Source organism: Phaseolus vulgaris, chromosome 3, assembly GCF_051622355.1.
Source record: "Phaseolus vulgaris cultivar YP4 chromosome 3, ASM5162235v1, whole genome shotgun sequence".
Taxonomy (NCBI): Eukaryota; Viridiplantae; Streptophyta; class Magnoliopsida; order Fabales; family Fabaceae; genus Phaseolus; species Phaseolus vulgaris.
In genome coordinates, this window is record NC_143500.1 from 9,891,497 (window position 1) to 9,962,931 (window position 71,435).

General features: G+C 32.1%; 5 protein-coding genes and 1 non-coding gene across 15 annotated transcripts; 4 read left to right on the forward strand and 2 right to left on the reverse strand.

The window, feature by feature from the left end:
- Positions 1-2,502: 2,502 nt before the first annotated feature.
- TRNAI-UAU (transfer RNA isoleucine (anticodon UAU)) lies at positions 2,503-2,576 on the forward strand. The gene has a single exon. It is a non-coding gene; the product is annotated as a tRNA-Ile (tRNA).
- On the forward strand, positions 2,570-9,452 carry LOC137806519 (protein IQ-DOMAIN 9). Of its 9 annotated transcripts, none has more exons than XM_068606704.2 (8): positions 2,570-2,813; positions 2,949-2,995; positions 3,137-3,220; positions 4,199-4,311; positions 5,024-5,155; positions 5,346-5,573; positions 8,558-8,671; positions 8,763-9,452. In XM_068606704.2, the coding sequence occupies exons 4-8, from the start codon at positions 4,237-4,239 to the stop codon at positions 9,069-9,071; spliced, it is 858 nt and encodes a 285-aa protein (XP_068462805.1). In that variant the 5' UTR covers positions 2,570-2,813; positions 2,949-2,995; positions 3,137-3,220; positions 4,199-4,236; the 3' UTR covers positions 9,072-9,452. The 9 variants fall into 9 exon arrangements, 7 of the variants coding, with proteins under 7 accessions (XP_068462805.1, XP_068462801.1, XP_068462803.1 ...); XM_068606700.2 differs by having other exon boundaries at positions 2,653-2,813; positions 3,137-3,201; XM_068606702.2 differs by lacking the exon at positions 2,570-2,813 and having other exon boundaries at positions 2,855-2,995; positions 3,137-3,201.
- Positions 9,453-9,507: 55 nt separating this feature from the next.
- On the forward strand, positions 9,508-12,292 carry LOC137806518 (nudix hydrolase 15, mitochondrial). The gene is made up of 4 exons (XM_068606698.2): positions 9,508-10,542; positions 10,667-10,809; positions 11,761-11,880; positions 11,961-12,292. The coding sequence occupies exons 1-4, from the start codon at positions 10,167-10,169 to the stop codon at positions 12,183-12,185; spliced, it is 864 nt and encodes a 287-aa protein (XP_068462799.1). The 5' UTR covers positions 9,508-10,166; the 3' UTR covers positions 12,186-12,292.
- A 1,006-nt stretch (positions 12,293-13,298) lies between these two features.
- LOC137806520 (magnesium-chelatase subunit ChlI, chloroplastic) lies at positions 13,299-15,840 on the reverse strand. The gene is made up of 3 exons (XM_068606705.2): positions 15,606-15,840; positions 15,412-15,515; positions 13,299-14,676 (listed from the first exon to the last, which is right to left on the reverse strand). The coding sequence occupies exons 1-3, from the start codon at positions 15,700-15,702 to the stop codon at positions 13,621-13,623; spliced, it is 1,257 nt and encodes a 418-aa protein (XP_068462806.1). The 5' UTR covers positions 15,703-15,840; the 3' UTR covers positions 13,299-13,620.
- A 3,246-nt stretch (positions 15,841-19,086) lies between these two features.
- Positions 19,087-23,782, reverse strand: DPMS1 (Nucleotide-diphospho-sugar transferases superfamily protein). The gene is made up of 9 exons (XM_068606706.2): positions 23,657-23,782; positions 23,000-23,158; positions 22,588-22,687; positions 22,439-22,472; positions 22,296-22,372; positions 21,892-21,917; positions 21,649-21,813; positions 21,439-21,553; positions 19,087-19,400 (listed from the first exon to the last, which is right to left on the reverse strand). Exons 2-9 carry the CDS (start codon positions 23,107-23,109, stop codon positions 19,296-19,298), a joined length of 732 nt encoding a protein of 243 aa, XP_068462807.1. The 5' UTR covers positions 23,110-23,158; positions 23,657-23,782; the 3' UTR covers positions 19,087-19,295.
- A 12,570-nt stretch (positions 23,783-36,352) lies between these two features.
- Positions 36,353-46,633, forward strand: LOC137806522 (uncharacterized protein At4g18490). Of its 2 annotated transcripts, XM_068606707.1 has the most exons (15): positions 36,353-36,648; positions 37,227-37,313; positions 37,778-37,904; positions 38,246-38,428; positions 38,563-39,393; positions 39,560-39,745; positions 39,820-39,957; positions 40,110-40,247; positions 43,673-43,867; positions 43,969-44,131; positions 44,456-44,523; positions 44,619-44,655; positions 45,055-45,219; positions 46,168-46,278; positions 46,368-46,633. In XM_068606707.1, exons 2-15 carry the CDS (start codon positions 37,253-37,255, stop codon positions 46,422-46,424), a joined length of 2,460 nt encoding a protein of 819 aa, XP_068462808.1. In that variant the 5' UTR covers positions 36,353-36,648; positions 37,227-37,252; the 3' UTR covers positions 46,425-46,633. The 2 variants fall into 2 exon arrangements, 1 of the variants encoding a protein (XP_068462808.1); XR_016519404.1 differs by lacking the exon at positions 43,969-44,131 and having other exon boundaries at positions 36,388-36,648.
- The last annotated feature ends 24,802 nt before the right edge of the window (positions 46,634-71,435 follow it).

Here is a 71,435-nt window from a genome sequence, read left to right on the forward strand (position 1 = left end):
TTGAATAAGCCATTAAATATCCAGTTATTTGATCAACTAACTTAATAAACAAAAAAGAATTATGGGTTTGGTGCTGCTGTCCTTAGGTTACTAATTAAGAAATAAATAAATAAATAAAAAATAGTTGAAAAGCTATATTACACTGCCGTGAAAAGTATAGGAAAGTACATTTTAATAAAAAAATCCTACGGTTAATTTCGTAACTATAATATCCGAGTATTTGCTTAAATTTATATTAAAATGGATGTGTGTGATGTATTTGTTTTTTAGTTTACAAAATTATTACTTAATATATCTTGAACTTTAAAGGATACCTTCATTATTTTAATATTTGTTTGACATAATTTAAACTGTCTAAGGTAATATTTTCTTTGCAAAGCGTTTACGGTAATGCATGCACAACAAAAATGTCATCTAGCATTATTTTATTGTCTTGCTTTCTCCGATTGATCTTACAAAATTTTGGTTTCATATGGAACATTACTTCTAAATGAAAATTTGTTGAAAGTTATTTATTTTTAATTTTTATAAAATAAATGAAAACATTATAATAAAAATTTAAGTATAGTAAGTTGTACCTCGTTAACGGATGCATATACCAAGTCATTGTTTGTGGTGTCGGCCCATTTACATATGAACAATGTAACTTTAAGATGATTATAGTAATTATATCTTTTAATTTTTCTTAATATACCGAATTTGCTTCTCTAATGTTTTGATCTTCTCTACTTGCAACACATGATATTGGTGAAGTTAAGAAAACTCCATTGTTTGGGTTTTTAACTCATGTTGTCAACATTCAATCCAAAATTTGAATCCATTTACATTGAAGGCGGAAAATTGTCTAGCATGTGGTGTCAGACCGTGAGCTAGATACTTAAGATCACTTGACACTATACTCGAAATGTCAAGATTATTAATCTACAAAAATAAGGATTGAATGCGTCTACACATCTTCTAAACTTTAATTTCACATTTCTAAAAACATATTCTATCTAATTTATGAAATCCTTATTAACAATCATTTTTATCTCTGTATTTGAAATTCTTCTCCCTCTAGACCTCATTTGCAAATGATCTTTAAATTTCCTAAAAAAATAATCAAAATCAACATATTACTAATAATTTCATTAAAGACACGTTTTTAATATAATTACATTTATAGTTTGTGTTAATACTCACTTAATGTAATGGGTAACTTGAGGACAATTAAATAACACATATCAATGTGTTTGAGTTCTCTTCATGGTTGTCATCTCAAAAGTTGAAAAGTCACTTAATACTCTACCAATTGGTGGAAAAGGGTACTCAATTGTGAAATATTTGTATTAGAAGAATCATTCACAAGTGAAGGTTTATTACTTATTGTCTTCATCTCTTCCATATATTGAGAGCTAAAGGTGAGAACCTCTTCAGCTAGGTATCCCTCAGCAGTAGAACCTCTAGCTTGTGCTTTGTTTCAAACATATGATTTTAAGTGTCTCGATATCTATAAAATGTTTTTGCAATTAGGATAATCAAAATTTACACTTAAAAAAACAAAGGTGGGCCAGAAACATTTACCTTTCTATGAGATACATCCAACAATAATATATTGGACTTCCAAGTTTTGCCCCACCAACTACATGACAAGTTAAGTGAACCATGATTGTAAAAACAAAAATAGGAGAGAATAACATTTCCAAGTGGAAAAGAATTTAAATGATGCGGGATTGAAGTTTATCAATATTGATTTGACTTAAACTTTTGTCACATAATTGTAAAAAAAAATGAATATAGTTCTACTACCCCTTTGCAATTACATTGTTTGGTAAAACATTATGTATGACAATAGATAATAAATATTCCATAAAAATATGACAATCATGAGATCAAAACTCTTTCAAACTTCCAAATCCATACACCTTGAAATATTACTTAAGTATCAATATAACATTTCGATATCAATATGACATTTCGATATTTTTCAGTGTTTATACGAACTTTATTTTTGTTTTTGACAATAAAAACAAATTTGGCAAAAATCTTTATCTATCACCTTGCCAGAAAAAATCTTAGAATCACATTTCTAAATGTCATATTTAAAAAAAATATGATATTTTTTTGACATGTATTATATATACGAATAATTATGATAATTTTTAATAATTATCATATTAAAATTGCTTATACGATTTTTTTTCAGCGATTGAATAAAAAAATAAATAAATTAAAACATATAAGGTTAGATTATTATCACATGAATGCGACGAGTAGGGATCGTACTTATAGCTAAACTTGAATGCCACGAGTAGGGATCATACTTATAGCTAAACCTCAAAGTCTACAAAATGGATTTTCATGAGTCATTTCAAAGTACAGCTGTCCTATAGAAACTTTTTTTATACCTAGATTTGACATTTCGAATACCCAAAATTAATAATTGAATCCTTCAATGGCATATTAGAATTATGTGAGTCTCATGTTGTGACAGAAAAAACCTAAAATTGTAATAATCAATGTGGTCCCGTAGCTCAGTTGGTTAGAGCGTTGGTCTTATGAGCCGAAGGTCGCGAGTTCGAGCCTCGCTGGGACCAAACCAAGTCAGTTTTTAGTGTCTTAATCTTCTAAATTTTATGGAACTGCAAATTGAGGAGATAAAATTTCCATATTATAACAATTCTTTTTGTTGATACGAAGTCAAAGGTCAGCATCAATGTGTTCGTCTTCATCCCAAAAGATGAAAAAAATTACTTTTGCAAATTCATGTTCATCAATAGAAAACAATGCCAAAAAAGCACCACCACAGTCAACGTCAAGATCCTGTTTACACGGTTTGTTCTGCTGTCGTTATAACTGTAGCTGTAGCCTCCGTTGTTGAATTTCTCCAAAATGCTACCGTGTCATGTAATACTCTATCTGTCAGACTAAACTGCACGCCAATGTTCATTTTTTCATTTCTTTTTCAGATGTGGGCCTTGTGGCGTTTATATGCGTTTGTTGAGCCTTTGATTGAGTAAGACAGAGAAAAGAGAGATTTTTTTTTCTCTTGTGGCATTCCATTATCCATATTCAACACCTACTTTTTGTTCCCTTTTATATTTCCTTCATCTTTACATCTATGCTGATATTAGTGTTCCCCACTTCTTTTTTCCAGCCAGAAATCTTGTTGCCCAAGTGAGGAAAAGGGGTTGCCTTGGACACCACTCCCCTTGTTCTCTGGTATGCCATCCACCCTCAGGTGCTTTTTGTTTGTTCTTACACTGTTTGGTCCATTTTCTGGATTCATAAACGTGATTCTGGGTGTCGTGTTGGGTGTGTTGCTAGACCCAGATGGATTTTGACATTTTTTGGTGTTTTGGTTTGCTTGCTAGGCAACCAAGCATATACTCTCCTTTTTTCATTCATTCATTCATTTTTTAAGTATTTTAGTGCTTTAGTTGATGATCCTTTTTTTCTGCTGCTTGTGAGTCTGATGTGGAAGGAAAATCATTTGGTTGTTTTATTATGAATTTCAGTTGGCTGGGAGATTATTGTTGGGATTTGTTTATTTCTACAAACGGAATGAGGGAATACACGGTTTTTATGCGTCAACTAAATATCAGACTAATAATAACTGTAGTTTTGTTCAAAATGTTCGGTCTCTGATCTTCTTGTTATTGCTGATAAAATTCAGCTGTACAGTGACTATCAAGACCAGTGGTGGTAAATTTGTTTCCATTCTGGTTGTATGACCAAAGTTCTTCTTAGCATAAGCATAATAGTAGTGGTTATATGGTGATGTAGTTCAGTGATAAGGGAAGGAGGGAAGAAGAGATCGAGGGAAAAATACCCTACAACCTTAAAATACTAAATTCCCAACATTTTACTTGCACCATTCACCTTAAAATCCTAGTATTCATTTCCTATATCCCAATATTTCATTATTCCTATCTTTCTCAATGAATTCGATGAATGATATCATATAATGTTTCATGGATGAAGAATTCTACACTAATAATATATATTGAGCTTGATTATAAATTACTTCCACGGAATATAATCTAGAAGAGACAAATGTTTGAAGAAATAGGTCTAATGTTTACAGTTAGGTATTTGGATAAAGAAAAAGAACCAATGGGGACAAATCACTGCAACTACAACAGTTTTGCTCTTCTGTTTATGAACAAGGTGCAAAATCTTTATGTGTAATGTTGTGCTAATATTTTTATATTGCCAGGGTTATGTTAGTTTGAAAGAAGCTACTTGACATCAAGAATGGGTTCGGGTGATTGGTTTAAGTCAATGATTAGCTCAAGAAAATCAAAAGAAGGAAGATCAAAGAAAGTAAAGGTACAATACATTATCCGTCTTCTTGGACTGAATTTTTCATGGATTAATGAGAATGAAAAGTTCATTGTAAACCTCTTTTAGTTTCATTATTTTCCAGAAAAAAATAAATCTTTTTGAATGCTTTGAAGGTAATTTATCTTGATCATGCAGTATGACGTATGCCTTATTTTAGCAGTTAAGATTTTGTGATTTGGAGAGTGACTGCTCATTGCTATAAGGGATTGAACTGTGAGTAAGTTATCTTTAGACCCTAGTTAGTTAGTCATCGTCCAAGAATTGAAATAACCGACATTTTGTCAATTCAAAATACTTTGTTGATATAAATTGAAAGGCAAAGTTTAGATTTGTTCTACATTAAGTAATTCAAAGTTTGGGAACGCAATATACCTGTAAACTATTGCAACAACAAGAACCAACCCTTATTTCACTTTCTGGGGTCAGTTAACTTGTATCAGTTGAAGCCACTCGGCTAATCAAACAGTACTTCTAGAATTTGAAGTTTTATCTTGAGTCTGGCATCATGAGCAGCATTTGTTATTGTTTATAACCACCGCTTAATTTCCTGTTTATTTATTTTTTTCTTTAGGCTGCAGCAACGTCATTTGTTAGAATATGTTGTATTTATTTTGTTTGAGGGTTGTTATCTCCTAAAATCCCCGCAAATATTCTTACATTTTGAGATAGGGATTCATGGAAATTAATTGTGTTTCAGACTAAGATTTATAAAGGGAAAAAGTCCAATGGTTTAGCAAATGGCATTAAAAGCGAAATTCTAGAGTCAGCTGGAGTATCAATCGAAACTATAGCTGCAACAAGGATCCAAACAGCATTCAGAGCTTATAAGGTATGCCAAAGTGAAAAATTCATAAAGAGACAAACCAAGTCAAACCTAACTTCCTTGTGCTATTTTCTTACATGCATACCATTTATGTTATGACATTATTTATTGCTGACAGATGTGTGTATCATGTATGCATTACTTATGTGCAAAGATTCTGATTTTGTTTTATGATGCTGACTTTTCAATCCAACAGGCTAGAAAATATTTACGTCGCTTGAGAGGATTCACAAAACTGAAAACCCTGACTCAAGGTTGCTCTGTTCAAAAACAAGCTAGTACAACTGTAACTCATCTTCATTCATGGAGCAAGATACAGGCTGAGATTAGAGCTCGTCGAATATGTATGGTGACAGAAGACAGGCTCAAGCGGCAGAAACTACGTTCTCAACTAAAACTAGAGGCCAAGATTCATGACCTGGAGGTAAACTTCCCTGCTTCATGGTGTGCTGGCTTGTACAGCTAAAAAAATTTCAGTGATCGTATAATGGATTTTTTTTTCTCAAACTGTTGTCAGTTTGTTGATCATGTGAACAGAAAATGTTTTTATTTTTGTTGCATTTTCAAATGGAGAGTACAATGTCTCTAAATAGTCTCACAATAGACTTCTCAAATTCACATTTGTTTCCTGATAACTGTTATGCTATAAATGACTTCAATTTTTCCTTTTCGTGACGCCATTTTGCTGTGGTGAATATGGTGCTGTCAGGAATCTTTTGATACCTTGTTCCTTACAATAGTTTGTGAAAGCGATTGACATGTATTCTCCACCTACCGTAAAGCCTTGAATTGGTTCTCTTCTCCACCATCACCTTGAATTTTTTGAACACTTCAAATGTTTCTGATTTTTCTTTCAAAAAATAAACCCAAGTCTTCGTCAATAAAAAAATGAAACACCTCTTCTCGCTAACAGACCTGGGAGTGATTAAGCCACATATGTTGGTATGAGTAAGCTCAAGAGATCTCCTTGCACGATATCTGCCTTCTTCTGAAAATTTGTCCTTACTTGCTTACCAAGTACACAACCTTCACAAAATTTCTTGATGTAGTCCATGTTCGGTAACCCATGAGCCATTTTCTTGTTTGCTAACTCTTTTAGCTCGTCGTAATGTAAGTGTCCAAATCGTAAATGTCATAACCATGCTTTGTCCTCATGTTGACTTGCAAACACCTCTCTTGTATATTCTTTGAGTTAAGTTTGAACACCCAATTCTTTGCCATCTCCACGTATGCGAGCACTCGTCCATTTTTGTCCTTCAAGTGTAACATCTGGTTTTTCATGAAAATCAAACAACTTTTCTCCAATAATAGTCTCATACTAAGAATATTACTTTTTAAGGCAGGTACATAATAAACGTCCTACATTGTACCTTCTTTTCCGTTCTTTTGGGAAAAAAATATATTTTCTCGGCCTTTCACTAGAACCTTCATTGAGTCTCCAAAAGATACATGTCCATCTTCAATCTCTTGTATATTAACAAAGAGGTGTTTGTGCCCACACATATGATTACTAGCACCAGTGTCCAAATACCATACCATGTCATTATTTGTCATCATGAGAATCCCTTCATCTTTTGTCTCATCTTCCTCAACCAAATTTTCACTTTCTTCTACTTTCTTCTCGACATAGCAATCCTTTGCGTAGTGTCCATATTTTCCGATATTGTAACATTCAACATTTGGACAATTTGAACGACCACCTCTTCCACGACTGTGGCCTCATCCACGCCAGTTTTGCTAATTCATTTGTCTCTTCATTATTGTTTCCACGACCACAACCTCCGTTGCCACCAAAATTGCGACCTTCGTGTTCACATCCTTTTCCTCGATCATGTTGCACATACATCACCTTGTCTTCCTTGATGGTCATCCTTGTTTGTAAGGCTTCCTCCAAGACTTCTTATTTCTTTTTCTTCTTTCGTTGTTCATGTGCTTCAAGAGAACCTGCAAAATCATCAATGGTCATTTTATCCAAATTTCTTGACTCCTCGATTGCACATACAACACCAAATAATGTTTTCCATAACCCTTGCATCCGTGAGAGTTTCTCCATTGCGTTAGAGTTTATTGGCTATCGTTTGCGCACGAGTAATGTAACTAGGTACATCTTCCGAATCTTTCATCTTCGTGGCCTCTAACTCACCTTGTAGATTTTGAAGGTGCTTTAACTTGGTTGACACCCTTGAACACTTTTTCCAAAATGTCCCACGCTTCCTTTGATGTTGATGCACCAACAATCTTCTCAAAAGTTGACTAATCAACAGCTCGACAATATGTACAAAGTTGCTTTATCTGTCGATCGTATCACTTTCAACATTTTGTTTTTGGTCGTCGAGTATCCCGTGGTATTTTCCTATTCTTCAAAACCTTCTTGAACCACCTCCCAAGCATCTTGAGATCCAAAAGGGCTTTTGTTTGGATGTTCCAATTGTCGTAGTTTGTTATCTTTTTTAATCGGGGCATTGACAGATGATTGGTTACATTGGTCATAGTTCTGATGCCAATTTGTAAACAGAGAATATATCTTTTTTTGTTACATTTTTAAATGGAGAGTACAATGTCTCTAAATAGTCTCATAATAAACTTCTCAAATTTACATTTGTTTCCTGATAACTGCTATGCTATAAATGACATTCAAAATTAGAATTATGCTATAAATGATATTTAAAACTAGAATTAAAGGTAATTATTTTTGGCCAGTCAAATTCCTGCTTGCTGTAAACAAAACAGATCACTCTTTCCACTCCTATGAATCATGATTATATATCAATAGCCATATGTATATTTATGTTTTCATTGGCTTCTCTGTTTCAAATATGTATATATGTGGAATTATTTTAAAGATCTCTTTATAGTTTTCTATGTGATCAGTAAATGGCCAAATGCATTAAGTGATTGAAACAGTGTCCTGAGTGGAGAGTCTCCACATGTGAGAGGTTTAGACATTGAAGGCATGTGCAAAAATCTTTGGACATAACAAACATACCCTTACTTACAACTGTTATGACGTTTCACTCATTTCCTCTGACTGAATCTTCAATATGAAGTTGTTTATTTCCTGTAGAGCCAATAGTTGAATTTTAGTTAAGAAATACGCTTCTGCTTAAGAAGAGGCTCCTATCTTATTGTATTAGATATCATGAAATGCATTTCTATCTTTGTAGAAACTTCCTCTTCTGTTTTCTATACTACTAAGTTGAAATTCTTAACGAGATATCCTAAAACATGTGTACTTGATTGAAATCAGATTCCAGATATTAGTTTTTGCTATTCAATTAAAGATGAAATGCTTGAAATCTCTTATCGTTGACCTTTTAATAGTGGTGCAATAATTTCACCAGATACAAGAATTGGATAGAACCCTCTTCAGTCACCCTTTTCTTGACCAACAGTTTAAACAAATGACAGGTGGAATGGTGTGGTGGCTCTGAAACCATGGAGGAAACCATTGCAAGGTTACACCTTAGAGAAGAAGCAGCAGTTAAGCGGGAAAGAACCATGGCATATGCGTTCTCTCATCAGGTAGGTTAATCTTATTAATGAGTAGTAGTCACACAACCTTGTTTCCCTTGGTTCTACTGAAAATCATATGCATATCTTATGAAAAACACAGTGGAGGGCCAACTGTAGCCAAGGTCTAGGCAATTATGAACTTGGCAAAGCTAGTTGGAGTTGGAGCTGGAAGGACCGCTGGATTGCTGTGCGCCCTTGGGAAAGCCGTGTCCCCAGTGCAACCATTAGCCCCAGGAAAGATCAAAATAAGAGGTCAAGCAAAGTTAAAAAGGATAAGAAATCATCAACAACATCAAAACAACCAGTTTCAGTTAAAACTCCTTCAGCTAGTGCTAAAGGGACTAAACCCTTAGGTAATCTAAAAGGGACTGCTAAAACTAGAAGAAGATTGTCTTACCCTGCTACATAGAAAAAAACAGTGCAGGAAGGAAAACAATGAGTACTCAAGCTGATGCAAAGAACAGAATCATGCATATCATCAAGCTTAACATTAGCAGTCAAATTGATTTTTAAGTGTTTACAGTTACAGTGTGTCTAAAGATAAAAAGGCAATCTGTTTTCCTTTATTTATTGGATTGCTTCCAATTTGTGCATAGGAATGCGAGTGATAGAAAATGGACCAACAAACCAGCATTTGTGTGATTTGTTGATTGGTTTTCATTATCTTCAATATTGTATATTCAGTGATAGATTTACAGATCATTTTCCCCACTTCGTTTGTTGTAGAAAGATTTTTGAAGTTGTGATCCTCTTGTTAATTTCTTGATGGTTAATTTTATTGATAACAAAACATGTCAGTTTTCAACTGTATTAATATTCTGTAACAATTTTGTTTTCCACTTTACCAGTTCATCCTTTATTTGTATCTATCTATGTTCATGCCAAACTCGAGAAAATCGCATTAACTACACTTATCAATTAAATGAATGTCGAAGGAATTAGTTGGGAAGAGATATCTTAAGTTCAACCAAAAGTGAAAAAGAAATGCATAGACATACACATGTATAACTTTTTTGAAAAACTCATTTACATAATTAATTCATTTGAACCAAATATCCTCAATGCAAAATACTACATCAAAGGAGATAACAAAATAAAGAATTTTTAAGCAAATTTCTTCCTGAATTTACAGCATGCAAGCACACCATGAGATTATGTCCATATCGACCGTGAAAGTGGTTATTGATTTATTATTCATATAGCATGGCACTCAACAAAAACTATTACTTATCACTCAAATAAAGAATCGGCCAATTAAATACCACCAACGACTCAACTTATTTCCCCTTTCATAAATCATAACGATCATACGTTAAATAAACATAGTACATTTTAGGAAAACATATATTTTCATAGAAAAAAAATATTGGGATTCATGCTATACACGCATTTGTTGTCCAACTTTGAGTAATTTCTTAAAAAAAATGCATTGTACCTTATTGAAAACAGAGTGTGCATAAAACAGATTGGGTAGTTGGTGGTTCTGTTTTTAACTGTGACCCATATGGTTTCCTTTGTGAGAACATTACCAACAATAAGATCCTTATTACCCAGAGCATCATCATCTATCTCCAAAATCATGGATTCTTCTTCCAACGCAGGCATGGGAGGATCTCAGAGGCTTTTGACCCTCGCACAGCACCTTCGCCAGTACAAGGCCCCGTCTTTCCCTGAAGATATTATGGAGAAGCGCATTGAAGAAAGTGGTGGAAAGGTTGTTTCGCAGGTGGGTTTTCCAGAAGCAGCAACCCCAGTTGGTCAAAACCCAGAAAAGTTCAGACCCAAAAAAGCTGCGGTTTTGATTTGCCTCTTTGAAGGGGATGATGGGGATCTAAGAGTCATTCTCACTAAGCGCTCTTCCCAGCTCTCTACTCACTCGGGTCAGTCTAAACTAAGTTTCTATCGTTTTTCTTTTCATGGTGTTGAATTTTTTTTATAAAATAAATCCAATTTTGGTTGTGAGGATTGAGGGGTAGTTGTTTGTTTCATGTGTTGTTTTTGCAGGTGAGGTGGCGTTGCCTGGTGGGAAAGCGGAGGAGGGGGATAAGGATGATGGGGACACTGCAAAAAGAGAGGCAAAGGAGGAAATTGGGTTGGACCCGGAACTTGTCAATGTTGTTACTGTTCTTCAACCATTCTTGTCTAAGGTATTGTGTATTCTATTTCATACTTTTCACTAGCTTGAGTGATTAGTGTAACTTTAGATGGATCTCTGTCTTGACTTGCTTGTGGGTGGAAGCAAATTGTGTGTTCAGCAATTATTTGTGATTAGGAATTTTGATGTTAAACTTGTAATTTGCTGATATTATTTCGTGGTCTTTGTTTCATGAAATAGTTCATGTGAAAGGATGATAGATGGAGGCTTAATGGTTTATGAACGATCGTTTGGTCTAAAAAACTCTGAATTAAGTGAATTTTAATATTACCATGTACCAGAGTATTTTCTTCTAAATTTTGAACAAATGTAGAGAGGAATGGATTTGCTATAAGATAAATACCCTTCCTTAATATTTGATGGGTTATAACTCAGAGTTGTGTCCATTTCTTATTTTAGGAATTTGTATCTGAGAAAGACAAACTGATGAGCATTCTTTCTTTACTGTCTATATTTATGAATGTAAGAACTAAGGAATGTTACATTGAGTGACTTGTTTTGGCCTTTGTTTCTTCCCCGTTGAAGAAAATTGCAGAAATATAGTCATGTATTCTTGCAGATCATTGAAGTGGTTAAAGATTTTCAATGAGTCCACAGTATCTACGCAAATGCTAAAAAAAAGTGGCTGAGGGCTCTTCATTGTCTTATTAGTTCTTAACTTCTTATTCTTTAATCTTGGACAATGTTTGATATGTAAAAGGATTATATACTTATAAACCAACATTCTTCGAGAGTATTTGTGCCCAGGCAGGATAAACATGAACAGAAGTGTATATGTTGCCTATTAGAGTGACACTGCATACACAAATGTTTATCATCACATTTGTGTTAATGTTTAAACTCCCATTGTTAGTCTATTTCATTTCATATGTGCTTCATATTATATGGGTTGAATGGGAAATTTCCCTCCAGTACTTTTAACTTGTCACTGTTTTATTTGTAGCATCTCCTAAGGGTAGTTCCCGTCATTGCCATACTTAATGACAAGAAATCATTCAAACCTGTTCTAAATCCAGCTGAAGTAGAAGCAGTATTTGATGCACCTTTGGAAATGTTTCTCAAGGTCCATGCTTATTCTTTTCATTTTGATCTCCTCTCATCTTCATTCTTATATCACGTATCTGATGTCATCACTTTAACCAGGATGAAAATCGGAAGCAGGAGGAGAGGGAGTGGATGGGAGAGAAGTTTTTGTTGCATTTCTTTGACTATGGTATTGGGCATAAAAAATACCTTATATGGGGTTTAACTGCTGGGATCTTGATAAGGGCTGCATCAGTTGTGTACCAACGCCCACCAGCTTTCGTGGAGCAGAATCCTAAATTCAAGGTTCCACAGAATGTATCAAATGATACTACAATGCCTTGAGTTCATATTTTTCTGTATTTTTTATCCTTTACATCTGTTCTTAATAATGCAAAATATTCATAACAGAGTTCTGGAATCTATAGCAAGTGTTTATATTTACTAAGAAAGGAAGAAGTACATGGCATCACTTGGAATTCATATTCCTTGTTAATACATCATAAAGTTGAGACTTGCGGAAATTGAATCACTTAAAATAGCGTCAAGAAGTCCTGGATGCATTTAGTGATCAGTAACTTGTTTTTACCTTAGTTCTCTAAGAACATTTACAACACAAGAGAGTGATAAGATTTTTTTTTTCTGCTTTAAAAGTCTCATACCACATCAATTTAAGCAATAAAGGAGTCTTATAAAAATTCACAATGTCAGGTTTGAATGTTTGGAAAATTATTTTTCCTCTGAAATTGGTGCTCTTGAAATATTGTTGACATGAAAAGTTGTTTTTTCATTTTTAAAACTCAGTCATAAGGTCCATTTCCTAATTTTAAGATTCTCATGTTTCATTAGCATGTTTCATTGAGAAGACTTTTTTAAAACCTTTCGTCTTAAATTTATAACTTTCATCAAGTCACATCAGCATATTATAAATTCTAAATTTTAAAGTTAAGACTTGTGTCTTAAATTTAAGACTCCTTTTAAGAGTTATACTTGTGTCTTAAATTTAAGATTGCTGTTAAGACTTTGCCGGAGTTACTCTTCCTGAGTCTGAACTTTGTCCTTCTCAGAGAGTTGCAGGACCCTAACAAAACTCTTGGTCTTTTCTTATATTACCTCAGACTCAGTTGTTGGGTCCCCACTGATATATACAAGAGCAAAGTTGCCACATGTTTTTGACTTGATAGTTAGTTGAATTAAAATTATTCAAGGGAGGAGCCACGTGGCATTTACCATCTATAGATTTTTAGTTGAAATGAATTGTCTTCCTACAATTCTACTGTTTCCAAAGTTTAGTAAATGGCAGATGACTACATAGATGCTTGTTGATATGTACCATACAACGGTACAAACAGAAACATTCAGTGTGACGGGTGTGTTTCATTAAAGCAGGTATATGCAAAAATATCTTGTCAGATAATTTATATTGGTATGTACACATTTAGATGAGTGGACAAAACATTTCATAATGCTAAAAATTTAGCAAAATACTACTGTATTCAAAGCTAAAAGAGAACTTCATTTTATTTCTGAATGTTCGGTTCAGAAATTGATGGGAAGTACCACTCTTACTCAGTACATTCCAGATTCAGAAGAAACTATAAATCCTCACACCGTACAATGCAAAAGACCTGGAATTTTATTTGTACACAGGATTTCTGAATCTCCTTCTAATTTCAAGGAAAATGAAAATCCCCACGGAAAAGGCTAAAATGTAAAAGACTTAGTGGTAAAATATTGAAAAAACACCAGAAAAGACAGACCATGTTATATTATACCACGTTCAGCGACGGAAAACCTCGTAAAATTTCTCCAGGACAAGTAGACCTGAATCTATCGATTCCAAGGGATCCTTTCGAAGACGGTGCCTCAAGCAGTTGGGGATGACTGTGGCAATATCCTCTGCACTTACTTTGTCATTCCCCTTGAGGGCAGCAAGAGCTTTTGCAGCTCTGTTTGTCACTATGTCTCCTCTTAATCCATCCACATTCAACTCGGCACAAACCTTGGAGATTTTTACCTTAAGATCATGATCAATTTGTACAGAAGGAAGAAAACTCCGTGCTAAGGCAATTACTTGCTGGAGCTTTTCCTGCTCAGCCTTGTAAGAATGTCGAAATCCTGTCGAGTTTTTGTCAAAACAAGCTCTCTCCTCCACAATCTTGACCCTTAGCTCAGCATCCCTCACAGTCCCTACTTGAGCATGCATTCCAAACCTATCCAGCAGCTGTGGCCTAAGTTCTCCTTCTTCAGGGTTGCCTGAACCAATTAGGATAAACCTAGCAGGATGCGAGACTGAAATGCCCTCTCTCTCAACCGTGTTCCAACCTGATGCTGCAGAATCCAACAATACATCAACTAAGTGATCATCCAAAAGGTTAACTTCATCAACATACAGAATTCCCCTATTAGCTTTGGCCAGAAGGCCTGGTTCAAAGGCCTTTACACCCTCAGTGAGAGCCTTCTCAATGTCAATTGTCCCGCAGACTCTATCTTCTGTCGCTCCCAGTGGCAAATCCACCATGTTGATTTTGGAGAAGACAACCCGAAGCTGCTCTCCTTTCAACACACGCGCTCTCACTTCAACACTCATGAATTCTGGATCTTCGGGGTCTGAATTATACGGGTCACCAGCAACAACCTTTATTTCAGGAAGCAAATCAACCAATGATCTAACAGTTGTAGATTTCCCTGTTCCCCTATCCCCCATAATCATTACACCTCCAATCTTGGGATCAATCACATTTAGGAGAAGACAAAGCTTCATCTCGTCCTGTCCCACTATAGCAGAAAATGGATAAACTGGCCTCTGGCTTTCAGTAAAAGCAATCTTCTGAGCCTGGGTTAAGTTTACAGACTTGAGATGTCATCAAAACGGAAAACCAAAAAAAGGAACCACATAATAAAAGGGCCAAATTTTGGAACACATAAAGCGTAAAGAATTTTACATCATCAACCAAATTGAAGCACAGATACTTTCATTTGCTTCAGAGATAAATATTGATTGATGAAGTGTCCGACACTTTACAAAAGTTATGCAAATCCAGTACTATATATGAGCATAAAAGCATGTATAATAGAAACATCAAATCATTGCCCCTTGATGAACAAAAAACAGAAATTGTCCGTTTCATGGATACCTTCAAGAAAGAAATGAGATTGGCACTATTCATATTTATAAACTACAAGAAATTATTTATAATGATAACGATTTACAAAAATCTTACTTTGTTTTAGTGATGTCATTGCCCGAGAAGAATGTTCTTAATTTGGATTTACATAATTGCAACTGTATATTTATTATACCTTACAGACTTTATATAGTACTAAAGTTAAGGATGAGGAGCAAAAATGACTGAGTAAAACCTAAGGCTACATACAGTATAAGCCCCATTGCCCTAACCTTTCCCTCATTTGAGATTTCATCCCTTGTCCAATCACACCTTGTATGTGCAAATTCAATAGAAACAAAGATACAATGCTCCTAAGACTATGTCCCTAATGTATGCTTTGCTAACAATCACTCCAAATATAAAACATTTAGTTTCCTGGGAAGAAAACATCCTTAACACACCTGTTCTGAACCGTTAACTTGAGCTGCAACGGCACTCGCAACTGGGAACGGAGACCTTCCCTTGACGGCAGTTCCGCCGCAAAACTTGGGCCCAAATATCTGCACTGAAAAACCAGAAAAGAAACAAAACAACCGTTCAAAATCACATCACAGTTACACCAAAAACAAAGGTGGGGATGAGACGATGTAGGTACCAGTGGTTTGGGAGAGCGAATTAGTGGGAAGGGATTGAGAAGAGTGGATTGAAGAATGGAGAAGGGCAATTGAAGAAGTTCCAAACGTGGACGCCATTGTTTTGTTTGTATGCGCCTTCTTCTTCTTCTTCTTCCTTTGTGTTACCTTGCTTTGCGGTTACCAAGATTTCATTCAACAAAGATACTCTTAGTCACTTTTCATATCTTGCTTTTGTCCTATTTACAAAAATAGCACATGCACCATTTACTCATTCAGATATTCATAATAATATTTTTCAATCAAATTAAATTTAAATTATTAACTATATTTTTGTACCACCCGACACCTACATTAACTAAAGCGAAGTTGTTCAAAATTAACGTTAGTTTCGCACTTAAATGGGGAAACTTTTACTCACACATATTTTGTTTAAACTATATATTTCTATAAATACTTTACATATTACTTTCTGAAATTTTATCCATTTTTTATAATAATAATAAAATATTTGATGTATTAACTAAATTTTAAATTTAATATGTAAATTTGTAATATTTTGTTTATTTTTATTTGTTTTATGTAATTTATACAAATTATGTAATTTTTTAATATGACCTTTTCTACTCTAATACAAAATAAAACTTTAATGTTTAGTTTTTAGATAATTTACATGTCATTATTTTATTTTAAATTTTAAAAACATTTATTATATAAAGTATTTTTATTATAATTATACAAATAAATATATTACATAAATTTATATGTAAAATATTTTCATCTAATAAAAGAAATTAATGAGATTTTATTACATGACTTTACATAATAATATTTTCATTTCAATTATACATTTTTATTAACTGTATAAATTATTTTTCTCTAATTATATATATACATTAAAAATTAAGAAATACTTATATTAAATAGATGCATTTTTCTTATTTATAAATAAATATGTATAAAATATAAATAAAATAAAGCTGTTATTCTTGTCAATTCTTTTTGAAGATCTGAATCCAGTCATTCAATTCTTACCAAAACACTTTATTTTTCATACTTTAACTCATTCTCACACATGCGTCACATCAGCAACTTATTAAGTGTCTTCATCAACAAGTGACGACAAACTAACTGAAATAACCGTTATAAATATTTTTTATTTTATTATAAAAAAATTCTTTAAATTTTCTATATAATAATATAAAGATAACTTGAATATAATTATGTTATCAAATTATATATATGAGAAAGTAGTAGAGAGATAATCGAATTGAGTCAATTATATTTATTTATTTAAGTATTCTTTTTTTTATTAGGGATTTAATCTTTTTTTCTTTTTTTTTTCTTTGAATGATTTGTTCTCTTCGGATGTTTTGTAAAGATAAAATATCATTGGTGTTAGGTTTGATTATTTGGACTTAAGAGAAGCGTAGTTGAATTTTCAAAAGATATAAAGAAAGATTCAAGAGTAGCCACACAACATTCAAATAAGGAGTGTTAATCTTATCATTTAATTAATTAAATAAATTTTTAGATATGTGAAGATTGTAATTGTTGAAATAGGATGCATGTAAGAATTGGTTGGTATAGCCTTATACATAAATATGTTGAACTGATGAAGTAATTATTAGATTATTGAATAATATGGAGATTATTGCAAGTATAGTTAATATTTTTGAAATGGTTTAAACGTGTTAAGCAAGATTAAATTGGTGTGTATTAAGTGTGAACTTTGTATAGTGTTGCTCTGTAGACTAATAAAGCTCAAGTACTAACATGCCATGTAGGCAAAGAAGATTTAAAGATCATATAAGATGAAATTCTTATGTTTAAGATGAAATTCTTATGTATCTTAAATTTTTTCGTTCTAATCCCTAAAATTTGATAATTATGATAAATAAGATAATTTGTATGTCTAATACATTTCTTTATAAAAACAAGTTTAAATATACTCTCTAAAAATATTTAATCATGACTAAGATTAAGTCCTTGTTTTTATAAGTTATTATTATAGTCAAAAAAAGTCAAAAAAATAGGCAAGACCATAATAGACAATCTCCACCATAAAATAATAAAATAAAAAGTTAAATATGTTTTTTTTATTACTTTTACTTAAAATTGATTTTCGTTCCTAATACAATCTTTAGACCTTTTATATATTTATAGTAAAAAAATATTGGAATGAATTTTTACTAGTTGACAAACAAATTTTCAATGTGGATTAGGATGTTAAATTATTTCATGATAACTTGTCACTAAGATGAATGTTATAATATAGTTCATGCTAAAGATTTTGTTTATCACATGAAAAAAAAGATTTTGTTTATCACATGAAAAAAAAATATTTGTAAAGATACATTTCAATAGTTTCTTTACTAAAATATTTAGAAAATCTAAAGTTTGAACAAGATAAAAATATTTTAACATAGTACAGAAAAAAAAAATATTTAACCCTTCAATAAACTAAACTAGTGTTGCAAAAACAGGTCAAGTCTTTTAAAAGTATCAAACACTACACTAAGAAGTAAACCCACAATCCCACTAATAAGATCTCAATGAAAAGTTAAGGAAGATTCTTGTATAAAGTTTTATTTTTGTAGTAGGTGAAACTAAGCATTGGCGTAAGAAACTGAGTTTGATTTTTTCTGATAATATTTTTGATATATCAAATGTTAGTATTTAGTGATATATGTTTAATATGAGTCTCCAATATTTGTTGCGTAGGATGGTATTATATGTATGATATATGCACATGTGTGTATTATAATCATATTTAGTAAAAAAAAACGTAGTTGATAAAAAGCATATGTTGCATGAAGTGGCAGAGGAATTACAGATGTGTGTAAATGTGTTTTAAAATTTTCGTAGGCTTATTCAAGAATATTATTAGTGTTGAATGTGTTCTAAGGTAGATTAAAAATCACAGTTTCAATTTTTTTTCTCAAAGTCTTTCATTCTTTTTTCTTTATTCTAATATCTTAATAAAGTAATTACTTAATTAAAAAATTAAATTGATTAATTATAATTAAATTGGAATTTTATGAATCACGATCTTCTAGTCAGTTTTTGCTTTATAGTTAAAAAACCATCTAGTTTACCCACCTCTACTGTACTCGGCCGCCATTAAGTATTTCAAGTACGTTTATAACAGTATATATTGAACAACTAATATTAATAAATAATATTTTAATCAGTAATATGGATGAAGAGTTAGCCATTTAGAACAGCTTATAGCATAAGGTATGGTGAGGCAATATTATAACTCCTATATATCAAACATTTAATTAACACTAGTAATTTCTTTCTTCCTTCCTTCCTTCCTATCATACCATATAATCGGTCAAACCTACACTTTTTCTCTCTTAGAATGAATAGGTTTTTCGCGTAAACACACATTCAGAGGGAGATCCAATACCTATGTCCATCTAAGAAGGGTCAAGAGTATTGACTTGTATCTTGCGACTAGAAGGGACAAAACCAGAGAGCACTGGCATAAGTCACAAGTTCATCAAAATTGAAAGAATTAATTATCCAGGTTAGCACAGTTATAAAAACAGAGGATGTCCTTTGATAAATTCGAAAGAGAAGGAATAAATTGTACAGAAGCTATGCAGAGATTCTAGCAGCCAAGCTGATGTCCTCAATAAAAAGTTAATCGAACAAAATTTATACCTAGTTGCCCCCTCCCCCGACATGAGTTATGATTTATCTTTTTATGTTGTCACCAAAAGATATGCTAGGCCTTTCAGGTATTCAACAATCTCTGATCCACCAAGCTTTGAACTTCCAAATACTCTATCAACAAATGTGATTGGAACCTATATACATTTGAATTGTATGTCAGCTAGGGTGGGGGTGAATGCTAAATTGCCGAAAAGCGAATCGTAAAAACACACAGCCTGACCAACTAGCATTCAAATTTCGCACATGAATTAGATGCATATATAGATTCAAATATTAAAGTTTAGAACATCATAACAATTTTATCCAATCAAACGCATATAAATTTCACTGTAATCAACTAAAATTCCAGAGAGATAAAGGCAGCAAAACAGTTGAAGGAATAAGGATATTCCAAAACTGTTTGATCGGCTTACCATTTCAATTTTCAATAAGTTTACATACAACGCACAGGACTGTATGAGTATGCTTATCACACAACACTCTTAATCTATTGAATTATTCGGTTACCTACCTAAATAGGTAATATGACAAAATGCTGAGATAACATAAGCCATAACAACTAATAGATTCAATATGTAGAGGTAGCATGTCTACATGGAAAACGCATGCTAATTGCCACAACATACAAGCATGGATAGTGTCTTGTTGTTCTGGTAAAGGTGGGTCCTCAGTAGTTTGATTGTGGCTGAATCTGGGTCATCTAAGAGAAGTAAAAAGCTAGAGGAGGTACATTTATGACCAGGTGTGAACTTCTCATCTCAATTATAACATAGCCCTTGAACTTGGCAATCTAGCAATTGGGCTAGGGTGAGGCGTTTAAGGGGTAGGGTGGGAGAGGGAGTAGGTAGTGTATGAGTACGGGTTATGGGTGGTGAAGTATTCTAGGTAGAGGTAGTATGTGTGAATGGCCTAAAAGGTTAGTGTTTAAAGTTGCGAATCTTATCTCTGCCCAATTTAGCAAGGCTGATGGCTTGTGAAATAGAATAAGGATTGAGTATGGTGTTTTCATAGCGAATATCAGGAGAAAGACGCAATAAAAAACAATGCAGAATAATATCCAGGGAGAGGCCAACAATACAATTGCAAAGTTTTCAAAACATACTTGATAATCTGTAACTAACCTAGTTAGGTGCAACTTGAATAGTTTTGCTTGGTGATTGGTGTAGGGAGGAGGAGGGACCAAAATAGAGGGAACCTGTAAAGGACACCCAATCTATAAGGAGGTTGTTTTGATGCATCTATTTGAACCAACTTAGGGCATCATCCTTCATATGAAAAGCCATCATGGATAGACATTGTTCAAGAGGGATTTGGTAGCAGGCAAAGTATTGGTCTGCCTAAAAAAGTCAGTCTAGGGGGTCATTTCATTCTGAAAGAGCGAGCTGGAGTTTGGGTGGCCTGAGTGGCAGAGTTGAAAGTGGGGGTGGTGGTTGGAGATAATGGTGGACGTTGTGGTGTCATGTTGGTAAGTCTGGCCCAAGTGGGTTGTGACATCGGGAAGAGATGTTGATGTGTGGCCTGTGACATAGGGAGTCGTCGATCGGAGCAGTGAAATATGAGCAGGAGAACTCGAGCGTAAAGTAATGGGTGGGGATAAAGATAAAACCTGGTCAATGAGGATGATAAGGACGGGGGCATGGTTTCGTGTTTGGCTTCCATTTCTTGTTGGCGATTGTCTTGTTGTGACTACTCCATATGGGTTTGAATGGCAGAGAGGCAGTCCTGAATAGAACGAAGGATTTCATCCAGGTCTTTGGTGGGTAGTTTGGGAGGCATGGAGGAAGCAATGAAAATACCACATGCTAGGCCTTTGTTATGGCTACACTAAGATGCTAGAGACAAGGAAAGAAAAACTAGCATTGATAAAAAAACTTCACTAATCATTCAATTAAAATATAAACCTAAATAGTGTTTTTTGGGTTCTCCAAGAGGCCCTTCTTATAATGGTTAAAACTGAAAGAAATGAAAAAAGGAGGCAGTTTAAATTGGGCCAGTTCTTAGATGAAATACTTCATCCAATAGGGTCTGCTGTGTTTTGTCTTGCTGTATGCACGGGGTTGTAACACATAAGGTACATATGGATGCTATTACATATCTAACACAAGATCTATAAAGTCAACACAACAACCAGGTTAATATTGATTATAAGAATCATGAGTTAAGAAACTGTACCTCTTTAATATGGTATCCTTTTCTCGAAGCTCGTACTATCATTTCCATTTGAAAGACATATCCTTTACTAACACAGCAACTAATGATATCTTCAAGCACAGATTTCCTATAAAGTCTACAAAGAACAATGATACATCACTCTCAAACCAGGGAACAGAGGGAGCAACTGAAACTCGTGAAATTGCAAATACCAATTATCAAGCTTTATACCTAAAAGATCCTGTCAAATCTGAGACACCAGGCCATAAAAGTGTTTGCGCAAGAACATTTGCTCCCCTGCTAGTTAGTTTGCGCATAAGATTCCATCCATGCACACCACCACCTTTAACATAACGAGTCCCTGTAACTATATCAGCACCAGTCTCCAACTGCTTGCTGAAATGCAGAAAGGAAGGATTAAATTGTGCCAGGTAATAAGAAAACAAGATAGAAATTGCTAGAAGCTTTCTTTACCTAATGAAACTTGGCAAATATTTTGGCTGCAAAAGAAATGAATAGATCAGACAAGGACAAATAAATAAGAGAAAAATTATTCTGCTACTAATAAATTCTCCAAACTAAAAGTCCGATAAAGAATTTCATCCAGCCCTCAATATTTTAAATTTAAAGCCTGTTTGTTTGTGGATGGAAAGTGTTTTGTGCTTGATTGAGTGTCATTTGTTTTAATGTGAAGTATACTTGACTTTGAACCATTGAATATAATTTGGCTTACGTACCCAAATTAAACTCAACCACAAATTTTACATTGAAACATGGGCATGATGCATGAGAATCACAGTCGTATTGTAAAACAAACAGGTCTGCAGTTATTCTTAATAAATTCAAACTATCCTCTACATGTGAATAGTAAAACTTACATGGTGTGACAGATCAGCATCCATTATGACAACAAAATTTCCAGATGCATGCTTGATGCCATGAATATAAGCAGTTCCTGCAGATTAATTACATCAAACGCTAATTTATCAAAAAACATTTGGTGCAAGTGTCAGGAACCTACCTAAACCCAGCTTCCTAGGTCGTGCTCTTAACAACTGGAACCACAGGAATAAGAATGGTTACTCTAAATTATATCCCAAAAAATAGAATAAATCATGGATGAATAACTGTGCCTATATGAAAATTAAATTTGTAAACGTCACTGCTTACAATACGATCTTCTCCATAAACTTGCTGTAGTTGTTTTACAACATCCTGAGTACCATCAGGACTCCCATCATCCACGATGATAATTTCAAAATCAGCATCCCTAAATTGAGCAAAAAAAAAAGTATTCATAATGATGATTGATCATACATACAGATGGCAAAACAAAAAAATTGCCAGGAAAAAAAGGCATTTTCTTGATAAAATTATTAATGCTTTGGTATGAAATATAAGCCATATATTACAGAACAATTACTATTTTTTTGCATTCTACATATAGACATGCTTATAATGCCCAGACCATAAAATACTTGCACAGAACTCCGCTTATAAACTATATGATTTATATATATAATAATAGAGAAGAAAAAACAACTAAAAGGGAGCAGATATAATCATGAGATGGAGAAATTACCGAAGGTGCTTGAAGATTAGGTAAACAATGAGACCAATGTTGAGACGCTCATTATATGTAGGAACAATTATACTGTACTTGTTCTTTTGCTTCTGATGTTGCCCATCCATTCCAATCACAACTTGGACCAAATCCGCTCAATGCAGTGAATTCAACGTACTAACACACACAGAATATGAGATACAGAACAATCAACATATTTATGCGAAGAAATAGAAGGTCGTTTTATAATGTTTTGGAGAAGAAGTATTCATCACACTGTTAGAAGCATAAAATTGGCATGTTAATTGTTAAAATCAACGATCTAACTGGATGTGAGGGGAATTAATTACACTGTTTAACAACATTCATGACGCGATCGCAAAAGGAATAATTGAATCAAAAGACCATCTCGGTAAATTTAAACTATAAATAAATGGCCACGCCTGAGTACAGAGACAGAAATGCCAAGAACGGCTCTGAAATTCGTCGAAACGAACAGAAATTGGATAAGGCTCCTCTTTTCGAGAAGATCCAAAATCTCGGTTGCAGAAGAAAAAACCAATTAAAAACCAGGCAAACGATTATCTCTATGACTGACTCCAACACGAACAAACTCCTTCACAGCATAATTGTGATTAAAGAAAGATAAAGCGAAAGTGAAATTGATGAACTAACCTAAAGACGGCGAAGAACAAAGACTTCACGAGGGGAAGCAGCTTCAGGCGACGGCGAACAATGACACGAATCAAAGGGCACCAAGCAGCGTGTCAACTGCAACAAACTTCTTATTTGTATTTAAACTAGTACTTTTACTCTTACACCAGATTTATTTTAAAAATATAATATATTTATTATATAAGTTTGATAAAAATAAAATAATCTAAATAATAATAATAAACTAAAATATAAATTTAGTTTAAAAAAAACAAAATAATTTAAAAAATAATAATAAATAGTTTTAGTTGACATTTTATTATCATTGGAGAAACATTTTAGTATATTAAATCTAACATAGGAACACTTGTAATTGGTTTCTTAAAATAATTTTAAAAAACAAAAAATAAGAGGAAATACAGAAAGTAAAAAATGCTGAATAGTTAAGAAGTGTTTGTGTTACTATTTAGATTACGTTGATCTTTTGATCACGAATTTAATATTTATTAATCAAAATAAATTTTACAATATATAAAAGAAATTAATTTTATGTACCATATTTAAATTAAAATAATAATAATATCATTAAGTAATTATAATAAAAATATTATAAAATTATATAAATTATTATTGTTTTTTTAGAATGATTTAACATAGTATAATGGGTAGATTTTGGAACATATTAAATAAATGCCATGTGTAAAATTTACATATTAATTGTAATAAATAATTCAACAACCTTAAAATATAAATAATTCAAATTTTAAAATAAATAAATTGTAAATGTAATAAGTGATAGTTATATATTATTAAAAATGTTTATTGCAACACTGAAACAATTTTTATTTCATTAGTAATTTTGTGATTTTTATGTAGAGTATTAGAAGTAACACTAATTTTAATATGACTTTATCTAAATCTTTGTTGAGATATTTAAAGAAATATTTTGTTGAATTAAACCTTTTATTACAATATTTTGTATTATCGTGAAATCCATACCTCTTACGAGAAAGAATCTATAGAGAACTATACTACTATTAATAAAAAATATTTTTGCTAAATATAATTATAAGATATAGTTGTTTTAAGCTATGAAATAAAAAAATTTAAAAAGTAAAAAATATCATAGTTATATAATGTATTATTCAATCTTGTTATGTAATAAAATTTGTAATTTTGTTATATTAATTAAGTGCTTAATACATAATTTATAAGTTAATTTTAAAAAAATAGTATATGCATTAGTAATTAAATATAAACATTACATAAAGTAGTAATAATATTTTGAATTGTAATACCTTTGTAATTATGATTTTAATACATATAACTTAAAGTCTATCATTATATTCATAAACAAATTATAAATTTTAATTATAGAAAAAATTATTTTTTATATTATTATTATTTTTGCACCAACAAGTCCTTTAAAATTTAAAATATATGTAATTTTATAAATGAATAAATATCAATAACGTAGATAACAATTTAAAAACATATTTCATTTATGATAAAACATTCCAAATAAAAAATATATATTTCAAAGTTCTCCATTTATATTTAAAAGTTATCCATGTTGTTTAACTGAGTACTAACACTTATTCATGAAAAAAAATCACTTAGATACAACCAATATAATATTTTTAAAGATAATATTTGTGCATGGAGAGACATTTTTGTCAAGGCTTCAATTTGCTAAGGCGGAATTTTATTTTGAGTTAGGAGTGCATGAGTAGTGTTCAACTCTAACACTCCTTTCTTCTGACCAAATTATTTTATCATGTTGTACTTGGTAATCCATTAGAGCCAAAACCATTTATGATTGCTTGCTCTATATCTACTACCATCATAGTTCTGGCATCTAATATCATTTTAGTGTTAGGCTTTAAACCATTATGAAATATACTTAGTTGGGCTATCTCTTCAAATCCATGATTTGGGTATCTTCTCAATAGCATCTTGATGTGCTATTAGGCTTCACATAAAGGTTCAAATGGTCCTTGCATAGATGTAAAATGTTAGATTTAGCTTTAATAAAGCGAGAGAAAGAAAAAAAACATGTTTAAGATTTTTTCTTCAATATCATTCCAATTGTTTAAGTTGTGGTTAGGATATAATTTAAGTCACTCTTTTGCTTTGCCAGCTAATGAGAATGGGAATAATCTCAAGTAGAGTGATTCCAAGTTCCTTTCTTCAAATCTCATTATTCCAACTAATTCATAGAAAGTGGATAAATGAGTGTAAATGTCCTTATGATTCGTTCATGTGAACTGATGACTACTAATTAAATGCAAAATTGTTGGCTTCATTTCCATAGATCTAGTTGCAACAAGCATAATTATGCTTGAAAATTATCTCAGTCCTCGTTGCTTGACATACTCTCCTAATGTTCTTCTTTGAGGATTTGCAATCCTTCCTACATCATTATTCCTGTTTTCAGCCATGTTCTCTAGTTGGGGTATGTGAGATTAAGAATTGGATGTGGTTAGATTTGGTCATTTTTCTTGATCTATTTGGTTATGTTTGAGGTTACTTCTTTCTCTTCTCAAAAGTTTTTCAATATCCTACTCAAACAACAAATCTTCCAAAGAGGTATTGCCTCTTGTTAGCATAAAAAAGAGATCTTTCTAAAGGAGACAAGAATCAAACAGACAAATAAAAAAATGGAAATGGTTAGTGTCAAAAGAAATTAGACTAATCTAAACAATTAAATCTAGATCTACCATTAAAAAGTTAGTTATTCACAAAACTTACAATATGTACTTCTTCATAGTGAAAGATATAATTAATGGTAATTCAATCAATCCCCGACAATAGTGCCATAAAATTTGGCAGAGCAAATTTATTAAAATCATTTTCTCAGCAAGCGGACTAAGTCAACTGTAGTACAACTGAAAGAGGGTTGTCGTATTCATAGGGACTAAAGATTACCAAAGTAGTAATAACTTTCAAAATGAATTGAAAATATGATAAAAGTTGGTTGCATAGACGTTGTGAAATAGCTATAATAATTCTAATAAAATATTTAACGAGATTGAAACTTGATAAAAACAAAGTAGAAGAAGATTAACAATACAAAACAAGTGTTGGGATTGAAGTAACTTTGTAAATCTCTTTTGTTGTTGTTACTTACATATTCTATGTTTATTCAAGATCACTATTCCTTATGGCCAGACCAGGTTAATTCCTTGATCAAGGTTATCTAAAACAAAACAAAAAACTATCATAATCAATCCTTTGACTTACAATAGCTTGTTTTTGCATTAAGATGGAACAGTTCAAGCCAAGTACTCAATTTCATTTCCAAACATTGACACACTTGGTTGATTTGAAAGGGTTTCAAATATATGAACGTGCCTTCTCACATCATTCATGTTCTAAAGGCATAAACGATCATTCCTCACCATCAAGCATTAAGTATTCCGTCAAACCAAAAGAATCGAATCTTAAAAATAAGCACTCATAAATAACAACAACTCAAAAGATATTACATTTCTCTTTAATTCCAACAAGATAAGTTTAGCAACTCATGATAAATATTACAATAGAATTAAAGGATGATAAGCTAAGAACAACAAACATGGATCCCTAAATGTTGTTGGTAAGCTTAGGATTTGCCTTTTGCCTTTAAATTTCCTTGTTTCAAACTCCCAAATTAAGTGTTTGGACCTCCTTATTTATAGAGTTTAGTGAGGAGCTCCAACATATTTAGCATTCATTTTGCATAGAGCTAATTCGCTCAGTGGATTGGCTTTCTTCACTCTCAAGGAACCTTTTGGCTTCAAGCCTTTTCTTTGAGCTTCAACGGATTTGGGTTTCTTAAGGTTGCAGAGATTTCCTTCAAGCTTGACACACTGAAATCCTTTCTTAAGGATGAATAAATCTTTGGATTTGGATTTGCTTCAAGCCAAATCTCAATAAATATGACCCTTAGAAACCCTATTTTTGCTTTCTTCATCATGAAGGACTCTTTTCGTTCAACCCCTTTGGATTCTCTCATCCTTCCAAACTCATTAAATTTGGTCCCTCTTTGGCCTAAATCCGCTCAGTGCATGCCTTGGCGCTCAACGTTTTTGCAGTTCTTCAATCTTTGCTCTCAAAAGTCAATCAACTTACCCCTTTCTTCATGCGCTGAGCAGATTGATCATTCTAATAATTTTATTTGCTATTTTCTCTTATTTTTTCTTCAAGATTAATAAAATTCTTCTTCTTTCCAGTCAAGCTTGTTTTAGGGGAAAATACATGTTTTTTAGGTTGTTTTCCATGTAATCTACTAATTATGCCTAGTTTGACATGAATTTTACAATAATTTGATACTTATCAATGTTCTCCTCTAATAAGGCTCAATCTTCTTCAGTTTTCTGAACCCAAGTTGTAATAACTGGGTGGTCCTCCATCAAATGTCTTGGGAGTGGAAAAATTATGGTTTATACCGAAGTTTTCACAAACGTCTTGAAAGTTTTCATTTTCAAACTCATCCCTACAGTCACTTCTGATAGCTATAATTGACAAGTCTTACTCATTTTTAACATGTTTCCTAAATTTACAAAAGACTCATCCTTGTGGTTCAAAAATCTAACTCATGCCCATATAGTATAATAATTAACAGTGACTAAACCATACCTTTTGCCATTAATAGATTTAGTTCTTGTTGGTCCAAAAAGGTTCAAGTATATAAACTCAAGAGGTCTTTTGGTAGGAATATCCTTTTTGTTGTTGAAAGAGCTTTTAACTAGCTTACCCTTAACACGTAACTCACAAAGAAGTTTGTCTTTGAGTGACATGAAGGATAATCCTCATGATATTGTGTTTTTGTAGCTTTAAGACTAGTCTCTGAAGTTACAATTGGCTCTAGAAGAAGGTTGAATAGAGCTTGAACTTAATTTCGGTACCTGTAAAATTATCAAGACAAATACAATATCTAAAAGAAATGATAGAGAGAAAAGTACACACATGATTTATGTTGAAGATGGTTGATGCCCCTTCAAGATTGTGTTTGATGAAGACTTCTATGTACATTTCATTTGTATTTTGCTTTGCTTTAAGTGTGTCTTAGGTAGTGCTTAGAGGTTGTCTAAGAGTGGGCTTTTTGCTGAGTAACTCACCTCATAACCACTGGCCATGTGATAAGAACAAGCATAAGTTTTTTTAAACTGTTTTTCACATGTTTTACAAAAAACACGTTTACTGCATAAAAATAAATATGTTCTTTTCTAAATAAACAGATTCATTTTTACACTGATGCCTTGGCTAAGTCTTGTGGAAATTAGATTTTGTGCATCAGGTATTTTGACTAAGTCTTCTTCTTTTCAAAACGACTGAGTTTTAAATAGTTAAACTTTCTCTGTTTTCGTTTTGAAAAATAAATCTGTTCATCTGTAAATGAATAGATTCTTTTTGTCTCTGGTGCCATGTCAAGCTTAAACGTTTTCAGTTTTATCTCTGCACCAGAATGGTTGACTAAGTCTCCTCACTTAACAAATTCTCTAACTGCTTTTTGAAAATAAATCTGTTCATTTTATTTTCAATCTGTTCATTTTATAACAGCTTTAACTGTTTTTCAAAATTCTGTTATAAGTTGGTTTTCTATAAAATGAAAACTTGTTTCTGAGTTTAAAAAGTCGTTCATACATTTGCAAAAACAAGTTTTACAGCAGAGAATCAAAAGTTTACAAAGGATTAGCATTTGTTCTTCAAAGATTTCGAAAATCTAAAAGTGCTTGTTCTTGGTTTGGTTCCAAAAGCTTGGTGTGAGGTGCCGCTACTGTTCTAGCAATCTTGCCTACTGGTTTAAGGCAGATCTTTGTATCCTCAATCAGGTGTAGTCGTTTCACTTCTCATTGCTTGTAATAGTTTGGTTGAACACTCTTCTTGATAGGTTTTCTTGGAGAGTGTGTGTGTGTGAGCTGAAATAGGTTTTTTCAGCAAGAGTACCTAAGTTCTTGTAGGTTTCAAGAACAGTGGGAATTGTACTTGGTTGTACTGTGTTTTAGTGATTTCCACCTGGTTTTGGTGAAGACTGGATGTAGCTCAGTTGAGTGAACCAATATAACTGCTTGTTTTCATTCTCTCTCACTCTCTGCAATTTCGTTTCTGCATAATTGATAAAACAGCAAAGAAATAAATCTGTTCAATTGAAAATAAATCTGTTCTTTCTGGGCACTGTGCATACTGTTCTTAATTTCTACAAAAGTTGTTTGAATCTGATAAGAACATATAAAATTTGCTAAAAGCCACTAGAACAGATTGACTGTAATAGGTTGCTCAAGAAATTGTCAAAGCTATTAATTGAACCTTAAGCAATTGCTTAAAGTTGAAGCTTGCTGTTCTGTGATTCATTGTTCTTAATTTCTGGAAAACTGTCTGGTTTCAATAAGAACACTGATAATCTGTTAAAGACTAATAAAACAGGTTGTGTGTGATAGATTGTCTCACTAATTGTCAAGCCCTTAACTGAACCTAAATCACACGAATTGGAATTAAGGTTTGTTGTTTTTGAGTTTCACTGTTTTTCAATCTGATATCTGTGTGTGTGCATCTGGAAAATCTATCTGCATAATCTTGTGATTAACCTTGTTGTATTAAAAGCTTTTCAAACAAAAACAGTGCTGAAATAAATCTGTTCATTTTCACATAAATCGATTTATTTTCTGTAAAACTGTGTTAAACATTGTTTCTGCGAGAAAGTTTTAAAAGGTCAATTCACCCCCCCCCCCCCCCTCTTGAACTTTGGCCCTATTAAACCCAACAATTGGTATCAAGAGCTAGGACTTGTATTTTAATCAAGTTTGTTTGTAATAATGTATGAGTTTAATGTGCTTTTTGCTGAGGGTTCTGCTGTTAATAGACCACCTATGTTCAATGGAATGAATTATGCATTTTGGAAAGTTAGAATGAGAATTTTCATGGAATCCATTGATGCATTAATTTGGGAAGTTGTGGTCAATGGACCTTATGTGCCAATGCAGGTTGTCAAGGATGAAGAAAAGGTAAAGCCAAGATCAGAATGGAATGAGACCGAAAGGAGGAAGGCTCAACATGATCTTGTGGCCAAGAACATCATAACCTCTGCATTGACAATGGATGAGTTCTTCAGGATATCTCAATGTAAGTCAGTTAAGGAGATGTGGGAAGTCTTAGAAGTGACTCATGAGGGTACTGAAGATGTGAAAAGGTCAAGGAAACATGCGCTCATCCAAGAATATGAACTGTTCAAAATGCAACCCGAGGAGAGCATTGCTGATGTGCAGAAAATATTCACCCATATTGTGAATCACCTCACTGGCTTGGGAAAAGAATTTGACAGAGAGGAACTCAACATAAAGATATTGAAGTGCCTCGACAGAAGCTGGCAACCAAAGGTGACAGCTATCTTTGAAAGCCGTGATCTGTCAAAGTTGGGAACTGCTGCACTGTTTGGAAAGCTGATGGAGCATGAGCTAGAGCTTAAAAGACTTAAAGAGCAGGAAACAACAGAGAGAAAACCCAAAGGTCTTGCACTGAAAGCAACTGAACTGAATGGGATCAAGGAAGAAAAAGAAGATGCTGAAGATGATGATACAATCAGCCTTCTTACAAAAAGATTCAGCAAATTCCTGAGGAAGAAAAACAAAAATAGGAACCAGCAGAAAAGAAGGTATCCTAAACCCAATGATTCAAATTCCTCTAAATATACTTGCTTTGGATGTGGCAAAACAGGGCATATCAAAACAGATTGTCCAGACAATCAAACAAGGGACAAATCTGCCAGCAAGAAATTTGAAAGGAACAAGGGAAGAAGAGCCTACATCTCATGGGAGGAAAATGAAGCATCCTCAACCAGCAGTTCTTCAACAGAAGATGAGGAGAACAATTTGTGCTTCATGATGAAGGATGAGGAGTCAAGCTCTGATTCAGTAAGTAATTTTTCTGCTGATTCTGATAACTATGATGATTTGTTTGCTGCCTTCAAGGAAACACATGATGAAGCCAATAGGCTAGCTGTAATATGCAATAAGCTGCAAAAGGTAAATAATGTGCTTGCACCTAAAGTAAAAACACTTGAGGAAGAATTGCATAAAGCCAAAACATATTTGGTAAGCCTTGAACTAACTTGCTTGCATGCCTCTATTAAATCCTGTGAAAACTGCAAAAAATTGGAAAAACAAGTGGAGTATTTGCTGAAAACCCTTTCCAATTTCACCAAGGGAAGAGAAAACCTTGAGTCTCTCCTTGGATCACATAATGCTGTTTTCAATAAGAATGGACTTGGTTATACCCCTGGAAATGTAACCAATGTCAAAAAGCTTTCAAGTTTTTTTGTTCCAGCAAAATCAGTTTTTTCAGCTTTTAACAGTGGCAAAAAGGCATCTCATGTAACCTGTTTTTACTGCATGAAATCTGGTCATACATCTAGGTCTTGCATTGCTAGAAAGCATCTTGTTCCTAAGAACTTAGCAAAATGGCTACCAAAGAGAAGGCTTTAATCTGTGTTGGACCCTATACTGAAAAGGGTACCATTTGTATCATTTTTATTCTGTTTTGCAGATTGGCAGCAAGAAAAATCAGTGGTACTTGGATAGTGACTGTTCCAAGCATATGACTGGAGATCTTACAAAGTTTACCAGCTTGAAGCTCAAAGCAGAAGGACATGTAACCTATAGTGATAATAACCGAGGGAGGATTTTGGGCAGAGGCACTGTTGGAACAGGGAACTCAACAACCATTGAGAACGTGCTGTATGTAGAAGGACTCAAGCATAGTCTTCTCAGCATAAGTCAGCTTTGTGACAAAGGATACAAAGTGAATTTTGAGTCAAATGGCTGCACAATCTCAAGTAATTCATCTAGTAAGGTACTGTTTACTGGTAAGAGAGTGAATAACATTTATCTGTTGAATATCATGGAAACTAACTCTTCAAATGAGTGTTTGTTGTCCAGAAGTGATGAGTCTTGGTTGTGGCACAGGAGGTTAGCTCACATACACACAAATCACTTGAATAAATTGAAATCTAAAGATTTAGTTTCTGGTTTGCCTAACATTAAATTTCAGGACAACAGGCTTTGTGATGCTTGTGTGAAAGGTAAACAAATCAAATCCTCTTTCAAGTTAAAGGATATTGTCTCTACAAAAAATCCATTGGATGTGTTACATATGGACTTATTTGGTCCATCTAGAGTTGCTAGCTTGGCTGGAAATTTGTATGCTTTAGTTGTTGTGGATGATTACTCTAGATTTACTTGGACTTTATTTCTTGCACATAAACATGATGCTTACACTGCCTTTAAGAAATTAGCAAAAATTCTGCAAAATGAAAATGGTTGCTGCATTAAATCAATTCGAAGTGATCATGGGGGAGAGTTTCAAAATGCTAAGTTTGAGAGGTTCTGTGAGAAGCATGGGATAGCTCATACCTTTTCAGCCCCTAGGACACCCCAACAAAATGGTGTAGTTGAAAGGAAAAATAGATCACTAGAGGAACTAGCTAGAACTATGTTAAATGAATCTAAGCTACCTAAGTATTTTTGGGCTGATGCTGTTTATACTGCAGGTTATGTCTTAAATAGGACCTTAATAAGACCAATTCTTAAGAAAACCCCATATGAATTGTATAAGGGCAGAAAACCTAGTGTAAGCCACCTTAGAGTATTTGGGTGTAAATGCTTTGTATTGAATAATGGCAAAGAAAATCTTGGTAAGTTTGATGCTAAATCTGATGAAGGTGTGCACATTGGTTATGCTTTGAATGGTCATGCATATAGAGTCTTCAATAAAAGGTTGCTTATAGTAGAAGAATCAATGCATGTTGTTTTTTATGAAACTGATCATAGCATATCTAAAACTGCTGCTGATGACCCTGACAGTAATGAATTTAAATCTGTTTTAAATCAAAATGAATCGATTCATTTTGATACTGCTGATACACATGCTATACAAGAATCTACTGCAGTTGCAGGTTTGCCAAAAGAATGGAAAACCCCAAGAGATTTAACCCTTGATAATGTCATTGGGAACATTGAGAAAGGAGTGTCAACTAGAAAATCCTTGAACAATTTCTGTGAAGCAATGACCTTTGTATCTTAAGTTGAACCCAAGAATTTGAATGAAGCTCTCAAGGATAGCAACTGGATTTTAGCCATGCAAGAGGAACTGAATCAATTTGCTCTTAATGAGGTCTGGACTCTTGTTCCTAGAATACCTGAGATGAATGTAATTGGAACAAAATGGATATTTAGAAACAAGATGGATGAGCATGGAGTGATCACCAGAAACAAGGCTAGGCTTGTAGCTAAAGGGTACAAACAAGAAGAAGGAATAGACTATGATGAGACATATGCAGCAGTGGCTCGATTAGAAGCTGTTAGACTGCTGCTTGCCTTCTCCTGCATCAAAGGGTTCAAGCTATTCCAAATGGATGTGAAAAGTGCCTTTCTAAATGGCTATATAAATGAAGAGGTATTTGTTTCACAACCACCAGGTTTTGAAGACCATCAACATCCAGAATATGTGTTCAAACTCCAAAAAGGCTCTCTATGGACTCAAGCAAGCTCCTAGGCAATGGTATGAGAGGCTAAGTGACTTTCTCACCTCACAAGGCTATGACAGAGGCACATCAGATAAGACCTTGTTCATTAAGAAGAAAGGAGATGACTCAATTCTAGTCCAAGTATATGCGGATGACATCATTTTTGGATCAAACAATGGAGAATTGTGTGAAGCTTTCGTGAAAGTCATGAAGAGTGAGTTTGAAATGTCAATGATGGGTGAGTTGAACTACTTTCTAGGCTTGCAGGTCAAACAACTCAAGGATGGCATTTTCTTAAGTCAAGCTAAGTATTGCAAGGATCTGCTGAAGAAATTTGAAATGGACAAGTGTAAACCAATCAGCACACCCTTCTCAACAAGCTGTCATTTGGATCATGATGAAGCTGGAATTTCTGTTGATGAAACCAAATACAGAGGACTCATAGGATCACTACTGTATCTCACTGCCAACAGGCCAGATATAATGTTTGCAGTGTGCATGTGTGCAAGGTTTCAATCTGCTCCTAAAGAATCACACTACAATGCTGTCAAAAGGATTTTGAAGTATTTGCAAGGAACTAAAGAAGTTGGCTTGTGGTATCCAGGTAATATTTCATTAAGCTTAACTGGTTATTCTAATTCAGATTTTGCAGGTTGCAAAATTGACAGAAAGAGTACAAGTGGAACCTGTCATCTGCTTGGATCAAACTTGATCTCTTCGCTTACGATTTTCAATTACGTACAACTTTTCTTTTAAACTGACAACTTTTCTTAGGAGTTCTCTTCGCTTACGATTTTCAATTATAAATCCCTCTTTTCACTTATATTTTTCTCTTTGCTCATGAGTTCTCTTCAATTACGGTTTCCAGATGTTTTTCTCTCTTCACTCAAGTTTACTCTTCTCTCAAGACCTCAAACTATGATTTTCTCACTTAAATTTTTGTTTGCTCAAGGTCTCTCACTCTATGACTTCCTCTCTTACTTTAAGTTTTGGATTCCTTTTTAGTTTTTAGTTTTCATACTTACCACATCATCAAATAAAAAATAAGAAAAAAAAATTAAAAAACGACATAAGGTTTACAAATACTGGGTTTATGTATATCAATGTTCTTAGAATGGGTCACGTGGAGAAAAAAAATTACCCAATATTTTTGAACCTCCACCGTACATAATTTTAAATTTTCTAAAATACCCTTCATTCCATAAATGAAAATCTATTTGAAAGAGATTATTTGTTTTGAAAATAAAAATTCGAAAACAAAAATCAAAATCCTATTCTGAATAATAAAAATGCACAATATAAAAAATTCATTACGGAAAAAGAAATCCAGAAATATATTTTAAAAGAAAATTCAAAATATGTTTTTATGTGTACCCCATTTTATTTAAGAACATTTTGTCTTTCCATACTGAAATTGGGTGTAGTTCTATGAAGAAGTAATTTCCAAAATTAATTTATTGGATAGAATGAGGTACGGCATTGAAAGGTGTCCTTATAACATTTTCTATATTATATATATACACACACACTTAATTAACATAGATAAATTTCTAACTTAAAAAAAAAATTTAATTAATTGAATAAAAATAAATATATGTAATTTAATTTTACGTATAGCGGAAACTCCTTTTAAAAAGAAGTTAAAATACCCGGATGATTTTATCTTTAGATATTTTTAGTTCGTATGTAGTACCGACACTGATATGACACGGACACGGATACGAAGATACGTATAATATCTAAAATGTAGGACACGGAGACACAAATCTATATATTATATAATCATGAATTATATAAATTGACAATAAAGATTTATGTGCACAAGTATATTTCATATTATTTTTTAGAGTAAAAAAATATTTTTCATGAATGATTCAAAATGATTTGTTTATTATAAAAATTTATACAATAAATTTGAGTTTTTAGAAAATTAATGTTTTTTTTTTCAAAATTGTCCTAGAACCGTACTAGAATTGTCAGAAATTCTAATAAATACTTTTTGAATTAGACATTTCATTGATACGAGTGTCAGTATTCAATATATCCGATATTTACAAGCCATTTAAGAGAAATCTCTTAACTATATATAATCTTATCTTAATGTCGCTTCATTTTTTTTTTGTCATTTATATTTTTGCCATCCTAATACTCATTCCCTTTTTATTCTTCGTGTTTCCCGCCTTTCTTAAGTTTGGACTCTGGAGTTAGAAGCCATTAGTGCTTGTAAAGTTAATTCGAACAAGCCGTGCCTATTTCCATGTTCATTTTCTTTTAAGCCAAACGCTGCTGGATTCTCTGTTTTTATCCCTCTCATCACAACCTAACAAAAACATTATCACACTCTATCGTCATTCTCGTTCATTCAGTTGCCAAAAAATCGAAAATCCCTATCTTCTCTTACCTCCATCTTCCGGATTCCGTATCCATTGAGTTCTCTACGCTTCACGGCTATGTAAGTGGCGCATTTGTTGGCGAATCTCAACATTGCGTGCGAGTTTCAGCTGCAATTTCGGTAATATTTTAGTAAGTTTGATGTCTATGAAGTTCAGATAATTTCGGTTATTGAACACGCATAGATTCGGGTATACTTGATTTGTGATAAGTTTCTTTTTAGTTTTAAGCAACTTTAGTGTAACAATCATGCATGTACCTCCGTTTATTTTCATCTAATGCGATTATTGGAACACTCGTAAATATATCAAACTGCAGTTGCTATATCTTTTTGGTAATGTTTACGATTGATGATCTATTGCCGAACAAATTTCTGATTTAGGAGAATTAGCCTAAAGAATGATCTACAACGTCAAAAAATGGTTCAAATGCTGGTTCATTGAAAATCCTTTGTGAAATTGAACTCATCTTAAGTTAGAAATATGCTTGCCAGGATATCCGCTATTGTAATTTTCTTTATTCTTTTTATTATCGTTAGTTGTTAGTGATTGGTATTTTTATGGATTAGTTTCACAAATGCTTGATTGATTCATTCTTTCTCTTCTTAGTCACGAGTGGCCAAGGAACTTGTATGGTTGGATATTATTATTCCCTACTTTTTAATTTCAATATGGCGATTTTGTATTGGCTGTGGTGTAGATCAGAAACTTTGGCAACCTTAAGGAATGACAGAACAACACAAGGAATCCTCAACTGCAGATTCAAAGGAGAAAAAAACATCACAAGGTTTTTCTCTACATTGTTTTTTACTTCTATGATGTAGTGAGTATTAGAAGTAGATTCTTTCTAGTTCTTTTTCGGAAACAAGTAATAACAGTATGAGAGGAAGGGATGGATGATCTTGGAATTGATTGCATTTGAAAGTGCATTAAGTTTTTAATAGAATTTACTAGTCAGCACTGTTTTGGAATTAGTATGTTGATGGTTCATAAGAGTTAGATAAGCATAGGAATTTATTGCAGTTCATTTATAGCGTTCTTAAGGGCTACTATTTTTTTTTAATTCATGTACTCCTTAATCCAAAATATTGATGCAAGATTCTTAGGTGCTTGCAACTTCTTGTAATTTTTTTGCATTCTCACCTAGTCCATGGGAAAACCAAACATTTTCTTCTCTTGTGGTTGGGTGAAAACAACAATAAGGATATATGCAACTATTACCAATTTCTTTACAATTGTCCATTCAAATAGGTGATGAAATTGGAAAGGAATTTCTTAGCTCGTGGAAGTCCATGTCAATGGAAGATGATGATGCAATTGACTTTGGCTTTGACACTGTTTCTAAAGGAAAGAAGAAGCCATTTGACTTCGAAAAAATGTAAGTCTTCCTAACTTACTAAAGTTAATTTAGGTTTTGAAAAGGGAAATATAGACGGCAAGGGTGCTGTTATTGGTTTCATTCTGAATCCTCTGTTTTAAAATGCTTTTAGTTTGTCAGGTTCGATATTTTACACTTAAACTGGAGAAGGGTGATACAATAAATTCAAAGTTCATAAATTTGATATTTTTTGCATTTCTATAGTGGTTATGATGTTTTATATAAAAAGAGATTTTCATTTAAGCAACAGATTACCAGGATAAACATGTGCTTATGTAGTACAGCTTTGACTTATGACTTTGTAGTTCCTAATTCAACTTGTTACAAATAATCCTTGGTAGGGACCTTAATTTTAATCTGGATGGTGAGTTTGGCAAGATATCATCATTTAAGTTGGACATGTCAGATCTTGATTTTACATGCCCACCAAAGAAGAATTCCCAGTCTAAGGATAAGAAAGGAGAAGTTTCTGGAGCAAAACGGGGAAAGCAAGATGAGTTTAACTTCAACTTTGATTTTAACGAGTAAGTAGGTGAAAATATTTGAGGCTATAATCATTTAATGCACACATTTGTTATGTTTGGTTTCTGAAGCATCAGTTGAGTGATTTGAAGGTATATGTCTATTCTTAAAATTTTGTATCATTTTAATGGCATAGGTTGGATAGCTTCAATCTTGATTCGAGCTTCATGCAAGTAGATACTACTTCCAACAGTAATCCAAGAAAAAAGGTAGTAAATAACGAAGGAAGTGATGAAGAATGTGCTAAAAGGCCTAAAAGCAATACTGATGAAGGTGTTCGTGCATCTAATGATAGCACGGCTGTGAAGTCCCATGCACCAGAGGGGGTTGAAACATTTAAGGTTGAGACAAAGGTTGGTAACCTAGGGAATCTAGTTTCCAAACAGGATGGTTCTGTTTCCAATATTTCATCCTCTGGGAATCTTGACATGCAAGAAAGAGACTTACCTGAGAAGGAAAATTTAACAGAATCAATATCTGAGCAGGTTATCGATATGCCATGTTCTGAGGCAGTAGGTCAGAGTGATTCAGAACAGCACACTATCTCAGATCAGCATACAGAGGTTATTTCATCCGGAACAAGAGAGAGTGGTGTTTCTGGAGATAAACAAGAAATTACTCATAGGACAACATATCAATGTACGGAAATGTTTTCTTCTGGAACCAGAGAAATTAATGTTTCGGGTGACACACAAGAGATTAATGATAAGGCAACAAATATGAAACCTGATACTGTTGACTTACAATTGGAGCCTTCCTCCTCACATCACATCACTAAGTCAGATAACAGTGTTGGAGAAGCAATTACTCTAGGTAGAAATGCCCAAGGAGTTACTAATGACCCTGAGCCAGAAAATAGGTATACAAGTTATGAAAATATTAATAAATCTGATGCCTTGAAGGAGATTTCATGCCATAATGACAACAAAGAAACAACTTCAGTGTGTCACTTGGCTCCTGCAAACAGGTAAAATTATCACGACCATTTTACTATTATGTCTTTATGAATATTATATTATAGTTTCTTTCAGTTATTAGCTGAGTTTCTGACAATTCTGTTCGGTAAGGTAGCAGGCATGGTTTTTTCCCCTTCAGATATATACTGTTTTCACAATTTCACTCATTTGATGCAGTAAATGTGTAGTGGAAAAGATGGTGTTGATTAAAGATAATAAACTCCATGATATGCAGTCAAGTATGTTTAGCACACCAGAGGGCAACAGATCTTTAAAGCAGTCATCCACAGTTGGGACCAAGGGTATTTCCCTTGGCAACAAAAAAAATACTGAAATGGTCCTTGGATCCATCACTCAAAAACGGTGTGTTATGCTTGTGAAACGATTATAGTTATTGCCGTAGAATGGTAAAATGTCTGATTTATATCTCTTAACAGGGAGAACTTGAGGCCAAAAGACACAAAATTTGGAAGCAAAATGGCAGCTGATTCCCTCACAGATTCCAGCAAACTAATGAAGGATGCAGCAGCGTTGCTTGGTAATAAAGATGATCTTAGAAGTAGTAGCGATACCAGGTAATATGTATGTTCCTGTGAATCTGTAAAACTAGAAGTTTCTTACTTTCTAGTGACTCTTTTCCACTAGCGCTGGATAAATGATATTTTGGCATAAGTTAGATTGTTACTTCATTGTAATGAATGTGACTGTTACTTCTGGTCATGCTCAGGGAGGGCATTGTTTCTGATGTGACACCATGTTCAGGAACGTTGGCAGGAAATAAACAATCATTTTGTGAAGAAGTAAATAACAGCAAGATCACAGTTCTAGAAAGGGCCATGCCAAACAAAGATGTTAATATGTTGAGGTAAGGCAACTTTGTGTGAAAGATATGACTTGATCTTTATAAATAGAGAAATATGTACAACCAGTATTATCCAATCGAAATTCGAATCATGAATTATTTTTTATTTATTTTGAATAGTAAGATAGATGATAAATAAACTTATAAATCTACATAAATATAGAGAAAATAAAAAAACAAAGAATATAATAAAAATTATATACTAATTTAAACTAATTTTCTTTTTTAAAAAAATTAACAAAGTTTATAACATGAATATCTTTTTATTATCGACAAACACAATTCCTTCGTTTGATCTAATAGTCACATAACCCTTGCTCACGTATCTTCATCTAATAAAACTCACGCTTAAGACATTGTTTGATCTCAATAGTACAACCATAATATATATATATATATATATATATATATATATATATATATATATATATATGAGCAAAAGTTTGTAAGCTTGTAGGTTGATAAACTTTCTTCTACAAAGATATCTTCTATTTATAGAGAAGTGGGAGAAAGAGTAGTTGCAAATCCTTTTTTTAGCGGTTGAGACACTTGGAAAAGTTCTTCGTTCCTTAGCTGTTTGCATTAAATGACCTTCATGCAACATTTAATGCAAACTTCTATGTGAGCTATCCTTCTATGTCACAACCATGATTTTTCATGTTTGGTTAGGAGGCAATCTATATCAGAAACAGAAATGTCAAGCAAGTAAATATTGTTGATTCTTTTACCAATCAACAATACTCCCTGTGTGTTAGACAAGCTGATTTCATATATATTGGGTTTGAAGATGAGTTGATAGTTCTTGTCACACAAATGACTTATACTGAGGAGGTTGTGCTTTAAACCTTCTACGAACAACACTTCATTGATCAAAAATGTGTTTTTGTCACCTGCAGTGCCTCTGTCAAGAATTCTTTCTATGTTATTGTCACCATATGTGACATGACCTTCATGCTTGAGATGCCACTTCACAAATTTGCTATTGTCTCCTGTCATATGCTTTGAGCAGCCACTGTCCAAATACCAGAGATTAAGGAGCAAGATTTGGTCCCCTTAACCCCTTATTAATTTTGGTCCAACAGTGTTAATGATACTTTTAGGTACCCATTTTACAAGCCCTTTTGGCAAATCAAACTTTCTAATTCTGCAGGTTCTATCAGGATGACCCTTCTTCAAACAATAAAAATAGGTTGTTGAGGGTTTGAGCAAGGACGGTTTGTTTTCAAAAAAAACTTACAAAAGATTTGTGTTTGACACTAGGATTGTAACCAAGCTATATAGGCTCTTCTTCCTTTTCCTCCTTTATCAGATTTCCTGTTTCTCCTTGTTTGTAGCATTGGGACATTCAATCTTGATATGTCCTTGCTTTCCACATCCAAAATAGGTATAGTTAGAAGTATTAGAATCAATTGGTTTTTAGAGTTATACCTTTTTTATGATTGAGCCTTGTCCTTGTCTTCCTTTTTCGAGAATCTACTGAATTTTTTTGTCAACAGATTCAGTGTCTGAGTATCACTGTAATCACTTGACTCTACCTAAGTTTTCTGAACTGCAAACTTTGGAGTTACCCCTTTGATTTGTTTTTCTTCAATTTCTTGCTCATTCAATCGATTCATTTATCTAATGTTCTCTGAGTTTGCCAAATAGTGAAGTAGTGGTCAGATTGTTGTAACCTTTGGCTGCCATGTTCTATCAAGGCATTTCAGAATCTTGATGTTGAGCTCTTCTTTATCAACGTTTTTCCAAGAGATTTTCGCAATTTTCACAATTGTTCAAGTCAGACTCTGAAAATTTCATAAAAATCAACCAACTAAAATCATTGTTCAATCGATTGTAAAATAGAAAGCAAACATAAAAACAAAATATAGACCAGTTGTTATGTTTATTTAACCGATTAAATTACTATCCAAAAACCAGAAAATGATAGTACAATAAAAGGATATGAGCACATTGAGATTTCACTAAACACAAAATAAAAGATTACACAAGGACTACAAGCAAGAGCTTTGTTTCTTGAACCCTTCAAGAAAAACAAACTCACAAACATAAAAAAAAACCAGAAACCCTATCTGGATCCGCCTAAGAACAGATTACAAGTAAGAATGAAATGAAAACACCTGAGTCTTTTACAGAGTATGAAAACAACAAATAACAAACTCAAGAAAAGCTTCTTCACACAACAGAATGATCCAAGATGAAAAATAATCTCCAAGAACTCAAAGACTCTTTTGCAATCTGTTTTCTCAAGAAATTCGTTACTTTTAAAATGTTCAGAAAACACCTTTATATAGGTCTTAATGATTGCTAAAAAAGTTTTTCAAATTAATGAAAACAGATTAGTCAATTAAAATCAGATTGGAAAACATAACATAAATCTGTTAGAAACATTTAATTGATTCTCTTAAATAACTGTTTATTTCCATCTAACAAAAGAAATCAACTTAAAATACCCGGTTTATTTATCGAAATAATTGGTTGATTTCATTAAACAGAAAAAGACAAAAAATTTAATATTAAAGTCTTAAGGTCACGTTAAAAACATTTGACTTTTAAATCATTAAAAAGACTTAAGTATTTTTATCAGTTGATACGATAAATCAACCTATTAAAATACTTTACTAAAAGACACAAGACTTCAGTTTAAGTGATTTTAAACTATTAAAACCTGAATGAACTAATTCAAAAACATAACGAGATTTTAAAACGTTTTCTTAAAGATGTTTTGAATTATAATACTTAGCGAAAGAAATACAACAAAATCTACCTAGACACACACATCCACAACTTTGCAGACTTCAAGGTTGAGCTTTGAGCACATCAAATCCATCCACTTTAGTAAGCATTGTCTAAATATGGTCAAAAGAAATAAGAGTTTCACTTGATTAATTATTCATTTATATTATATGTCCTGGATTGAGTAAAAGGAATTAATTGAAGAATGAGATGAATAAAAATTGAAGAGTAAGTTGATGGAAGAATATGAAGAAGATGCATATTTACAAGTATTTGTGTCTCGTTCCCAATAGTCTCTTGTTTATGTGGTTCTTAATTTTGTTACTTCTAAGCATGGTCATAACTATGATTAAAACAATCTAAAGATGTTTCTTCATATGAGCTTTGGTCCTTACCATGATCATTGGTCCCAATTTTCTGATTAAAACTAGTTCCTAATTGTTCATCAAACTTGTTTCCTTTCCTTTGATGCTTGGATGTTTAATTTATGATTAGCTTCTCATAGATCACTTACTATAGATTCTTTTTTTTAACCATTTCATTCAATGTATTTGGAGTCTAATATTTTACATCGTTTTAGTTGATTTCTGGAAATTAATGCTTGGGTGTTGAGAGTTTCTAGTTATAATTTGTGCTTTGAAGTTCTTTGGGATTATCATAAGTCGGAGCATAACATTCTGTATGGAATTTTGCAGTTCTCAAGTTAATCTGTCCTGCTTAACAGATAAGCCAGCTATAATTACTAACCAGGTGGTATCTGTAAATTCTCAACCTGAAGCTTCAGGCAAGGAGTCTTCTCAGAAATCAAGGATAACTTCCGTAGAAGGAAATAAACTTACTTTGAAAAATTTCAAAGTCACTCCTGCTCTTTCAAGCTTAAAAACTTCAAGGTTGAGTGCCAAGTTGTTGTACTTCCTTCTTCCGTTCTCTTTAATTTCTTGCAGAGAATGTTTAAATAATTTTGATTTATCGGGAACTTTGGGGCTAACAGGATTCTAACAACTTCTTTACACCAAAAAGAAACAAACTCCATAGTAAGCTCTGGCCAGAGCATTCAGATACAGGGTATTACAAGATCAAAGAATGACAATCCTATTGACATCAATAACAATAAGAAGCCTTCAACCCCATTCTTGAAGAGAAAAACTATTGAGGTTTGACATTTTAAAGTTTTTACCGTTTGAACGATTGAAGGTAAAATTCATCACTTTCAATTATTTGACACTCACAAGCCATATCATATCTACAAATGCTATTGACTTTGGGTGCATAATTCTTCCCCTTGGACCCTTGGTTGATTCCAATTCAGATGACTGGAATGGTTTTTTTCCTTCAAAGAAGAAAAAAAAGTGTAGAACGTAAAAAGAACTTCATAACAATGTTACTCTAACATGAAGATATGGTATCTTTACACAAATGCATAGAAGCTGATTGTTACAGATATGATACGTTTGTTACCCTAAGACTCAATTCCACAGGTTTCTGAAGCTGATTTTACATCGTTGAGGTCCCTAAAGCGCATCTCTCAGTCTCTTAGTAAAAGCAGGTTCTTAGAAATAGTTGATTGCCTTAACTATTTATGATAAATTATGTAATTTCTTATGCCGGTACTTCTGGACATGTAACTATTCTTAACTGCAGAGATTCTAAAGAATTATCAGAAGAGGTTATTGGAGAGGTACACAACCAAAGATTAGGGATTGGCATATCTGATGTGTTGTCATATATTTTGATGATTACTGCTTAGTACTGATAAATACAAGGAGTTAGGGATATTTGTCAAATCCGTTTTAATGTCTTTCATTGATCGTGATATCATTCATCTATACATATTGCATACATATTTAAAACCATAAATAGTACTAATGGCACAATTATTCTAATTGCTAAAATCGGGCAATCTAATTATAAATAATGAATACCCCGATTTCTAATATAAATAGACAGATTTTATTCCACATATAACAGGGAACATTAAGCACAAACTCCCCTATTGACAATATTTAAGTGGGATAAGTTTAGATAATAAATTTTTATTTCTCTATAAATTTACCCAAATATCCTTCTATGAAGTCAGGTGGAGAGTATGCCCAACAATTTACTTTACAAGCAATCAAACTCTGGACTTAAAAGTCCACCAGAGATTAAAGTGATGGAAGTGGAAATACCTGATTCTTCTAAACACATGGAAGATAACAGCAATGTTGAAAAGGCTGAAGCGTATATGAAAGAACTTGAAGATGTGAGTGATCTGAACATTTTATCATTTATATTACTGTTATGTTAAAATTATTCAATTAACCAGGTCATCAATATCTAAGTATATTTAAGCAATATAGGGGTGATATTGAAAAAAAAGAAGATAGTCTGCTGGAAATGGTTACCTTCTGCCATCTGCATTTGAAAACGGTTTCATACAATTCAAGAATTTGATCTGGCTACTGAACAAACACCCTACTATGCTATTTTGTACCACTAGAATGAACAAATACTTTGTATTTATTCTGTTTGAAGTACCACTAGAACAGTCCACCTGTGTTTTCACAGGTAGTAAACAAATAAAAAATTGAATGAACATCTCTCTTACTCTCCAAGCAAGTTCCACCAAAATAACCCTATTTCTCAAATTAGTTGCTGTGACACTGTTATTTGCTTTACTATAAGCACCGTATTAAGACATTTTGAAGGAAGTTATCATATGAGAGATGAGAATATTAGAGCAACAAATCTCAACTTGTATAATGAAAGTAAACAGTTAATATTAAGACTAATTATAATTTATAACAATCTTAACCATTTATATGTGTGGTTGTATGACTAGGATTAACTTCTCTCATACACTCTCACTAGATAAGCTCCCATTTTGAATACCAAATCTTTGTGGACCAAATTCGGATTGGTGTGTGTAAAAATAAAATATGGCTTTCGTTTCCCCGAAGTAAAACAGCAAGTAATTTCTTACATTTTAGAATTTGTGAGTAGACATGTTAGGACTATCAAGCCTGAGGCGATTTATAGTCCTAAATTTCCCGCCTTGTGTAATGTTTTTTATGCAAGCAAACCAAAGTATCACTTGGCTTGCTTAACAAAATCATAATTGTGTACACTTTCAAGTTGCAAATTGTTTTTGCACTGAATATACTTACATAATTTTTAATGGTGGATTTCTATGCAATGTGATTTCTTGCAGATTTGTAGCATGCTGAAAAAGAAGCACGAGGAAGCAAAAGACTTGTTAGTTCGAGCCATTGTGAACGACAACAACTTGCTGATGCTTAATCACCCCATTTATGAAGAAGAAATATCCTCCCATTATATTTTTTGTTCATTTTCTCCTAGTCGTTTAATTTTATACATTAATGCTGGTTATTTCCTTGACATTTTGTGAACATTCGGAAGGTTCAGAAATTTGCTTCCCAGTTGATGTCTAAGGGGATCCAAACTTGATCGGCTACAAATTATTGCATTCGGAGGTATGTATGTAGAAAGATCTTTGCTACGTGTTGCCTATTCTAAACAAAAAAGTTGCCACGTATTAGTGATCATCTGAATTTAAGGACTGAATACATGTATTCCTTCAGCGTTATCTGAACTTAACTAACATTTTTGTTTTCCTTACAATAAGAAATTAAGAATTTTGTCATTTGTTTGGTCTATTGTGGTTTTAAATTTGTATTTGACCCTTACCTTACGCATTCATTAACTCAACTATCTTTTTAACTACGTACAGGAAAAGGAAAAAAAAGAGAAAATAAACTTTAGCTTTTTCAATCGAAGCCAATTGCGTCTTAGAAAATTCTACTGTCAAGACTTTTTGGCAGTGTCAAGACTTTTGGCAGAGAACAATACGATGATGACTGTTTCTTCCTGCACCTCCATACCTTTTTCTTTCATCTCCATAAATTTTCGAATTTTCAAAAAAGCCCCTCTATAATATTTCGAATTATGTAATCCGGAAGTCATTTTTTAAATTTGTAATTAGCTTCTGGATTACATAATTCGGAAGTCTTTTTTTCAGATGCATGCTTACTTTCCGGATTACATAATCTGGAAGTCTTATTTAGCTTCTGGATTATGTAATCCGGAAGTCTTTTTTCAAATGAGTTTCCAGATTACATAATCCAGAAACTATTCTATGGGATGAAACAAGAAGGATAAAAATGTATTTTCATGATGTGTATAGAGGTTGCGGAAGAAAATATGGAGGTGAAGGAAGAAACAGTCTACGATGAGTACATTTGCAAAGCTAAAAGTTGGAGTCCATCAATGAATACATTTATAATCTTCAAAATATACAACACAGCGCGCGTGTATATATATATATACCATTGAACTTAATAAATTATTTAAATTGACCATCAAAATTTTTATATTAAAAAATATTTATAAAAAGGTTAGTTAAATATAACAATACACAAATGAATATAATTATTCATCTAAAAGTCTAAAAGGTGGATATTTCATCTCTTTTTTATCATCATTATTGAGAAAGACAATCTAGAAGACATTACCGATTATATAGATATATTTCTTACATCTAATTCTACGAGATTTTAACTTGAGAAAAAAATGATCTTTCTCCCCTTTAATGTTATGTAGAAGCCGGGTGAGAGTTATGCTAGAGAATCCAAAAGAATGCTTTCTAAATTTGACGCTTTGTTGTAACCGTATTGGTTTTGGATGTGCCCGACAATGAGTCACCTAATTGAAGAGGGTGCCTAAGTTTCATAGTACTCCACTGTCAATGAGTGGTCAGATTTACCGATACGTGTAAATAGTAATTATAAGTTATACATGATCATCAAGAATCATCTATGATTTTCTTCCTCAATCTAGTTGCGAGAAAGAATCTCGCAATTCTTTAGATAAAAAACAGACTGTTGGAAGCTTAATTCTTCCTTCCATCAACTCAAACCCCTGCCTGGAAGGAAACGAAGAACTAGCACTAAACGAAGAAGCATGATATTAATTAGCTTTAGATAGACATCACAAAAAGACATAGTTGAATCAGCTCCAAAACAAGTCTGACAAATTAGCCATCATTCACAGTGGGATCTTTCGAAGGTCGAAAGGCAACATGGAGAGAAATGGGACTAGCCCTTTTCTTTTTCGTATACGACACAGCTATACACTCACTTGGCAACAGATTGGAGAGTTGCATGCCTCCAAAATGAATCTTTAGGCACAAATGTCCAAACACAGAATTTATAAAAGCTTATGACAATTAGGAAGTGCTCACATAAATACAAAAAGAATTAGGAAATGCAATAAGGACTTCCACTTGGATCACTACAAAATAAAATAATGAAGTAAACATTTCAGAATCTATAAATACATGCTACCTCTTCACAAGAATATACAGCAAATTTGTCAAGCATTTTTCAGAATCTTGAAAGGAAAATGGCCAGACTGAGTATTTGTTTCTGCACTTTACTTCTCTTGCTCTCATTCTCCATGTCTGAGACACGCCCCTTGGGAAATCATCACCCATTATCTTCTTACTTTCCCCCTAGTTCCATCTTCCTCAGTAGTATCAAGCACTACCTTTATCCAGGTTCAGAAGGCAGAAGCCTAGCCATGAAGAGTGTTAAGGTGTCCTACAGCATTGGGTTCAGAAATAGTAATGCAGGAAGAAGCCCCAACTACCGACCCAACCGGGTGAGTCCGGGTGGCCCAGATGCACATCATCACTTCAAACCAGTGGGTAATACGCTAAACTAATTTTTTGAAGCTACGAGTTTCACTTACTTTAACTCTTGAAATAATCACCAGTCTTTGTTTTAAATGTGTTTGGACAAACTTCTCAATAAGGAAAAAATTAAATAAGTTTTCTAAAATGATAAAGTTAATTTATGCATGATGAATTAATAAAAACTTTCCTCAATAAAATTTCTATTTTTTTTTTTAAGTTGTGCATAAATTAATTATAATTTACGAAAGCTTATTTATTTTTCTTAGAAATTTTTATGAAGAAAGGTATATTCAAACCCATCCCAAAAAAAAGACTTGGTTATTTGAAGAACTGAATTATTTGAAACTCATAGTTCCAAGAATTAATTTAGCGCATTATTCCTGTTTTAAAGTTTTTAAGCTTTTAAGTTTTGGTATAACTATTTGTGATGGAAATAAAAAAGGTGGCGTGTATTATGAGAATAAAAGCAGCAACCAATGCTTCATTTGGCGGCAGAAGGTTGGCATGCATTTTCTGTAAAATTGTCGAAGGAATATTTTGTTACGCTCTGTAAGTTCAAACGAGTATCTTTGTTTCATCCCAATAATTTACACATTTTCTCTTTTATTTTCCGATCACAGTGGGCATTAATGATTGGGTAAATTCATAAATTATCGATCCATGATCACAAATACAACAGATATTGTTGAAGTTATTTTCTTTATTTCTTTTTTAACTTAGGTTATAGCAAATAGACTTTAAATTCTCTAATATTTCACAACTTTTTTAGAATATTTAAATACATTAAATTTAAATTAATATGATTGGAAATTTCATATTTTTTTAAAAAAATACACTAGTTTGAATTAACTTTATTTTAAATTGTTTAATTTTTAAATGTTTTGATTCGGAGAATTGAAATTTGTAAATTTTAAATATGAGTTGAATTTTTTTTTTCCAATTCACGTCAACCTTTTATAATTTTAGTCGATAATAGAAATCAAATCCTGACTAATTTTGGATAAAAATAATATTTATAAAGTCGATTTTTTTTCTACAAATACCAATAAAAGTTAGAAAGAATAAAATTTAAAAAAATATTGTCATCCTTTAAAAATAGTTTAACTAACATGATTTTGAAAAAATCTTAAACAACATCAACCTAGAAATAATTCAACCTATAATTAGTAATTTTGACAATATTAATTGAAAAACAATCTCTATTAATATCAACTAAAAAAAACTCTTCCCCATAAAGCCCACACATATTTTAGATTATAGAAACATGTGGTGATTTAAAATGAGATACATTATCCAACCATTATAGGTCGTAGGGCTGGGCAAAAAATCTGGTTTGGTAAAACTGTTCCACTTTTACACTACTCTAATCCATTAAAAATCCGTTTATCTAAATTCAGTTTTTAATTTCATCCACATTTTTATTATATTTTCAAATCAGATATCCATTTTGTTTATATGGATTTTAGAAATTGGAAAATCCAAATTTCTAATCCAAATTTTTGAAAGGAGACTCTCACTCCAGTATCTCTACCCAAACCACTTTTTTTATACTTTTTCTCATTTTTGGTTCTCTCTCTCCGCACCTCTCTCTCCAGCCTCTTATTAATTTTTTGTAATTTTATCTGCTCTCACACACAATGAAACAACCAAGTCTTATACATTTTTTTTATAATTTTATTTGCTCCAATATTTTATACATAATAAATTAATATAATATTTTCAAATTTCAAGTATTATAGGTAGGTGTATTTTAAAGTTAAGAATATATATATTATGTTATGTTTAAGTTTTTTAGTATTATTAAATTATAATTTTATTATATTTTCTTAATATTTATAATATTCAACTCTTTTACATGTTTTTATGGGTAAATTCCCTATCTAGCACCATTTACACTTTTATTTCCCTAACTAGCACCCTTTTGTTTTTATTTCCCTATCTAGCACCCTTTTGTTTTTATTTCCCTATCTAGCACCCTTTTATTTTTTATTTCCCTATCTAGCACCATTTCAAAAATAAATAAATAATAATTTTTTTATAATTTTAATTTTGAATGCATTAAAAAATAAGTATTTTTAATGTTTAAAATAGTTAGAAATATAATTAATGAATAAAGAAATGAGTTTTTACAAAATAAAAATAAAAAAGTAATAAATTAAAAATGTTTAGTTTAAATTATTTTTTTAAGAATAAAGAAAATAAGAAATTAAACCCTATAACAACATAAAAGTTGAATCTATAAACATAAATTAGTATTTATTTTTATTATTATTGATGATGTAATCATGTTAATTTCAAGTAAAAAATACAGGACATAATTATAAAAAAACCAAAGTCAATTAGTATTAATTAATAGTGAACACAAATAATATTGAAGTGTCTACCCTAAATGCAAAATCCTAAAAAAAAAACTAATGCAAATGCAAAAATGAGAAGAAAAAAATGCAAAAATAAATAAGTATAGAAAATAAAAATAAAAATAAATAAACAATGGCAGAAAAAAATAATAACTAAAAACATATAAGATATAAAATAAAGGCAAAACAAAATAAGATAAATATACAAGATATAAAAAATATAAAAATCCAAACAAGATAAAGATAAGAGATATAAGACGATATTAAATAAGTAGATGTTGATCATAAAAAGAAAAATAAATAAAAGATGATCATTCATTTAATATTTTCTTCAATGGTACATTAAATAATTTGTGCGAAATGAAACATAATTAATGACGAGAAGTGCACAATCCAATAATGTTGGGACATGTTCTTTTTGTGTTTGACAATATGAACATTTTTTTGTTTGATCATGTTGTTCTCTTATGTCCATATCAGTTTTTATTCGACTTGACTTATGTCTCCCCTTTGAGGTTATTTTCATGTCAGGACTTGGGCATAGTATTTGACCAGTGTATGCAGGCCAATACTCTTCATTTATGAGTTCCATCAAATAGTCTTTCATAACATGACAAATCTCTTGCAATGTTGTTGTTTTTATTTTCTATATTTATTTATTTTTACATTTTTCTTCTTCTTATTAGCAATTGCATTAGTTTTTTTTTAGGATTTTGCATTTAAGGTAGATAGACACTTCAATATTATTTGTGCGTTCAATATTAATTAATACTAATTGACTTTGATTTTTTTATAATTATGTCCTGTATTGTTTACTTGAAATGAACATGATTACATCATTAATAATAATAAAAACAAATACTAATCTATGTTTATATATTCAACTTTTATGTTGTTGTAGAGTTTAATTTTTTATTTTCTTAATTCTTAAAAAAATAATTTAACTAAACATTTTTAATTCATTACTTTTTTATTTTTATTTTGTAAAAACTCATTTCTTTATTCATTAATTATATTTCTAACTATTTTAAACATTAAAAATATTTATTTTTTAATGTATTCAAAATTAAAATTATCAAAAAATATTTAATTTATTATTTATTTATTTATTTTTGAAATTGTGCTAGATAGGGAAATAAAAAATAAAAGGGTGCTAGATAGGGAAATAAAAACAAAAAGGTGCTAGATAAGGAAATAAAAACAAAATGGTGCTAGATAGGGAAATAAAAGTGTAAATGGTGCTAGATAGGGAATTGAACCTGTTTTTATATTAATATATTAATATTATGTTAATTTTAAAAAAGTACATGGATTTTGATTTAAAATACAATTTACCTTATTTTTTTTATAAAAATATAGATTTGATATAAAATCTAATTTGGATTTGAATTTTCAAATTATTTTTATAAAAAATATGGATTTGAATTATAAATCTGATTTTTTACCTTTTTTTTCACAAACAATTTTTTTTTCTTCACTTAAATACAATATAGATTTTCAGTTATCTTCATGTATATACACTTGAGAGGGACCATATGCAAACAGTAATATACCAAAATTTTTTATCTAAAAATATATTTACATTTAAAGAATATTCTAAGTAAAATATAAATTTAATGGTTGATTTTTTACACTCATTACTTTAACAATAACATAAAAAAAATCACCAATTTTATGTATAGTTTGTAATTGTATATAATTACTTTTTCTGTATCACTGAATATTGATTATCTGTAATTTTAATTTTTAGTATTATTAAATTATTATTTTATTATATATTTTTAATATTTATATGATATTAATTTTTTTACATATTTTTATATTAATATTGTTAGTTTTTTTAGAAAATATAAATTTAGTTTGAAAAATAAATTTTTTCTACTGAATTGACATCAGTGAAAAATAATCCCTTTTATACAATTTATTTTAATATTTTAAAAATTAAATAATTTTTATAAAAAAAAAAATAAAAAATAGAGAATGTTTTATCTTAATAAAAATAACGGAGTAATTTTATATTAAGTTTTTTTTATCAAAATTAAAATATGCATAAAACGAAAATTTTAAATTAAACATATTAAAATTATTTAATTTATATTTTATCTGAATAGATATAACTGAAAATAAAATCAGGATAAAAAATTTCTCCTAAAATCAAACTTACTTATTTAAATATATATTAAATAAATAATAAATGCGTAAATGTAAAAATGTTAAGCTACTATAAAATATTAAAATTAATAACTAATTGAAAACATAAGCTTAACGTTAAAAAAAATTAATGATTAATCTTTATCATAAAAAAATTAAGTTACATTACATTAATAATTTTTTGATATTATATAAATTTATAAAAAATATGGATTTGGATTTTAGATCAATCAAATATTTGGATTTGGATTTATAGAAATCCAAATTATTTTTAGAAGAAATATGGATTTAGATTTTAAATCTGATCCAAATATTTAGATTTAGATTGGATATGGATTTTTGAAAATTCACTCCATGACCACCCTTAATAGGTCCTAAGGAGAATCCAAGTTCGGTGAAGAATAATTTTTTAAGCAGCATTTATTACTTTATTTTTGTTTTCTTTCATGTACTATGTATCTCTCATTATCTCACACTCGAAAGGTGTGTGGGAGAAATATTAGTTTTTCCACTTTGATGCTGAAAGTGAATCAATGTTATATTATAGATTTTGAATCTGAATCAATGGTATATGCGAGAATCGCGATGGCCAATAATAGTAACTTGCTAATGCATAGTTTTTTGGTGGAAAATAGTTTGTGGTTACTAAAAAGAAAAGTATATGAAAGTGCAGCTTAAAAAAGTATATATGAAAGTGAATTGCGATGATAATGGGAAGTTTGTTAAAAAGAAAAAAAGCCACGTAATGGAAGTTAGAAAGAGGATAAGATTAAGAATATAATAGAAATGATATATTCTCATCTTCTTTTCAACCCTAAACTCTATTCATCATTCTCATATACAATGCCGGCCAACAATAACAAATACAGTAACTGCAACCACTTCCAATGGATAAGCTTTTTCTTTCACAAAAGAACATGTGGGGTAGCTTCAGACTCAAGCTTTTATTTCAGTTTATTCTTCATATTATATATTTAATTACCACATAGAGCTGCAACACTTTGATTATCATGTTACAAAATCAGAAAAGATAATATTATAGCCTCCCTCAAATCAGAAAAGATATTATGTTGAATGATTTGGAATTTAGTGATACAACTATTTTTCATCTGTGGCTTTAATTCATTTAGAATTGGTTGTAGTGCAAAATCCCTATTTATTTATTCAGTAAAATACAAGTTGGCTTCCTCCCGCATAGAATATATGAATTGGTTTTTCTAATCTAATCCGTATAAGAAATATTTATAAAAAAAATAATAAAATGTAATTTTTTAAATAGAAATTTTGAATAAATTTAATTCTTTTTTATTTATATGCATTAGGTAAATAGTTTCATAATATTATTTTTATAATAAGATGTTATTAAAAATTTTGGGATGTGAAATGTGAGATGTTATTAAAAATCTTGGAATGTGAAATATGAGACTACATGAAAAAAAATATCAGGGTGAAAAAAAGATTTATACATTTTTAAGTTATGTAGATTAAGTGGGCTAGCCCGCCCCACTTCGCACTTGACTTGTGCAGGCTGCGGATTATGTGGAACGGACCTAAGCAGACCAACGATTATAATAAATAGTCATCCATGTGCTTTTCTCAGCAAACCACAAGTTGTGTGGCTTGCGCCCCACTTTATCATATCATGTTCAACAAAATGTCTGGCGTATTGGACTAGTATGTATCAAGTAAGAATTTGGATACTTAACACAAAATTTGAACTTAGTAATTTTGTTTCCGTGATTATAAAAAGAAATAAAAATATAGATTCTTTGTAGAGGAAATAATTTAACCCAGAAAATACGGATCACATATTTGTTCCATTCCTCTGCCCCTATGCTGTACTTGCTGAAATCCAAAAGTAGAATGATTCTTCACAGGTTTTGATAGCTTGTGGTACAAATTATAAAATTTTAATGCCATAGCTATATACATTATCATAAGCAGGGAATTAAGATAAATTAATTATAATTTAATAGAATTAATTTCCTTTTGTGTGAATGAATGTTGTATTTTACATAAATCGTATCTTATTATTACTATGAACAATCAGGTTTAATTTGTTAGAAAAAACCACAATCCATTAGATTTTAATGAAAACGAATAAAAATATAAGAACTTATTTTTATGTGTTGATGCTTAAATTAATATGAGAACATACTGTAGTCATATTTTATTTCAACTTCCGAAGCAAACGAAATATTAATAAACATAGCCTTTTCAAGAATACCAATAAGTGGTAATATTTTGGAATTTTAAATAGTGGGAATAAACAAAATGTGTGTAAAATAAATGAAACCCAAAGAATTTTGAGAAAAAGTCTATAAAGAGAAAGTTATAATTAATATATATATATATATATATATATATATATATATATATCAAATCCTATTTTTTTTTTTCTGTCAAACTTAAGACTTGGTCTTGGTTTCATCCAAGTCATAATCTGCGTTTTTTTCTTTTTCTGATTGATGCATAGATCCAATGATTTGTATTAGAACAATCTTATGAGATGTTTACTTAATATGCTAGGTGTCTTTTTCTGGGTTAAGTAGTTAGGAATGTCTTGTATAACCATACTTGAGAGTATGTCTATTAGGTATGATTATGATTGTCATTATGTATAAGAGTTGAACCACCCTATTCATATTTATTTATTTATTTATTATTACTGATAAAAAAAATAATAATTCAAAACCGGAGACAATAAAAAACAATTATTGGATCGCGTGTATTCATGAAGGAAGTTAATAGAATAACATGAAACAAAACATCATCATCTCAGGACCACTAAAACTTGCTGTTAGTGAAATGAAGAGGTGGGTTCGTAGGTGGTTTTAGTTTGCATGTAAAGTTTCTATAATACTTTCTTCTATCTATAACTTCTTCTTTCTTTCTATGATTCACGTTAGTTGCTTCTAAGTTACGAGTATTTTTATGACACGTCTGATTCATAAATATATTGAGAATGCTGGTTTGGTTTTCAAATTCTCAAAACAACAATAAGTTATACATAAAAGAGGTTGGTTTAAGTGCATATTCCAATTCAAATTCAGTAGTTTGTGTTTGTATTTTCCTTTGGTCGAATATTAACCATTTGAATATATATTATAAATCAAATTGAGTTTTATCCTTACTTGCCAATATGTATGTTACTTTATTTTTTCACTAAAAAAATGATTTATCTATAAATTTCATAAATAATTTAGGCATAAGTAATTTACCTACATATAAAAAAAAACTGCTAACAAACTCAAGTTCCGATGAAGAAACAACCTTTAATCACTATACTAAATTAGTTTTATCATCATTATCATGATTATTATTATTATTCTTATTATAATTGTATTTATTAAAATGTTATTATAATTATTAATAATATTAATATTACCAATATTATTATTATTATTCATATTATTAATAATATTAATATTATAGTAATATTATTAGTATATTCTTGATAATATTATTAATAACATTATTAATAATATTACTGTTGAACCAAGTGGTGTTCAAGTTTTGAAGAATCCAAATCCTTTGAAGGATGTTGAAGCCTCTGCTGTGTTTGATGTTGTTGTGCTGATTTAGTTTAGTTCAGGGATAGTTTATATGTTGTAATCCACCCTTTGATTAAATCTAAAGCATTAACATTCTCAATCTTTGTGAAAGTAAAATGTTTTCAAACTAAGTTAAAACAACCGATTGTTTTATCGAAACAACCGATTGTTTGTACTTAGGTGTTTTGTGAAAAAGATTGAAAACTGTTTTTAAAATGGTTGAACTGTTAAGTACCAAAACAACCGATTGATTCGAGGAAACAACCGATTGTTTGTTTTGGGACCATAACAAAAAAACTGTTTTCTGTTTGACTAAGTTTTAAATGTTTTAATTGCTTACGCTCCAGTCATTAAATGCTTTGACCAATCTTTTAATGCAATTTAAGAGTTTGTTAAGATTTGATAACAAACTACATCTTTGAATATATTCAGAAAAACAGATTTGCAAATTAAGAATCTTTGACAAGTTTTTGCTAAGAGTTTTTGAGTTTTTCAAAGAGCTGAGATTGCTAAGAGTTTGTGATTGATCAAAGTGTATGAAATAGGATTCTGCTTGTATTGATTTCAGATTATCTTTTGTAACAAGTGTAATCCTTGTACTCTGTTGAACAAGTATTTGTTTCTGTGTTTTGCTGAGATTGGCTGTGTGTTCTTGAGGGGATCAAGATCAGCAATCTTAGTGTTGGTGTGTTGACCAAGGAGAGTGTGTTTCTTGAGGTGTTCAAGGTCATTCTCTTGGTTGTTTTGTAAGTGATCAAGGTGTGATTGCTTAGTGGATTTCCTCAGGGTTATGAGAAGACTGGATGTAGCTCTGGGTTTGGAGTGAACCAGTATAAACAACTGTGTACAATCTCTCTATCTCTAACTCTTTAAATTCAGTTTTGTCAATTGATAACTGGTATAAACAACTGATTGTTTCGGTAAAACAACCGATTGTTTTTCCAGTATTGTGCTTTTGCTTTATGTTTTGGAAAAACTGAATTCTTAATCAAGGTTTTCTTGCAGTATTTTCATTCTAAGCTTAAAAGTTTACGAAAATCTTTCTTAAACAATTCACCCCCCTCTCGTTTAAGGCCATATATTCTAACAATTGGTATCAGAGCTTGGTTCTTGAAAGTTATTCAAGTTGATCAAAAATCTTTTTTCTATGGCTGGAAAACTATCTTTTGAGGAAGGTGCTTCAATCTACAAACTACCTTTATTTTGTGGATTGAATTATAAGTTTTGGGAAGCAAGAATGAAAATCTTTATTGAATCTATTGATCAAAGAATTTGGGATTCAATTGAGAATGGTCCTTACATTCCAAAGTTCAAAAAGGATAATTCTTTCATTGCAAAACCTTTGTCCAAATGGACAAATGATGAATGTAAGATGACCCAGCTTGATCGATCTGCTCAAAACATTATAGCTTCTGCACTAGATACTAATGAATTTTTCAGGATATCAAAGTGCAAAACTGCTAAGGAAATGTGGGAGATAATCAAGGCTGCTCATGAACCAAAGGAAGCAATGACAAAGAGTCAAACAAGAAGAAAAAGAAGGAAAAATAAGAAAAGCCTCAATCTTTGCTTCATGGCCAGAAGGGAGGATGACTCAAGTAGTGTAAGTTCATCAAACTCTGAAAATTATGGTCAATTGCTTCAAGCCTTTCAAGAAACGCATGAAAAAGCCAACTGATTGGCTCTCTTGAACAATCGGTTAAAAGAAAAGAACAACTGGCTTGAAAATAGAGTAAAGGCACTGGAAGAGGATTTAGAAAATTCAAAAACAGATTTTGAAAATCTGGAAATCATTTACAAAAACTCCTCTTGCAAGTGTGATACTCAAGTTTGAGAAAATTGTGAAAATCTTGAAAAGAAGGTCCACTTTCTTGTTAAAATAGTGGATAAACTTTCTAAAGGCCAATCCAACTTTGAGAGTGTTCTAGCATCTCAAAACTGTGTTTTTGGAAAATCTGGATTGGGTTTTAATCCACAAAACAAACAAGATAGATTTTCAAAATCATTTTCGAAAATGCCAGAAAAACAATCGATTGGACCATCAAAACAACCGATTGTTACATGCTTCTATTGCATGAAAAGAGGCCATTCTGTTAGGTTCTGTAAAATCAGAAAACATGTTGTTCCTAAAGGTCTTATGAAGTGGATTCCTAAGGGAAATAAAGCTTCAATTGATGAGTATAAACCAGATGGACCCACATTCATAAGGGGACCAAATCTTTGTACTTGAAAATTTCTTTTGTAGGAAATCTTGGAGGAGAGCAAACAACTATGGTACTTGGATAGTGGATGCTCCAAGCATATGACAGGGGACAAATCAAAGTTCCTGAGTATCTCCTTCAAGCAAGAGGGACATGTCACCTATGGAGACAACAACAAAGGAAGAATTCTCGGGAGAGGATCCATAGGAGATGAGAACATCTTGGTAATCCATGATGTACTTTTTGTTGAAGGCCTAAAGCATAATCGGCTGAGCATTAGCCAACTATGTGACAAGGGGTATCAAATGATGTTCAAGACAAACACATGTGAAATCTGTCTACCCAACACCAAAGAGGTAATGTTGGTAGAGTGATGCCTTTGTTGCATTCAAAAAGCTAGCAAGAAGACTACAAAACACAAAGAACAACAACATAGGTTCTATAAGGAGTGATCATGGAGGAGAATTTCAGAATGAGAAGTTTAGCAAATTCTGTGAGAAGTTGGGAATTCTGCACAATTTCTCTGCTCTAAGAACACCACAGCAAAATGGAGTGGTAGAGAGGAAGAACAGGTCTCTTGAAGAGCTTGCAAGGACAATGCTTAGTGAATCATCACTTCCTAAGTATTTTTGGGCAGATGCAGTGAGCACCTCTTGTTATGTGATGAATAGGGTGCTTATAAGGCTCATTTTGAAGAAAACTCCATATGAACTTTTCAATGGAAGGAAGCCCAACATCAGTCACCTCAAAGTCTTTGGCTGCAGCTGTTTCGTTCTCAACAATGGAAAGGAAAGCTTGGGAAAGTTTGATGAGAAAGCGGACCTTGGTATCTTCATTGGTTATTCACTCACAAGTCATGCATATAGAGTCTACAACAAGAGGTTGATGACTGTAGAAGAATCAATTCACGTTGTCTTTGATGAGGTAGATTGCAGAATCAGTCAAATCCCAAAGACTAGTGCTGAGGAAGATGAACAGAGCATCAGTTTGGAGAAGCTGGAAATCTGTGCAGAAAAACAACCGGTTGATTCGCAGAAACAACCGATTGAAATTCTGCGGAGTGGAGGATTCCTAGAGATCTGTCAGTGGATAACATCATAGGGCAGATAAAGGAAGGTCTCTCCACACGTAGCTCCATCTCAAACTTCTGCAGGCACACAACTTTTGTCTCTCAAATTGAACTAAAGTCAATTGAGGAAGCTCTCAAGGATGAGAAGTGGGTTGAAGCTATGCATAAAGAGCTGAATCAGTTTGAAAGGAATGAGGTATGGTTTCTTGTCCCTAAAACTAATGAAATGAATATTATTGGTTCGAAATGGGTTTTCAGGAACAAGCTAGATGAGGATGGTGTGATCACGAGGAGCAAAGCAAGGCTAGTTGCAAAAGGCTACAATCAAGAAGAGGGCATAAATTATGGTGAAACCTTTGCTCCTGTTGCTAGATTGGAGGCTGTTAGGCTGGTGCTGGCTTTTGCGTGTATGAGTGGTTTTAAACTCTTCCAAATGGATGTCAAGAGTGCCTTCTTGAATGACTACATCAATGAGGAAGTCTATGTAGATCAACCACTGGACTTTGAAGATCACAAGTATCCCAATCATGTCTTCAAATTGAAGAAAGCTTTGTATGGACTGAAACAAGCTCCAAGAGGCTTAGCAACTTTCTGCTATCTCATGGATATGAAAGAGGATTGGTAGACAAGACACTCTTCATCAAGAAGTCAAATGCAGAAATAATTCTTGTGCAAATTTATGTTGATGATATCATCTTTGGTGCTACACAAGATAGATTGTGTGAAGAATTTGTGGCTGCAATGAAAGGTGAGTTTGAAATGTCTATGATGGGAGAACTATCTTTCTTTCTTGGATTGTAGGTTAAGCAAACAAAGAATGGAATCTTCTTAAGTCAATCAAAGTATTGCAAAGAAATTTTCAAGAAATTTGAAATGGAGAGTTGCAAAGAAGCAAGCACTCCAATGCCATCAAGCTGCTACATGGATGCTGATGTTGCTGGAAAGAGTGTAGATTAAACAAAATACAGAGGATTGATTGGATCTTTGTTATATCTAACAGCTAGTAGGTCGGACATCATGTTTGCAGTGTGCCTATATGCAAGATATCAAGCAAATCCTAAAGAGCCACACTTCAAAGCTGCAAAAAGAATTCTGAAATATCTCAAAGGAACATCATCTGTAGGATTATGGTATCCTTCTCACTCCCCAATTCATTTAATTGGTTATTCAGATTCTGACTTTGCAGGTTGCAAGCTAGATAGAAAGAGCACAAGTGGCACTTGCCACCTTCTTGGCTCAAGCCTAATCTCATGGCATAGCAAGAAGCAAGCATGTGTTGCTCTCTCTACTGCTGAGGCTGAATATATAGCTGCTGTGCTCAGATTCTGTGGCTCAAGCAACAACTTGCAGATTTTGGATTACAAATCAGCAAGGTTCCTTTGATGTGTGATAACACAAGTGCCATCAATCTTACCAAAAATCAGATTCAGCATTCAAGGACCAAACATATTGAGATAAGGCATCATTTCATCAGAGATCATGTACAAAATGGGAATTGTGAAGTGAAGTTTGTGGAGACCAAACTGCAGTTAGCTGACATCTTCACAAAGCCTTTACCAAAAGAGAGGTTTTTCTTCTTAAGAAATGAGTTAGGTATCCTTGATCATAATAATCTGTCCTAAATCTATTTTTTGATACATGCTAAAGTCTATTTGTGAAGACAAATAGGGGGAGAATTAAATGGTTCTTGTATATTCTTATCTAATATTGTATAAATAGTTAAAAATCTCTAATATGAAAGTGTTTTCTGCTGCTGTTGATAGAAACAACCGATTGTTTCGTGTAAACAACCGATTGTTTATCATGTTTTATGCTTTGAATGAGTAATAAACTAACTTGTTGCTGTAAGAACCTTTGGACAGTATAAATGCTATTTTTGCAGGAACTGCTTCAGATTTAATCAGATTGAACACAAGCACCAGGGATTTGTCTTCATCAAATAGGGGGAGATTGTTGAACCAAGTGGTGTTCAAGTTTTGAAGAATCCAAATCCTTTGAAGGATGTTGAAGCCTCTGATATGCTTGATGTTGCTGTGCTGGTTTAGTTTAGTTCTAGGGTAGTTTATATGTTATAATCCACCCTTTGATTAAATCTAAAGCATTAGCATTCTCAATCTTTGTGAAAGTAAAATGTTTTCAAACTAAGTTAAAACAACCGATTGTTTTATCGAAACAACCGATTGTTTGTACTTAGGTGTTTTGTGAAAAAGATTGAAAACTGTTTTTAAAATGGTTGAACTGTTAAGTACCAAAACAACCGATTGATTCGAGGAAACAACCGATTGTTTGTTTTGGGACCATAACAGAAAAACTGTTTTCTGTTTGTCTGAGCTTTAAATGTTTTAACTGCTTACGCTCCAGTCATTAAATGCTTTGACCAATCTTTTAATGCAATTTAAGAGTTTGTTAAGATTTGATAACAAACTACATCTTTGAATATATTCAGAAAAATAGATTTGCAAATTAAGAATCTTTGACAAGTTTTTGCTAAGAGTTTTTGAGTTTTTCAAAGAGCTGAGATTGCTAAGAGTTTGTGATTGATCAAAGTGTATGGAATAAGATTATGCTTGTATTGATTTCATATTATCTTCTGTAACAAGTGTAATCCTTGTACTCTGTTGAACAAGTATTTGTTTCTGTGTTTTGCTGAGATTGGCTGTGTGTTCTTGAGGGGATCAAGATCAGCAATCTTAGTGTTGGTGTGTTGACCAAGGAGAGTGTGTTTCTTAAGGTGTTCAAGATCATTCTCTTGGTTGTTTTGTAAGTGATCAAGGTGTGATTGCTTAGTGGATTTCCTCAGGGTTATGAGAAGACTGGATGTAGCTCTGGGTTTGGAGTGAACCAGTATAAACAACTGTGTACAATCTCTCTATCTCTAACTCTTTAAATTCAGTTTTGTCAATTGATAACTGGTATAAACAACTGATTGTTTCGATAAAACAACCGATTGTTTTTCCAATATTGTGCTTTTGCTTTATGTTTTGGAAAAACTGAATTCTTAATCAAGGTTTTCTTGAAGTATTTTCATTCCAAGCTTAAAAGTTTACGAAAATCTTTCTTAAACAATTCACCCACCCTCTTGTTTAAGGCCATATATTCTAACAATTACTAATATTATTAATATTACTAATATTATTAATATTACTAATATAATTATAGTTGTTAATATAATTATAGTTGTTAAAAGTATTAATAATATTAACATTATCAATATTATTATTCATATTATTAATATTATAATAATATTGTTAATATTATTAATAATAATATTAAATTATTAATAGTAATAATATTTTATTAATATTATAACATTAATAATTTGAATATCCATCAATTTCAGTTTGTAGGTAATATCTACTAACTTTAGTATATATGTAATATCCATCCACTTAGGTAATATCCAACTCTAGTATGTATGTAATATCCATCCAGGTAGGTAATATCCAACTCCTTTAGTAATACTCACCAACTTTAGTTTGTAAGTAATATCCACCCACCTCTGTCCATAGGTAATAATATCCATCAATTATAGTTTGTAGTAATATCTACCAACTCGAGTCAGTAGGTAATACCCAGTAATTCTAGTTCGTGGATAAATCTGTAGGTAATTCTGCATACTTTTTATTTTAGTTTTTTATTATCATTTTTATCTTTTTACTATCATTTACGATTATTATTTACAATTATTATTTATGTAATTATTATTTATAATTGTCAATATTATTAATATTATTTATATTATTAATATTACATATATTTTTATTAATATTAATATTATTAATATTATTAAAATTATTTATATTATTAATATTATCAGTATTATTACTATTATTATTATTGTTAATATTATTAATTAATTTTATTAATATTGATATTATTAATATTATTAATTATTATAATAATAAAAATGTAAAGAAAAATATCAATTCTTGAGTTGAAATGAAGTGGAGATGAATTTGAATGGTAGTGAAAAAAGTGAAGATCATTAGCATGAGGAATCCATGAGCAACGGAAGGAGAATAAGTGTTAGGAAGGAGGTTAGACTAACCTTCTAGTAATTTCTCTAAGTTTCTCAACTAAGAGAGTAAGAGCAAAAGATAAGAGAGACTAAGGTTTTGTTTGTTTCAAATTTTGCATTGTTGAAAGGAAAGATGTGAAGGGATATCCACAGTTTGGATCAAGGTTTGTGCAGGGAAGGGGAGGGGAGTGGATCTGCGTGAACAATGATTTCTCTCCCCTCTCAGATGCAAAGATTGGAGCGGAAATCCACGTAGGATGGTAGTATTTTCTCATTTTGCCCTTGTTTTTTGCTCCTTATGGAACGTGGGCACAATATGCTTTCTGTAGATATCCCATGCAAAGAATATCTAAACCCATCAGATGAACAACTTATTCATGAAATGAGTTTAGTAGTTGCATGTGGTATGTTTAGCAGCTGTTGCTGGGGTGTGTTTAGTAGCTGATGGTCGCATGCAAGGAATCTGTGGCAGTCTCATAATCTAAATTTGAGCATTCGTCTTCTTCCGATTAGTGTTTAACTTTGTTGGATTTGTGATAAACATGTAAAAAAAAGCATGATATTAAAAATAAATTTCTTTATTTGACCTGTATCCATGTCAAAATTTGTCTTATTTAATTGCATTCAAATATTTGGTTTTGTGGAAGTTAATATTTGTGTTTACTAATGTTATTGTGTATTTAATTGATCTGTGATATATAATTGGTTATAATAAATGCATAGTTTATTTAAATTTATATCTGAAACATGAAATTGTTGAGTGTATGTTGTATGTTATTTTCTTTAAACTAAAATAATTATGTTGTATTTTGAAAAATAATTCAAGCAATTTTAATGTATTGATTATGAGAAAAATAATTAATTACATTATATATTCTTTTCTGTTGTGTAGAAAATAAAATGTTGTTTTAACTATTAAAATGAATTAATTTGTTATTTATTGTAATTATTTTTTTTATCAAATAATTATATATTTGATTATATATTATGTAATCCCTTACATAAATAATCAACCTAACCCTAAGTCTTACATTATCTAAACCTAACCCTAAACCTTAGACTAGTATGGTAACTCCAATTTAAAAAGGCTAGAGTTACTTGTACCATAAATTAGTTTAAGGTAAGCATAACGCGAACCGTAGTCGTATTCGTGACCAAGAATGGTTAATGTGTAAGATTTGGAATGTTATATACAACCATTTGAAGTAATTTTTCTTTCATTAGGGATGCGACACAACATTTTGAGGACAATATTGAAAATTTTGAGAAAATAATTGCAATTTATAATGATATTGCTCATGAAAACATGAATCTAATTTCACAAATAGAAGAACAAATAAAAAAAAGAAAAAAGTTGCATCAATGATGATCATTTGCATTGTTGCTTTTGGATTGAATTTGCTACGTATATTAAGCAATACGACAAACTCTATTATCGAGTTTGAACCAGGAAAAAAGCGACAGAAGTGCACAATGAATGTTCTCGTGACATTATTCGCAAGGGACAAAAAACATTCATTCAATTATGTCAGGGAATTAGGAAAACCAGACTTGATAGCCTTATCCTTCTAGCATTGTGTAGTTTTGAATTTAGGATGGAGTGTGGAATGGAGTATGGATGCAGAAGCAAGTTGAACTGAAGAGGAGTTCACAAAATTTGGAATGATGATTGGTGTATTAGGGAGAGTGAGAGGTTGAGCCAACTCACTCGACAAGGTTCTATGGGAGCTACTAAGGAGTCTACCCTAGACAAAGCTAAGAAAAATGTTTAGGGCTGAATTTTGGAAGCATAAAACTCCCATTCATAAGCTTCATTTACAAAAGGCTAGCATGTCCCAAAAGAGAGCCAAATTCAAAATAAATCGTAGATCTACAAGAGCCAATGAAAGCGTCTCAAGTGGAGCTCGTGCTTTCCATGTGCCTTGATACTCTCAAACGAAAGGTTGACAAGTGTCATCCTCTCATTTGAGAGGATCCTCTCAAATGAGAGGTTGACGGGTGTTACCTCTTCATTAGTTCAAATCCTCTCTATTAAGGAAGTGCCATGTGGCTAGTCACACTCTCCATGTCTTTCTTCTCCCTTCTGTAGCACATGTTAATTTCCTCCTCCTTTTGTGTGCAGCTCCTCTTGGACGTCTAGGGTTTAAATTGGGCTTAAAGAAGCCCAAATGTAACCTTAGATGGTTTATGACATCATATTCTAACCCTATTTTACATTTGGCCCAAATACAAGGTCCAAAATCTACACTACTTGGCCCAATTATTTTATGCTACTAGGCCCAATAAATGACCTATGAAATCCTAAATAAATTTATACAATTATTTAAGCTAAAGTTTGACCCAAAAATAATGTTGATTAGTCTCTACTAAAGTCAATCAAAACTTAGTCTTCTTGTTTTTCTGACCAAAACTCTAGTTAATGTTTTGATGACTTGGAGGTTTTCTTGGATATTCTATGTAAATTTCTTCATCCTTGAGTTGCCCTTTTGATTGGGCCTACAAAGATAAACAAAAGCCCAATTAGACACATATTTTCAAGTAAGTCCATAAACAAACTCTAGGCGTTCATCCTCCTTATTTCGTGGTTGCGTGTGGCTAAACGCTTTCCATCATCTCCTCCCTCTTGAAGGATCTGTCATCAAATCTAAAGGGTTGGTTCTGGACAACAACCTTATTATTTCTTGGGACTTATGATTATCCTCTAGAATCAAATACCCATATAAAAGAAACATCAAACAAATTAAGTAATTTATTTACAGAAAAATCAAGAAGAACAAGGTTCTTCAAGATACAATTTTCTCTTTCAATTTTTGTTTTCTAATTTGATTATTCTTGGTTCCTTTTCATGTGTGAAAATTATAAATAACTAAGTATTAAACTTATTTTATGAGTGAAATTTATTTTATTAGTTCGACCTTCATGAATTGTTTTAAGATTAATTTGTGGAGGTCGTTCTAACAGAATATCACAAGCTTTCATTGGTACTTGACCCCATAAAACTTTTTCCTCATAGTACCCTATGAAAAGCTTTACTTTCTCTTGTTTATTGACTACCATATTGTCATCTTTAAAAATAAAATGAAATTTATAAAGTATAAGACAAGAAATGGTAGTTATGTTTATTATTTGAGTCAAACTAGTACTACAAAAATATTAGCACGATCTACTGTCCACAATTAGAGAATAAGTTAGGTTAGAACAATGTGTTTGAAAAATATCCTCTCTTTGGGATGTACTAGTTTGACTCAAGAATTATTTTCTCAATTTTGTTTTCATTAAAACAAGGATAAACAACATTAACATGGGAAACATTTGGACTATGCTCTTCTTCCTTTGTATCCGTTTTAGAGGGAGTTTGATAATGTTCATTCACCTTAATACTACCCTCTTTTCTCTCTTTTCTTTTTCTTATGTTCTTCTGGTAAGAACTTTCACTCTTTCTCTAAACTCAGTTTCTCTTATTGTAAAATCTTTTTCTTCTTTTATAATTTTTTCTTCTTATTTTTACAAGCTCTTTTTTTTTTCTTCCTTTTGCTTTAAAGTTTTAAGATTCTCACCAGAAAGTTTGACATCTCTTTCTTTCAAAATTTCTTCTTCCTTTTACTTAGTTGAGCATATAAAAGTTTGAAATTTACTCTATGGTTTGAAACATCTTTCTTTCTCAAAAGTCTCAACTCCTCTTCTAAGACATCGAGATGTGTTTCTCTTTCAATTCTTTCCTTTTCTCTTTAAAGCTCATCTTGTTGTCTCCACAACTGAAGTGATTGAAGATCTTGAGGTATTTGTTTCAAAATTATTTTTGAAGAACTCGAATCACTTCATTGTGGTGAGAAGATTGTCTAGACATTTTTAAGAGTTTGTGTTAAGAGGATTTATCAAAGAAGAAAATAAGCTTAGTAGGTTTCTAGGAAAGAGAGGTGGATCACTTAAGTACCAAGTCTTTCCTTAGCTAGACCCTATCCAAGTATACTTCACAAACTTCTTCTAGTGAACAACATTGTGAGGAGATTTATGCTATTTAGCATGAGATGGAAACTCGAATTGTTCAAATGTTCGAGGATCAACCAACCCCCCCAGCAAGAGGGCGAGACTCAACCAACTTGGTAAAATGAGCATCGACAGGTTTCACACACACCTACATAAAGCTCAAAAACCCTTATAGTTTGAAGTCCAGCTGACATGCCTAGTATTGACCCAAATTTCATATGTCATAAACTTTCCATAGTGTCTCAAGCAAATCCAGTGGCTTAATCAGTGCCCTATACGATAGTCATCGAATAATTTATTTCTGTTGATTGTATAGTTGATGTGAGTTGACTTTAGGATTACACATTTTATTGACTGCTATTTGTTTAATAATTTTGATTTAGCAATTATTGTGAGAACTCTAAGAAGATTCCCACTAGACACGGACTTAACCAAGTGGTTAAGTAAGTGTGAAGTTTCACTTCAAAAGGGCAAAAGGGAAAAGACAATTATAAGGTGACAAATGATGCAGCGAAATTAGAGACAAGGAACAATTAAAGAAGAAGAACAAAGGACAGAACAAAATTAAAGATTAGAAGAAGACATGTATGGAATGGAAGTAGGCGTAAATAAAAGATAAAAGAGGAAGGGAAGAAGAGATCTTATGGAAAGAAAGGAAGTCACGCCCCTTGAAGTAGAGGGACTCCAAGATGAGTGATGCAAGAGTCGCTACTTGAGATATTTACCCACCCAAGATAAGACCTAACATGAGAGCTCACAAGTCTCACAAAATCACTCCTGCAAAGTTTCTTTACTATTCAAAATCAAGTTATGAATACATGAGGCAAGACACCCTATTTATAGGAATGGGTGCCTTGGTGGGAAAGATGGGGAAGGGTAAAATGGACAACGAGAGAGGGGTTGCCTAGGGTGTTGACCATGGCCAAAATCGCACTTTTAGGCACATCTTCTAGAAGGTAGGTTAAAAATCCTAATTCTAGGGGCCTTGTCTTGAAAAAGTGGGTTTGGTACAAGCCCATTTTGCTAAGTACACTCTCTTTATGCTATGTGAACCTACTGTAGCCTATTTTGCTATTTGGACCCCCAAAGTGAGCCCAATTTATTTACAAACATGTTTTTTCTTTTAAAAAGACCAGAAGAAAGAATAATAGGTGTTCTGGTCTATACTTAGTTCTTCTTCTGGTGAGGTCCGTCTGATCTTTGGTGGGGTCTTGACTTGATTGCTGAGATGATTGCCCACATTGTGAATTGTCTCTTGAGTCCTTGGTCATCTTCTTGGCTACTTGGATTGTATCAATAGTGTACTCTTTTTTCTTAACTTTGATTTTATCCCCAAAGAGGTTTTTGCTGAGTAAGGTTTTAATGAGACACGTTTCGCCAATGATGAATAAAATTTGTTTTGCCTAAATTTACTGTACTTATGCAAATTGTTTCGAAGTTAATTATATGTGATTATATCTGATTACAAAATTAATCATGGCTAAAAGGATAGATGACTGGTTCAAATTTAACCATTTACAACTTAAAAGGCTTAAAGGATAGTCGAGTGGTTCAAAGTTAACCATTCACAACGTAAAAGGCTCAAAAGATAGTCGACTGGTTCAAATTTAACCATTTACAACTTAAAAGGCTCAAAGGATAGCCGAGTGGTTCAAAGATAACCTTTCAAAGTGTAAAAGGGTCAAAAGATAGTCAAGTGGTTGAAAATTAACCATTCACAATGTAAAAGGCTCAAAGGATAGCCAAATGGTTCAAAGTCAACCGATCACTTTGGTTCGAAGCATAACCAATAAGAGTACATAAAATGGTTCAAAATTAATCGATCATTACTCATTATCAATCGGTTCAAAGTTAACCAATCATTACTTATTACCAATCGGTTCATTTGGTTCAAAGCAAACCAAAACTGAGTATTATTACTTTATTCAATTGGTTCAAAGTCAACCAATTACAATTTCATTCAATTCAAAATCGAGTATGATTCCTTGTTCACAGTTGGTTCAAAGTTAATCTCAATTACAACTTCATTTGGTTCAACCCTTTTCTTTAATTTCTTATTAGCCAACTCTTCGTACTTTTGGGAAGTCTTTTTCACGCTATCTAAAGTAGCCTTAATAAGCTGGACCTCCTCCTCCAAAAATTTGATCTGAGTTGTGCTCTACGCAAGCTCTAACATCTGACCTATGGAAGCAAAATCTGCTTCAAACTTCTTTTTTATCAGCTGTTTGTTTTCTTCCTCGAGAGCTTGCAGCCAAACTTCCCTCTCCAGGCTTTTTCACATCATCTCCTTGTAATGATGTATCATGGCCATATATCTCGCCATCATCACTTTGATTCCATCCAAACTATTGATAGGGCCAACACAATCAAACAAACTGACATTATAGGGATTAGGAAACGCTCTGTCGTATCACATTTTATTTGTTTGCATTCACATATGCTACAACGAGTTGGAGCCATAAGAAATTGTCAAGATATGTTCAAGTTGAGGAGCTTTCCCGTATACTAAAGTGAAATCCTTCTCATCAGGTAAAAATTTCATGAACACATGTTCATTTGGAGAACAAGGTTTGGTTGAGACAAAGTCGACCAAGGAATCAAAAATAAATGAGAAGAGAAGAGATAAACTTTTTGAAGTAAAAACCTTTGAAGTAATTTTTTTTTGAAAAGACATGTCCATTCACCTGAAATATTAAGAATCATTTTGGTTACACAATGTACCCTTTTGGGTCACAACTTATGCGAAACATCAATCCTTATACTTACAAGGCTCCTCGAAAACATATAACTAATCATTGCAGTAAAAACCACTCATTAATGTTTATGGGGATCAATTATTTAAGGCAAATATAGTAAATAACTACAATTATGAAAAGATAAAAGCCTATATTTTAAGAGTTTGGGCAAAGGTTGTAAAAGATCAACCAATAATAGGCAGTTTATTTTAAATTGGTCCAATAATTAGATTATTGAGCTTGGGGGACTTATGTACTATCCGATTCAAAGAACTTGGGTCAGACCCAATTCATATTTAATAACCAAATAATATAAATCACCTGAAGTTAAGATATGTCCTTATAGATCGAACGATTAAAAAAGATATTGGGACTTATGGTTTATAAATATATGTCAAGGGAGTACTTCTCATTCAACTCATATTCTATACTCACTTACTACTCCAATATATTATACTCTTACTGACTTGAGTGTCGAAGAGTCTTCTGCACATGGACTTCCACTTGATTTTGGTGTTAAAGCTCAGTAATCCATAAAGGAAGAGATCTGACTTCACCAAGAACTCGAATTCAACACATTAGAAGGTTCAAATGCCAAATTCGATGAGACCCATATATATATGATATGACATTTATTACATCAGTAACTCCCTAAGTTAGATAAGATAATGTAGTATGTTTATATAACTTTATT

What these genes read in the sequence shown, in the direction of transcription:
- LOC137806519 (XM_068606704.2), top strand. Translation starts at nt 4,237, where the DNA reads ATGGGTTCGGGTGATTGGTTTAAGTCAATGATTAGCTCAAGAAAATCA. An exon ending in CAGCATTCAGAGCTTATAAG is followed by an intron (nt 5,156 to 5,345) that starts GTATGCCAAAGT and finishes TCAATCCAACAG; the next exon opens with GCTAGAAAATATTTACGTCG. An exon ending in CCAAGATTCATGACCTGGAG is followed by an intron (nt 5,574 to 8,557) that starts GTAAACTTCCCT and finishes AACAAATGACAG; the next exon opens with GTGGAATGGTGTGGTGGCTC.
- LOC137806518 (XM_068606698.2), top strand. Translation starts at nt 10,167, where the DNA reads ATGGTTTCCTTTGTGAGAACATTACCAACAATAAGATCCTTATTACCC. An exon ending in TTCAACCATTCTTGTCTAAG is followed by an intron (nt 10,810 to 11,760) that starts GTATTGTGTATT and finishes TTTTATTTGTAG; the next exon opens with CATCTCCTAAGGGTAGTTCC. An exon ending in CTTTGGAAATGTTTCTCAAG is followed by an intron (nt 11,881 to 11,960) that starts GTCCATGCTTAT and finishes CACTTTAACCAG; the next exon opens with GATGAAAATCGGAAGCAGGA.
- LOC137806520 (XM_068606705.2), bottom strand. Translation starts at nt 15,702, where the DNA reads ATGGCGTCCACGTTTGGAACTTCTTCAATTGCCCTTCTCCATTCTTCA. An exon ending in TTCGCTCTCCCAAACCACTG is followed by an intron (nt 15,516 to 15,605) that starts GTACCTACATCG and finishes CTGGTTTTTCAG; the next exon opens with TGCAGATATTTGGGCCCAAG. An exon ending in AAGTTAACGGTTCAGAACAG is followed by an intron (nt 14,677 to 15,411) that starts GTGTGTTAAGGA and finishes AACTTAACCCAG; the next exon opens with GCTCAGAAGATTGCTTTTAC.
- DPMS1 (XM_068606706.2), bottom strand. Translation starts at nt 23,109, where the DNA reads ATGGATGGGCAACATCAGAAGCAAAAGAACAAGTACAGTATAATTGTT. An exon ending in ATGCTGATCTGTCACACCAT is followed by an intron (nt 21,918 to 22,295) that starts GTAAGTTTTACT and finishes TTTCTTTTGCAG; the next exon opens with CCAAAATATTTGCCAAGTTT. An exon ending in AAGGATACCATATTAAAGAG is followed by an intron (nt 19,401 to 21,438) that starts GTACAGTTTCTT and finishes AAATGTATATAG; the next exon opens with GTTCCAATCACATTTGTTGA.
- LOC137806522 (XM_068606707.1), top strand. Translation starts at nt 37,253, where the DNA reads ATGACAGAACAACACAAGGAATCCTCAACTGCAGATTCAAAGGAGAAA. An exon ending in TTCAACTTTGATTTTAACGA is followed by an intron (nt 38,429 to 38,562) that starts GTAAGTAGGTGA and finishes TTAATGGCATAG; the next exon opens with GTTGGATAGCTTCAATCTTG. An exon ending in CAGAAGAGGTTATTGGAGAG is followed by an intron (nt 44,656 to 45,054) that starts GTACACAACCAA and finishes CTATGAAGTCAG; the next exon opens with GTGGAGAGTATGCCCAACAA.